The sequence below is a fragment of the Nerophis lumbriciformis genome, linkage group LG24 (assembly GCF_033978685.3).
Source record: "Nerophis lumbriciformis linkage group LG24, RoL_Nlum_v2.1, whole genome shotgun sequence".
NCBI classification, from domain to species: domain Eukaryota; kingdom Metazoa; phylum Chordata; class Actinopteri; order Syngnathiformes; family Syngnathidae; genus Nerophis; species Nerophis lumbriciformis.
The window spans coordinates 35,596,600-35,660,000 of record NC_084571.2 but is presented as its reverse complement, the minus strand read 5'-3'; the positions used below and the strand labels follow the sequence as shown (position 1 = coordinate 35,660,000).

The following is a 63,401-nucleotide window of genomic DNA, read 5'->3' as shown; positions in this document are numbered from 1 at the left end:
TTTTAGATTGTCGCTGAAGGCATCAAAATTATGAATGTACACATGTGGAGTTATGTACCTAACAAAAAAAAAAGGTGAAATAACTGAAAACGTGTTTTATAGTCTAGTTTCTTCAACATAGCCGCCCTTTGCTCTAATGACGGCTTTGCACACTCTTGGCATTCTCTCGATGAGCTTCACTGGAACCTGGAAGTCGAACTGTGCTTGCATAGCATGCAGAACGACCCCAGGCCTATGAACACAACTCCACTACACCCAAAGACAATGGGCATATACACAAACACACGTCTTCACCACTGCTTGATTCTCCTTCGGGGTGATGGACGGCTGAGTAGCGCTTTGTGGCAGCAGGCCAGCCTCCAGGGCCCCAACCCCCCCCCCCCTCTGTTGCGAATTGTTGTGATTATATGTAACATCTTTATGTGTGTTATGGCAAATTCGTTTTTTCCCCTTGGACTCAGTCTGGACCCCCTCCCGAGGGTCCAGCCTTTGACTGATATTTTTCACTCTTCCCCCCCTTTCCCAATATCACCTTTTTCCCCACCTTTTTTAAGGGGCGCCGTAAGTAGCTGTTCCGTCGGCGGTCCCGTCTTGTCTCCCTGTAACGTATGTCTGCTCTTAGTGGGACTGTGCCCAAAATTTCAGTTCTTATGTGTCTTGTACATGTTAAAGAATGGACAATAATAAAGCATCCTGAATCCTGAAGAGGTAGTCTGTTACGGCTCAATCACCCGCCGCCGCTCATTCCTCAGTGCGCTCCTCTGAGCACGCCTCTGGACACGCCCACGGGCGTTCCTCTCCAGCCGTGCCAATCAACGCACCTGACAATGATGAGGACGCCGCACACTATTTAGACCAGCGCGTCCTGAGTTCCAGTGCCAGAACGTAGCTCCTTGTGTGGTAGAGTAAGCCCACACATCTCTAGCTCTCCTTCCATGTGCCTACTTGCTCTTTGTCCTGGGCTTGACATTAAAGTGCATCCGGCAGTGGAGGCTCCTCTAAGGGGTCTTGGGGCACTAGGAGGTTAACCCCTTTACTACTGTTACCCCAGGTGTCCCTTGGCAAAGGCCTAGTACCTGACTGCCCCCTAGCCAGGGATACGGTGAAGACCTCAACGTGATAGATGTAAGAACCACCACAACGGCTGCGATGGCGGAAGAAGGCACCACCACATCCATGTGGGCCCGGTTATGGGGAAATAACAACCCAAGACCTCAACGGCCGGAGGATGATTGCTAACCCTATGGAGCATCACAACGGCTGCGATGGCAGAAGAAGGCTGCAGCAGAAAAGGGTCTCCAGTCGTCTTGGACTCCATGCCACTGGACCCTGACCCGGATTTGCCAAGGATCGTGTGGTGACTGTCTGTGCACCAGTCTCCCCACGTTAAACAAAGTCACGCACAGTTATCCTCCATAAAGGGATACCCCCCTACCAGGAGGATCGTCATACTCGCTTCGAGTGACCACCGATGATGATGACTTGCTCTCCATGTTTCCCCTCCTCTGTGCTCATTGCGTCGTGTCCTGTTTCGTCGTTCCGCAGCCTCTCTCCGTTCCCTGAATTCGAGCTGCGCGTCTCGTTTCCCTAGACTCCCCCTGGACTTTTTGCTGCCTCCCCCGGACCTCAATCTCCTGCTCACCATACTTGCCAACCCTCCCGATTTTTCCGGGAGACTCCCGAATTTCAGCGCCCCTCCCGAAAATCTCCCGGGGCAACCATTCTCCCGAATTTCTCCCGATTTTCACCCGGACAATAATATTAAGGGCATGCCGTGATGGCACTGCCTTTAGCGTCCTCTACAACCTGTCGTCGCGTCCGCTTTTTCTCCATACCAAACAGCGTGCCGGCCCAGTCACATGTTGTATGTGGCTTCTACGATCACACGTAAGTGAATGCCATACATACTTGGTCAACAGCTATACAGGTCACACTGAGGGTGGCCGTATAAACAACTTTAACACTGTCACAAACATGCGCCACACTGTGAACCCACACCAAACAAGAATGACAAACTCATTTCGGGAGAACATCCGTACTGTAACACAACATAAACACAACAGAACAAATACCCAGAATCTCTTGCAGCCCTAACTCTTCCGGGCTACAATATACACCCCCGCTACCACCAAACAACGCCCCTCCAACCCCACACACACACCTCAACCCCTGCCACCCCTCCCATCTCCCGAATTGGGAGGTCTCAGGGTTGGCAAGTATGCCCCGGACTACGACGACTAGCTTCTCGACCCCGATTCCGCCCCCTGGATCATCTGCCTGCCCCACGGACTTCCGTGTTCCTTCGCTCTTGACTATTGGTAACACACACCTCAGCTAAGCTACACACACAGTCTTAGTCTTGGATTTTGTCACACTCCATTTCTTTAGATTAGTTTATTAGTTAGTATTGTTTAGCATTATTATATATATATATATATATAATACATTATTGAACATTACCACCCCCTGGTGTCTGTTGCCGTCACTTCCCCTCAGCAAACATCACAAAAGGGTGGTTATTTTTGAAGAAACTAGAATATATATATATATATATATATATATATATATATATATATATATATATATATATATATATACATACATACATACATATATATATATATATATATATATATATATATATATATATATATATATATATATATATATATATATATATATATATATATATATAATACATTATTGAACATTACTGCCCCCTGGTGTCTGTTGCCGTCACTTCCCCTCAGCAAACACAACAAAAGGGCGGTTATTTTGAAGAAACTAGAATACAAAACATGTTTTCAGTTATTTCACCTTTTTTTTTTGTTAAGTACATAACTCCACATGTTTCATTCATAGTTGTGATGCCGTCAGTGACAATCTACAATGTAAATAGTCATGAAAATTAAAAAACCGCATTGTGTGTCCAAACTTTTGGCCTGTACTGTACTTGTTTATGACAGAAGAACGTACAAAATATCTACCTTACACTGTGTAACTTGAGCTGTCAGGGAAAGAAATGAGGGTAGATAGAGACTAGTTTATTATAACACTTTCACATTTGGAACTTTATATTGTCGATGGTTTTTTTTTTTACTTTTTTTTTTACTTCTTAGCTTTTTTTTTAGAATTTAATTATAAAAGAAAAAAGGAAAGTGTCTCGTACAACCCTGTCTCCGTATAAGACTCCTTAGAAGTGACCCTGTGGTGTAGTGGTGATCACATTATTATTTTGGTCTGGAATAATCCAGTCATGCTGCCAAGATGAAGACATAAAGGACGGCTGCTTCAGAAATGTGTAAATAAATATTCGACTACGCCTTATTTGTATCCAGTGTACTATCCTGGTTCGAGACTCAGGTAACGCAAACTTAAACGTACAAACCTGAGAGCAAGATTGTACTCACCGTCATTTTAAAGTATCGCCTCCGCTATATTACTATACTCACTCTTCATCCGAAAACAAACATAAAAGCATCTGTGGGGGAATTCACTCCTAGCAAGGAAAGAGAAGATCCTCTAAATGACAGGAGCGAGCGCTCTGTTTTTTTCAAGACTTACTGCAAAAACGCTGGTCCAAGATACTTTAAATGACAGAAGAGCTCTTCTGTTTTTAAGAACCTACTGCAAAGACACTACTCAAAGATCCTTTATACAACAGGAGCGCTCTGCTGTTTTTAGGAGTCTGCCAATGCCGCTAGTCCAAGATCCTTACCGATAGGAGCGAGTCTGCTGTTATTAAAAACCTGACAATATGTCTTGTCAAAGATCCTTTAAACGACAGGAGCGCTCTGCTGTTTTTAAAAGCCTGACGGTAACTCTTGTCAAAGATCCTGTAAACGACAGGAGCGCTCTGCTGTTTTTAGGAACCTGCCAATGCCGCTAGTCCAAGATACTTAACGACAGGAGCGATTCTGCTGTTTTTAAAAACCTGACAATATGTCTAGTCAAAGATCCTTTAAACGACAGGAGCGCGCTGCTGTTTTTTTTTTAAAACCTGACAATACGTCGAGTCAAAGATTCTTTAAATGACAGGAGCGTTCTGCTGTTTTAAGAACCTGCTGCCTAAAATGCTAGTCAAAGATTCTTTATACGACAGGAGTACTCTACCGCCAGTAACGCGAGTCCAAGATCCTTTACATAACGACCGTTTTTTCTGTCAAAGATCCTTTTTATGACCCGAGCGCTTTTATATTTTTAATAACCTGCCAATAATGCTAATCAAAGATCCTGTATATTACAGGAGCGCTCTGCTGTGTTCAAAAACCTGCCAAAAACACTAGTCAAAGATTATTCAAATGATAGGAGCACTTTACTGTTTTTAAAGACCTGCCAATAATGCTAGTCAAAGATCCTTTAAACGACAGGAGCGCTGTGCTGTTTTTAAAAACATGCCAATAATGCTCATCAAAGATATTCTGTATGAGAGGAGCGCTCTTCTGTTTTTACGAACATGCTGCCAACAATGCTAGTCGAAGATCCTTTAAACGACAGAAGTGTTCTGCTGTTTTCAAAAACCTGCCAATAACACTAGTCAAAGATCCTTTAAACAGCAGGAGCGCTCCGCTGTTTTTAAAAACCTGCCAATAATGCTCATCAAAAATATTCTATATGAGAGGAGCGCTCTTCTGTTTTTGAGAACCTGCTGTCAATAACGCTAGTCGAAGATCCTTTAAACGACAGAAGTGTTCTGCTGTTTTCAAAAACCTGCCAATAAAGCGAATCAAAGATTTTTTAGACGACAGGAGCGCTCTGCTGTTTTCAAAAACCTGCCAAAAATTCTAGTCAAAGATCCTTTAAACGACAGGAGCGCTCTGCTGTTTTCAAAAACCTGCCAATAACGCTAGTCAAAGATCCTTTAGACGACAGGAGCCCTCTGTTGTTTTCAAAAACCTGCCAAAAATTCTAGTCAAAGATCCTTTAGACGACAGGCGTGCTCTGCTGTTTTCAAAAACCTGCCAAAAATTCTAGTCAAAGATCCTTTAAACGACAGGAGCGCTCTGCTGTTTTCAAAAATCTGCCAATAGTGCTAGTCGAAGATCCTTTAAACGACAGAAGTGCTCTGCTGTTTTCAAAAACCTGCCAATAAAGCGAATCAAAGATTTTTTAGACGACAGGAGCGCTCTGCTGTTTTCAAAAACCTGCTAATAATGCTAGTCAAAGATCCTTTAGACGACAGGCGCGCTCTGCTGTTTTCAAAAACCTGCCAAAAATTCTAGTCAAAGATCCTTTAGACGACAGGCGCGCTCTGCTGTTTTCAAAGACCTGCTAATAATGCTAGTCAAAGATCCTTTATACGACAGGAGCTCTGTGTTGTTTTCACAACCTGCCAATAACGTTAATCAAATATCTTTTATATGACAGGAGAACTCTTCTGTTTTTAAGAATTTTCTGCCTAACATTCCAGTCAAAGACCCTCTATACTGCAAAAACACGAGTCAAAGATCATCTATGTTGTTATTATGAATGTTTGGCGTGTCTTTTTGAAAGTGCAATGTTTTCTTCCACGTGACATAAATGCCACAAAAGAAAAGAGTCTCTGGTTCCAGCAAGGGATTGTGGTCCAGGAAGGGGATGACGGCAACTAATCTTTCCTTGACTTTGGTCGGGTCTTGGTTTTTTTTTCTTTTCCGTCAGGCACGTGGACGGACACCCTGCCGCTAGCTGCATCTGTGAGGTGTTGGAGGCGGAGACTTTGTAAAGGTCACGAGGTGAAGTAGGAGTTTTGCATGGAGTAGAGACGGTCGATGGGGTTCCCCACTCGCCCCGCCAGGAGGCCGCCCTCCCCGCTGGCCAGGAGACAGTCGCCGAGGTGACCCAGGCTTCCGTCGCTGTCCAGGTCGTGGAACACCGCCTCGGAGTCTGCCAGAGGAGTGATATTACAGCGATATCATCGCTCGCTGAGTCAGCACTTGCCAAATAAGTCTGATACTCTGATATATTTATATCGGATAATTCAGTGTAGTAGAAGCTCTATATACATGTGATCTTACTACTACCTCTAATAATGTTCAGACATTATTTACAGTATATGTTTATTTTAAGAATATATATCAGGATATCATATACATACTGTACAGTATATATATACCTGTATATGTAATTATATTAGTAAAATATTATTTTAAATATATACATTTATGTATTTAAAATGTATATTTTTTTAATCATTTCTTAATATGATAAATTTACAGTATATGTTTATTTTAAGAAAAAATAATAATATATATATATATTCTTAAATCTATACTCTTAAACTATCATATATAATTATAATATACTGTATTATTAAAATATTACTTATAACATATATTTTTGTTTATTTTGTGCATTTATTCATTTATTGATCAAATAAATGATTTACAGTATATGTTTAATTTTAAGAATACATATATATACATACACACAAATACATAATTATAATATACTGTATTATTAAAATATTACTTTAAATTAATGTTTATTGTGTGCATTTATTCATTTATTGATCAAATAAATTTACAGTATATGTTTAATAAAATTAAAAAAAATGTATATATATATATATATAACCATCATGTATATAATTATGATATGGTGTATTATTAAAATATGACTTTAAATGTATATTCATTGTGTGCATGTATTAATTTCTTGATAAAATAAGTTATTTAGAGTACATGTTTAATTTTAAGAATATATATCAATATATCATATAATTGTATGTATACAATTATTGTGTTTATTTATTAATTTCTTAATAATATGAATTATTTACAGTATGTTTATCTTTAAGAATATATATCAGTGATAATATCACCATATATATACATATATATATATATATATATATATATATATATATATATATATATATATATATATATATATATATATATATATATATATATGTATATATATGTGTGTGTGTGTGTGTACATATACACATTTATTGTGTGGATTTATTCATTTCTTAATAAAATTTATTATTTACAGTATGTTTAACTAAGAACATATCCCAGTGATAATATCACTACATCATATATATATATATATATATATATATATATATATATATATATATATATATATATATATATATATATATATATATATATATATATATATATATATATATATATATATAATTATAATTATAATATATATATATATATATATATATATATATATATATAATTATAATTAAAATATACATATATATATAATTATAATAAAAAAATAAAAAATAAATATATTTACTGTGTGTATTGATTTCTTCATAAAATACACACACATACATTTATTATTGTTACATATGTTTATCATACATATCTAATTATAATATATTAATAAAATATTACTTTAAATATATACATTTATTGTATGTATTTATCCATTTCTTCATCAAATAAATCACTGTCCATGTTTAATTTTAAGAATATATATCCGTAAATCACATACATGTAATTATAATATGTTACTAAAATGTTACTTTAAATACATACATTTCTTCATAAAACATTACCGTATGTGTTTAATTTTAAGAATATATATCATCATAGCATAGACCGTATAAAAAAATACAACATATCAGTGAAATATTACTTAAAATATATATCGCGTGTATTTATTTATTGATTTGTTAATCAAACCACTTGAAAGGTGTTATATAAATCCAAGTTATTATTAATATAATTATTATTATTGTATAAATTTCCTCAGTTTTTTTATTGGCAAATTAAAAATATTAAAAACATAATATGGCAATATATATATTAAAAATGAAAATCTTTTATTCAAAAAATTATATATATAATATAATAATTCTAGTATTAATAAATGTGCAGAAAAAAAAAGTTTTAATGTAAAATGCACTGTTTTCATACTGTTTACTATTATTATTATGATATGTATTTTGGTCCTCAACATCGGAAAGCCTGTTTTTAAAAAAAAAGTTTTCAAAAAGATATTAAGTAGATAGTTTTGATCATGCACTAGTTGCTCAGGTGTAGCACATATAGTGGGTTTGACCCTGTGGTCTTACCATAGGGATGGAGCCCCTCGTTGTTCAGCTGAGGTGGAGTAAGGCCGTGTCTGAAGGGCTCCCCTCCGTAGATGTTGGGGTCCAGGGTGAGGAGCTGCTGTCTGGGCAGAGAAGCGTACCCCAGCATGCCGTCCATGCCATGGCTGCTGGAGCCATCTGAGTCACAAACACCAAACGTTACACCTCAAGCACCTGCCACGGAACTCGCTCCTCACCTTCGCTGTCGTCGTTGCTTTGGCGACCCCCTCGGTTTCCCCCCCTCCTGGCCCCCCCCAGTTGTTCCTGTTCCTGCTGCTGCTGTTGCTGTTGCTGCTGCCTGCGGGCGATCTTCTTCATCTGACACGCACAAAACACATGGATGCATTGGACTGTACACGCCTCACATCTCATCTTCTGCAGGCACAATACTGCAGAGAATAACCTTGGGCATGCTTTAGAGTAGTCCGTGTGCAGCTTGTGTGGCAGTAGAGATTTACTGGCCACTGAAAATGAGTCAATACACAATATTGTAGGGTTGTCCCGATACCGATACCAAAATATATTTCAATACTTTTCGATACTTTTCTAAAAAAAAATAAAAGGGGACCACAAAAAATGACATTATTGGCTTTATTTTAACCAAAAATATTCCGGTACATTAAACATATGTTTATTATTGCAATTTTGTCCTTAAATAAAATATTGTCTCAACTCTTGCCTTGGCAATTATTTTGACTCGGGGGGCCAAATTGTGTCTGGGGCCGGTATATCTATCTAAAGAAATATATATATATATATATATATATATATATATATATATATATATATATATATATATATATATATATATATATATGCATACATATATATGTATATACACACATATATATATATATATATATATATATATATATATATATATATATATATATATATATATATATATATATATATATATATATACATATATATGTATACACACACATATATATACATATATATATGTATATATATATACATACAAATATATATATATACATATAAATATATATATACACACATATATATACATATATATATACATATATATGTATATATATGTGTATATATATATATATATATATGTATATATATATATATATATATATATATATATATATACATACATATATATATATATATATATATATATATATATATATATATATATATATATATACATATATATATATATATACACACATATATATATATATATATATATATATATATATATATATATATATATATATATATATATATATATATATATATATATATATATATATATATATATATATATATATATATATATATATATATATATATATATGTATATATATATATATATATATATATATATATATATACTAGTGTTGTCCGGATACTAGTGTTGTCTGGATACCAATATTTTGGTACCACTACAAAAATTATTTCGATACTTTTCGACACTTTTCTAAATAAAGGGGACCACAAAAAATGGCATTATTTGTCATGATCCGTGGTCCGGATCATGTTTTGTCATTTTCTGTTGGTTTTGGACTCCCTTAGTTCCTGTTTGTGCACCTCTGGGTTTGTTTTAGTTTCCATGAGGATTGATTGGGTTCACCTGCCTCTGGTTAGTGGTCGGCACGCTCACCTGTGGTCGACCACTAATCAGAGAGCTATTTATTCACCTCTCTCGCCACACTCGTCATGGCTTCTTTGCTTTTACTGTGCGCAACCTGCTATGTGAGTATTTGTCTTCTAGTCTATGCTAAGTGGTAGCCTTAGCTTCCAGTGCGATCTGCACGTTGTTCCTTCGGCTTGTTTTCTGTTTTTGGTGCTTCTTTGATTTTCGAGGAATAAATCATGTTCCTACCTGCAAGTCTTGTCCGGAGTGGTCCGTTTGCATCCCGGGGGAACAAACCTCGCAGCAAGCTGCGTCCCCCCGCAGGTAACATTATTGGCTTTATTTTAACAAAAAAAATCTTACGGTACATTAAACATATGTTTGTTATTGCAATTTTGTCCTTAAATACAACAATAAACAATAAAGGTTTATTTGAAATAGGGACAGATACAGAAACATAGATATCTGAAACAGTTATCCAATGTATGCATCATAGTGTTTGTAGCCAAAGCTAATTCACCACACTTGTCCCCAACAACAACAACAACAACAACAACAACAACACAGATCTAACATCATTAAAAATAGGAAAATGAAAAGAATAAGGCAAAGAGGAGTCGATAATGATAGTAATAATACAGACAAAGTGCAAACTAGATAAAAGCCAATAATAATAATAATTAAAGCTGCAAGCAGCGATGGAAGGTGACCGGTTTTTAGGTGACCGGTTTTTACAAAAATTTTGTTTTGAAGGGGGAATAGCAAACTTCCTGTTGATTTTTGCTGGGGGTTGTCAATTCATGAAATGTAGGTCTAAGTGAGACCTACATAGAGGTTTCTGTTTCATGTCTCTCCGACCTTCCCAGTGGGAGTTACAGGCAGTTTTGTCATTTTTTTCTTCCGAGGAGCAGTTTTTTCTGCGTTATATTCAAAAATTGCGCTAGAGCGCAATTTTGAGATTTGAGGTTAGGTTTTTTTTATTAGATCCCAATTTTTGCCAGTCCTGATGTGTGTGTTCAGTTTGGTGAGTTTTGAAGCGTGTTAAGGGGGTCAAATTACAGCTCAAAGAGGCAAAAGTTACTGTTTTTAGTACTTTTTTGTCTTGAAGGGGGAATTGCCAACTTCCTGTTGATTTTTGCCCGAGAACATACTATTATGAAATCTAGGTCTAAGTCACACCTACATAAAGGTTTTTGTTTCATGTCTCTCCGACCTTCCTAGTGGGAGTTACAGGCAGTCTAGTTTTTTTTTTCCGTAGGGGACGCTAGAGCGCAATTTTGAGTTTTGAGGTTTGGTTTTTTGATAAAAAGTTTTGCCGTATATTACTGATGTGTGTGTGTAAAATTTGGTGAGTTTTGAAGTATGTTAAGGGGGTCAAATTACAGCGCAAAGTTGCGGAAGAATAATAATAATAAAGAATAAAACCTTACAAATTCAATAGGTCCTTATGTCTCATTGGGAGTCCTTTTGCAATGGGCCATGCGGGCCCTAATAATAATTAAAGCTGCAAGCAGCGATGGACGGGACCGACTTTGAGAGCTCATAAAATCCAAACCGGAGCAGTAATTAAAACTCTTTCATCAACTTTTAATCAGAAGGGTTCAATCTCTCTCCTGTGCTAATTTGAAGCCGACACAACAAACGCGCTCGGAGGAGATAATGTTTGAAAAAAGGTGACTGTTTTTACACAACTTTTGTTTTGAAGGGGGAACTGCAAACTTCCTTTTGATTTTTGCTGGGGGTTGTCAGTGTATGGGGGGGGGGGACGGTACTTTTTAGAGGCGAATATGATTGATTAGTATCGCGGTACTATACTAGTACCGATATACCATACAACCCTACAATATTGTCTAAATATCTGGCATTACGAGTGAGTAGCAAGATGATCGTGATATTGAAGTGTTACCTTGGCCCTCTGGTTTTGAAACCACACCTGCACCACCCGTACCGTGAGCCCCGTCTCGGCCGCCAGCGTCTCTCTCACCTGCACGTTGAAGAGTGGAACATATTAGCGGAGGACAAAGTGGTATGGACTTTTGGTGTGTTTGTCAGTGTGCCACTCACTTTACGGCAGGGTTTGGCAGACACTTCGAACGAGGCCTTGAAAGCCCGCCGCTGCTGCGTGGTCAAGATGGTGCGCGGCCGCTTGGAGCGCTTGTGCTCCTTGCCTTCGTCGCCACCTTTGCCCCCGCCTGAGCCCACGCCGCCGCCGTCGTCATCCTCGCTTTTGACTGAGCAGGCAATAATAACGGTCAGAACAGCCGATATGACGACAACAGGTCTTTAGTGTCCTTGAGGGGGGGGGCAGTGTGGTAGACTAGACCAGGGATTTTTTAAGTGTCACCTCAGAAAAAGTACCACCATAATGACCATCAACAAAACATAGTAGCGTGGTAGGCTTAAATATTCATTAAAAACAAGGCAGAGATTTTATTTAACAAATGTATTCAATATTTTTGCACACAGTTTGAACAGTAACACTGTATTTGAATATTTAACCAAATGAGGCAATTCCTGAAAAAAATTGCGTGTGAACGCTCCTATGCTGAAGTTGAACTGAAATGCTGAAAGATTGTGGTATGAATGTAAGAATAGTTTGAATGTTGGAATGGTTTGAATGTTGAAAAGTTTACATTTCCAGGAAAACTGGAATTTGGTTTGGAACTTGGGAAAGTGTTAGTTTGAATGTCCAGGATGAGTGGAATGTGTTGATGTTGGAATGGTTTGAATAGGTTGAAACATGTGGGAATTGTGCAACCTGGAAAATTTATTTCAATTAGAACTTCCTGGAATTTTGGGAAAAGCGGGATTTTTTTGGAAAATGATGATTAAGAGCATAAATGTCCTTAATGAGCTGAATTGGTTGTTGTTGGAATTGTTGTAAATTGTAAATGTAAGGTTGTAAATAAGGTTAGAAATAAAAAAAACAGGAATTCCTGGAAATGTATTGAATGTAGAAAAAAGGTTGTTTAAATTTCCAGGATGAGTTGAATGTGGAATAGTTTGAATCTGTTAAAAAATGTGGGAATTGTGCAACTTGGAAAAATGTACCATTCACATACCAATGGGAACTTCCTGGAAATTTGGGAATTTTGGGAAAAGCGGGATTTAAAAAAAAAAAAAGATGATCAAGAGATAAATGTCCTGAATGAGCTGAATTGGTTGGCGTTGGAATTGTTTAAATCGGTCAAGTAATGTTGAAAAAGTAACAGTTTTTTAATTGAGAAATGGTATTACGGAATTTCGGGAAAACCGGGAATTTTTCAAGTTACTAAACCAATTCGGTTTTTTGTCCTGACTAAGAGGAATGTTTTCACAGCGGAACGGTTGGAATGGGTTGGAAAATGAAAAAAGAAGTCATCGCACTAAAAAAGGTTGTATATAAGGTTAGAAAAAAACAAACAGGAATTCCTGGAAATTTATTGAACGTGGAAAATTGTTTACATTTCCAGGATGAGTTGAATGTGTTGAAGGTGGAATAGTTTGAATCGGTTAAAATGTGGGAATTGTGCAACTTGGAAAAATGTACCATTCACATACCAATGGGAACTTCCTGGAAATTTGGGAATTTGGGGAAAAGCGGGATTTCTTTGAAAATTATGATTAAGAGCATAAATGTCCTGAATGAGCTGAATTGGTTGGTGTTGGAATTGTTTAAATCGGTCAAGTAATGTTGAAGTAGTAACAATTTTTTAATTGAGATAAGGTATTACGGAATTTCGGGAAAACCGGGAATTTTACAAGTTGCTAAACCAACTTGTTTTTTTGTCCTGACTAAGAGGGATGTTTTGACAGTGGAACGGTTTAAATGGGTTGGAAAATGAAAAAAGTTGTAAATAAGGTTAGGGGAAAAAAACAGGAATTCCTGGAAATGTATTGGACGTGGAAAAAAGGTTGTTTAAATTTCCAGGGTGAGTTGAATGTGTTGAAGGTGGAATAGTTTGAATCAATTGAAAAATTTGGGAATTGTGCAACTTGGAAAAATGTACCATTCACATACCAGTGGGAACTTACTGGAAATTTGGGAATTTTGGGAAAAAGCGGGATTTTCTATTAAATGATTACGAGCATGAATATCCTGAATGAGCTGAATTGGTTGTTGTTGGAATTGTTTAAATCAGTCAACTAATGTTGAAGTAGTAACAGTTTTTTAAATGACAAATGGTATTCCAGAATTTCGGGAAAACCGGGAATTTTACAAGTTGCTAAACCAAATTGTTTTTTTGTCATGACTAAGAGGGATGTTTTGACAGTGGAATGGTTCAAATGGGTTGAAAAATGTGAAAGGAGTCATCGCACTAAAAAAGGTTGCAAAAAAACTGGAATTCCTGGAAATTTGTTGAGGTGGAAAAAAAGGTTGTTTGAATTTCCAGGATGAATTGAATGTGTTGAAGTTGGAATGGTTTGAATCGGTTGAAAAATGTAGGAATTGTGGACTTTTGAAAAATGGATAATTAATTTTGAATAGGGAAAATGTCCCTAAAACTGGGAACTCCAGGAAATCCTGGAATTTTTTTTGGAATTGTTGAAGGAATGCACACAATTCCTGAACAGGCTGAGTATTTTGAAGTTGGAACGGTTTGAATCAGATAAAAAAATGTGGGAATTGTGGAACTTTGAAAAACGTCCCATTCATTTCAATGGGAATTTCATGGAAATTTTGGAATTCGGGTAAAGCGGGAATTTTCTGAAAATGATTAGGAGCGTGAATGTCCTGAATGTGCTGAATTGGTTGTTGTTGGAATTGTTTAAATCGGTCAAGTAATGTTGAAGTAGTAACCGGTTTTTAATAGAGAAAAGCGCTATATAAATATAATTCACTTCACTTCACTGAGATACTAACTCAATTACATTTTTGGGAGAAGTAGTTTGTAACTATAACTAATTACTTTTTGAAGGTAAGCTAACCAACACTGCATACGCATTAACTGTAAATGTTTCATATAGGTATGTTAAGTGCTAGTTTAACGATATCAACACAATATTTCAACTAGTTCTCAATAATTAAACAAAAGCAAAAATGACTATGTGGAGGGACATGTTGCCAGCGCTGCCTGCAGGAGCAAAGGTCACCGCCTCTGTCCATGGTGCTGAGGACAGAGCACCATCGGACGGGGGGCATGGCAGTGTTGACGGCGAGACACAGCTGGCGGGTGATTAGATTTCACAGGTGGTACGTGTTAATCTAACCATCTGTTGTCTTATAACAGTAAGCGGCCGGGAGCAGGAGAAGAGAGAGGATACGGACGTGACTGAAAAGTCACGTTCTGGGGGGAGAAAGCCTTTGAAAAAAAACTATATCCATTAAAACCTTTGTTAAAAACTGCTAGGAAGCGACTTCCACAGACTACTTACTACTCGTTTAAATCCTTCGCTTTTTGCCCTCAAAGTCCTTTTTGTGTCTCGGGAAATATCCCCCGAGTTTATAAACATTAACCCAAAAAAAAAATATTTTGAGAAAGTAGAAATATCAACACATCACTGAAAATGGTTTTTTTTGGGAGGGTCAATAGCCTTTGGGTGCATATGTCAGGGGTCAACTAAAAATGTGACCTCTGACCTGGTGTGGTTGATCAAAAAAGGGCGTTCTATGAGGCTAAAGGCCAAGGCGCTCCAGTTCTTTGCTTTGTGCACTGGCACAAAAAAAGGGTCTTTCTCCAAAACCGTTCCCACAAAGTTGGAAGCATTGAATTGTTCAAAAAGGATACCTTCGGCCTTTGGTCATTTCCAGGAGTTATCTCACCCTCTGAGAAGTTTTACTAATGTTTTCCAATGTTGTAAAAATGTGTACAATAAATATTACATTTCAACATTTCTGTCAACGAAGATTTGCGTCAGCCTGCGTCACACAGTAATTTTGATAGTAGGCTAATATAGCTAATATAGACACTTACATCATGTGTTGTCTTCATTATAACACTTATATAAGACTTTTAAAGTCATTTTGATAGTAGGTTAATATAGCTAATTAGACACGTACATCATGTGTTGCCATCATTATAACACTTATATAAGACTTTTAAAGTCATTTTGATAGTAGGCTAATGTAGGTAATATCGACACGTACATCATGTGTTGTCTTCATAATAACGCTTATATAAGACTTTTAAAGTATTTTTGATAGTAGGCCAATGTAGGTAATATAGACACTTACATCATGTGTTGTCTTCATTATATCACTTACTGGATATAGGACTTTTAAAGTAATTTTGATAGTAGGCTAATATAGACACTTACATCATGTGTTGTCTTCATTACATCACTTATATAAGACTTTTAAAGACATTTTGATAGTAGGCTAATATAGCTAATTAGACACGTACATCGTGTGTTGCCATCATTATAACATTTATATATGACTTTTAAAATCATTTTGATAGTAGGCTAATATAGCTAATTAGACATTTACATCATGTGTTGCCATCATTATAACACTTTTATAAGACTTTTAAAGTCGTTTTGATAGTAAGCTAATATAGCTAACATAGACACTTACATCATGTGTTGCCTTCATTATAACACATAAGACTTTTAAAGTTGTTTTGATAGTAGGCTAATATAGCTATTATAGACACTTAAATCATGTGTTGTCTTCATTATAACACTTATATAAGACTTTTAAAGTCATTTTGATAGTAGGCTAATATAGCTAATATATACACTTACATCATGTGTTTCCATCATCATAACACTTATATAAGACTTTTAAAGTTGTTTTGATAGTAGGCTAATATAGCTAATTTTGACACTTACATCATGTGTTGCCATCATTATAACACTTATTTATATAAGACTTTTAAAGTCATTTTGATAGTAGGCTAATATAGCTAATTAGATATTTACATCATGTGTTGCCATCATTATAACACTTATTTAAGACTTTTAAAGTCATTTGATAGTAGGCTAATATAGCTAATTAGACATTTACATCATGTGTTGCCATCATTATAACACTTATATAAGACTTTTAAAGTCATTTGATAGTAGGCTAATATACTGTAGCTAATTAGACATGTACATCATGTGTTGCCATCATTATAACACTTATATAAAAATTTAAAAGTCATTTTAATAGTAGGCTAATATAGCTAATATAGACACTTACATCATGTGTTGCCTTCATTATAACACTTATATAAGACTTTTAAAGTCATTTTGATAGTAGGCTAATATAGCTAATATAGACACTTACGTCATGTGTTGTCTTCATTATAACACTTATATAAGACTTTTAAAGTCATTTTGATAGTAGGCTAATATAGACACTTACAATATGGGTTGCCATCATTATAACACTTATATAAGACTCTACATGTTTTGCAGCTACAGACGATTACTTTTTTCTATTTGTGGTCCAATATGGCTCTTTCAACATTTTGGGTTGACGACCCCTGGTGGAGGGGCTTGACGATTGGCAGAAAAATATTGAAGTTTGTATTTCCTGTATCGTCGGAGCATGCAGCGACCCCTGGTGTCGGTCGTGTTCATTCAATTCCACACACAACGCGGAGGAAGAGAACACCGGTTGCACACGGACTACTCTAAAGCATATGGCTGAAATACTACTTGATCCCACCTGATTCAGTGGGCGCCGGGCTGATGGCGGCCAGCATCTCCCTCTCCTTCTCGTAGTCCATGCGGCACAGCAGCTGGCCTTCCTTCAGCACGAACTCGTCGCCTCGCTGCAGCCGGCGCTCGCACTCGCAGCAGCTGAAGCAGCCCAGGTGGTACACCTGGCCCAGCACGCGCATGATCAGCTCCGAGCGGCCGATCCCCTGCAGGCAGGCGCTGCACTTCCTCACAAACAGCCTGAAACACACACACACACACACACACACACACACACACACACACACACACACACACACACACACACACACACACACACACACACACACACACACACACACACACACACACACACACACACACACATTATTGTATGTGTTACTTTCTGTCAATGCCTTTGCACCTGTCAATGTTTACTTTTGTATGCACATCAAATCAACAAAAAATCCTGACTTTGGAGCAATGTTCACAGACTCTAGTACAGTGGTTCTTAACCTGGGTTCGATGGAACCCTAGGGGTTCGGTGAGTCAGCCTCAGGGGTTTGGTGGAGGTCAAGACACACCCGAAAAACATTTTGTTTTTCACTAAAGAAGGGTTCGGTGAATGCGAATATGAAAACGGTGGGGTTCGGTACTTCCAACAAGGTTAAGAACCACTGTACTAGAGTCTGTGAACATTGCTCCAAAGTCAGGATTTTTTGTTGATATAATGTGCATACAAAAGTAAACATTGATAAAACAAGACGGCAGCTAAAGAAGGACTTTCCTGTTCATCCCCGAAAAAAAAAAAACGCCAGCTGACTTTTGTCATAATTTTACCAAGTAAAATTCAGATTATTATTATAATATTGCCAACATTTTTCGAGTAAAATTACGACTCTTTTCATAAAATTCGCAAACTGTTAAGCTTTTCTAGTAAAAATGCGACTGTTATTCAGTAAAATTCCAACTTTTATCATTATATTGCACAAATGTTCAGTTTTTCTTGTAAAATTTTGACTTGCGTTGAGTAAAATTAAGACTTTTATCATAATGATAGAGGTCGGCATTTTTCGGAGGTCTCAAGAAGGCAAAAAATACTAGAATGAGTGTGTGTTTTTGCATTTCTACCCTTCTTGAGACATCAACAAGGAAAAATACCGTCCATGTGAGGACCGGTGAACAAGTTAGGACCAAAAATCATGGTCCCAATACGGAAAACCATTGCATCTAATAGAGAGTCAAATACTAGAGTCTGTGAACATTGCTCCAAAGTCAGGATTTTTTGTTGATATAATGTGCATACAAAAGTAAACATTGATAAAACAAGACGGCAGCTAAAGAAGGACTTTCCTGTTCATCCCCGAAAAAAAAAACGCCAGCTGACTTTTGTCATAATTTTACCAAGTAAAATTCAGATTATTATTATAATATTGCCAACATTTTTCGAGTAAAATTACGACTCTTTTCATAAAATTTGCAAAATGTTAAGCTTTTCTAGTAAAAATGCGACTGTTATTCAGTAAAACTCCAACTTTTATCATTATATTGCACAAATGTTCAGTTTTTCTTGTAAAATTTTGACTTGCGTTGAGTAAAATTAAGACTTTTATCATAATAATAGAGGTCGGCATTTTTCGGAGGTCTCAAGAATGCAAAAAATACTAGAATGAGTGTGTGTGTGTTCTTGTATTTCTACCCTTCTTGAGACATCAAAAGAAAAATACCGTCCATGTGAGGACCGGTGAACAAGTTAGGACCGAAAATCATGGTCTCAATACGGAAAACCATTGCATCTAATAGAGAGCCAAATACTAGAGTCTGTGAACATTGCTCCAAAGTCAGGATTTTTTGTTGATATAATGTGCATACAAAAGTAAACATTGATAAAACAAGACGGCAGCTAAAGAAGGACTTTCCTGTTCATCCCCGAAAAAATACGCCAGCTGACTTTCGTCATAATTTTACCAAGTAAAATTCAGATTATTATTATAATATTGCCAAAATTTTCCGAGTTAAATTACGACTCTTTTCATAAAATTCGCAAAATGTTAAGCTTTTCTAGTAAAAATGCGACTGTTATTCAGTAAAATTCCAACTTTTATCATTATATTGCACAAATGTTCAGTTTTTCTTGTAAAATTTTGACTTGCGTTGAGTAAAATTAAGACTTTTATCATAATAATAGAGGTCGGCATTTTTCGGAGGTCTCAAGAATGCAAAAAATACTAGAATGAGTGTGTGTGTGTTCTTGCATTTCTACCCTTCTTGAGACATCAAAAGAAAAATACCGTCCATGTGAGGACCGGTGAACAAGTTAGGACCGAAAATCATGGTCTCAATACGGAAAACCATTGCATCTAATAGAGAGCCAAATACTAGAGTCTGTGAACATTGCTCCAAAGTCAGGATTTTTTGTTGATATAATGTGCATACAAAAGTAAACATTGATAAAACAAGACGGCAGCTAAAGAAGGACTTTCCTGTTCATCCCCGAAAAAAAAACCGCCAGCTGACTTTTGTCATAATTTTACCAAGTAAAATTCAGATTATTATTATAATATTGCAAAAATGTTAAAGTTTTCTTATAAAATTGTGACTTTTGTCGAGTAAAATTACGACTCTTCATATAATTGGCAAAATGTTAAGTTTTTCTAGTAAAATGCGACTGTTATTCAGTAAAATTCCAACTTTTATCATTATATTGCACAAATGTTCAGTTTTTCTTGTAAAATTTTGACTTGCGTTGATTAAAATTACGACTTTTATCATAATAATACAGGTCGGCTAGTATTTGGCTCTCTATTAGATGCAATGGTTTTCCTGTATTGGGACCATGGTTTTCGGTCCTAACTTGTTCACTGGACGGTACTTTTCCTTGTTGATGTCTCAAGAAGGGTAGCAATACAAGAACACACACACACACACACACACACACACACACACACACACACACACACACACACACACACACACACACACACACATTCTTGTATGTGTTACCTTCTGTCAATGCCTTTGCACCTGTCAATGTTTACTTTTGTATGCACATTAAATCAACAAAAAATCCTGACTTTGGAGCAATGTTCACGGACTCTAGTATTTGGCTCTCTATTAGATGCAATGGTTTTCCTGTATTGGGACCATGATTTTCGGTCCTAACTTGTTCACTGGACGGTACTTTTCCTTGTTGATGTCTCAAGAAGGGTGGCAATACAAGAACACACACACACATTTGCATGTAAAAAACCAGAGTGGCATGAAGGTCAAGGAGCGAAGGTGAGGTAATTAAAGATGGTGCACATTTCAATGATTCCTCAGATTAGCATCGGCTCTTAATTAAAGGCCGTGCGAGCATCACCCAATCCACAGAGCAACAAGGTGAACATCTGCTATTGTACGAGCGTTCTTCGCGTGCTGCAGTGGCGTCCTCTCGCCAGTAGGTGACAGTAGTGAACCTGGGACTGAAGAAGCACTTTCCTCTCCAAGTCAAGATGAGATGATTTTTAATGAGGTCTGTCAATATCTATCTGCAAGATGACAAAGACCGACTTTTTCCTCCACCTCTTGATTTCCAGCCTCACCATCACTACACACACACAAAGCGCTTCGTTCCCCGCCATTAAATTCCTCTCAAATCCCTGCTCTTGCACACACACACACACACACACACACCCTTCACACTCCTTCCCTGCCCCCTTCTTGCCGCTTTCTGCCAGCATTCCCAGTTCTCCCTCACGGCCTCCCAGCCTGACTCCCCCAGTTGACTGAAACTAATAAAGACGGGATTAATTAGATTGTTGTTTAAACAGTGCGATGGCCAGACAGACGCTGTCAACTCATAACCAGGGATAGAGGATAGCATGGGGTTAATCTCTCCACGCTCACTTATGCACACACATATAGGCACTCACACACACATCTGCACACACACACACACACACACACACACACACACTCAAGTATCAATACCTACTCATAGAGCATTATTCCATACGTTTGTGCTCAATCTGGAGGGCGACCTTGCATTCGTTTACACCAAAAGGGGGACATTTAACTATGAAAATATGGAGAAGCTGCTGATGGTGTGCCCAAAAATAAGTGTACACAACTTTTTTTTTGTTAAATAGAAGTATGACTCACTTTGGTGAATGCATACTTTGATTTCATTTCATTCTTAAAATGTATTTATTGAATTGTTTTTAAATTAATTTTAAATTGTTTGTTTTGTTTTTTGAATACATTTTATATTTATTTATAAAGATAATTGTTCATTAGATTTTTTCTTTAAGTTTGAAAACATTTTAATATTGTATATTTATTTATTAATTTTTCTTCCGACCCCAAAAGGGACAAGCGGCAGCAAATGAATTAGTTCCTTTATTTATTTTAATTCATTTTGTAATATTTTATATGATATTTTATTTATATTAATTTGGTGAATGCGTTCTTTGATTACATTTAATTCTTAAAATGTATTTATTCATTTATTGAATTGGTTTTAAATTAACTTTTCATTTATTTAATTGCTAACCTTAATTGTTTTTTTTTGTTTTGTTTTTTAAATACATTTTCTATTTATTATTATGGAGATAATTGCTCATTACATTTTTTCTTTAAGTTTTAAAATATTTTAGTAGTTTATGTTTATTTATTTATTTTTCTTTAGACCCCGAAAGGGACAAGCGGTAGAAAATGGATGGATTTTTCTTCAGTTCCTTTTATTTTAATTCATTTTGTAATATTTGATATGATATTTCATTTATATTAATTTGGTGAATGCATTTTTTGATTTCATTTCATTCTTAAAATGTATTTATTCATTTATTGAATTGGTTTTAAATTAACTTTTCATTTATTTGATTGCTAACTTTTATTGTTTTTATTGTTTTGTTTTTTAAACACATTTTCTATTTATTATTTTGGAGAAAATTGCTCATTACATTTTTTCTTTAAGTTTTAAAATATTTTAGTATTGTATATTTGTTTATTTATTTTTCTTTAGACCCTGAAAGGGACAAGCGGTAGAAAATGGATGGATTTTTCTTTAGTTCCTTTATTTATTTAAATTCATTTTGTAATATTTTATATGATTTTTTATTTATATTAATTTGGTGAATGCATTCTTTGATTTCATTTCATTCTTAAAATGCATTTATTCATTAATTGAATTGTTTTGAAATTAACTTTTCATTTATTTGATTGCTAACCTTAATTGTTTTTTTGTTTTGTTTTTTTAAATACATTTTCCATATATTATTTTGGAGATAATTGTTCATCAAATTTTTTCTTTAAGTTTTAACACATTTTAGTATTGTATATTTATTTATTCATTTTTCTTTAGACCCCGAAAGGGACAAGCGGTAGAAAATAGATGGATTTTTCTTTAGTTCCTTTATTTATTTTAATTCATTTTGTAATATTTTATATGATATTTTATTTATATTAATTTGGTGAATGCATTCTTTGATTTAATTTCATTCTTAAAATGTATCTTTTCATTTATTGAATTGGTTTTAAATTAACTTTTCATTTATTTGATGCTAATCTTAATTGTTTTTTTTGTTTTGTTTTTTAAATACATTTAATATTTATTATTTCGGAGATCATTGTTCATTACATTTTTTCTTTAAGTTTTAAAACATTTTAGTATTGTATATTTATGTATTCATTTTTCTTCAGACCCCAAAAGGGACAAGCGGTAGAAAATGGATGGATTTTTCTTTAGTTCCTTTATTTATTTTAACTAATTTTGTAATATTTTATATGATTTTTTATTTATATTAATTTGGTGAATGCATTCTTTGATTTCATTTAATTCTTAAAATGTATTTATTCATTTATTGAATTGTTTTTAAATTAACTTTTCATTTATTTGATTTCTAACCTTAATTGTTTTTTTTGTTTTGTTTTTTTAAATACAGTTTCTATTTATTATTTTGGAGATCATTGTTCATTACATTTTTTCTTTAAGTTTTAAAACATTTTAGTATTGTATATTTATGTATTCATTTTTCTTCAGACCCCGAAAGGGACAAGCGGTAGCAAATGGATGGATTTTTCTTTAGTTCCTTTATTTATTTTAACTCATTTTGTAATATTTTATATGATATTTTATTTATATTAATTTGGTGAATGCATTCTTTGATTTCATTTCATTCTTAAAATGTATTTAGTCATTTATTGAATTGTTTTTAAATTAACTTTTCATTTATTTGATTGCTAACCTTAATTGTTTTTTTTAAAATACATTTTCCATATATTATTTTGGAGATAATTGTTCATCAAATGTTTTCTTTAAGTTTTAACACATTTTAGTATTGTATATTTATTTATTCATTTTTCTTTAGACCCCGAAAGGGACAAGCGGTAGAAAATGGATGGATTTTTCTTTAGTTCCTTTATTTATTTTAATTCATTTTGTAATATTTTATATGATTTTTTATTTATATTAATTTGGTGAATGCATTCTTTGTTTTCATTTCATTCTTAAAATGTATTTATTCATTTATTGAATTGGTTTTAAATTAACTTTTCATTTATTTGATTGCTAACCTTAATTGTTTTTTTGTTTGTTTTAAATACATTTTCTATTTATTATTTTGGAGATAATTGTTCATTACATTTTTTCTTTAAGTTTTAAAACATTTTAGTATTGTATATTTATTTATGAACTTTTCTTTAGACCACGAAAGGGACAAGCGGCAGCAAATGGATGGATTTTTCTTTAGTTCCTTTATTTATTTTAATTCATTTTGTAATATTTTATATGATTTTTTTTAATTTATATTAATTTGGTGAATGCATTTTTTGATTTGATTTCATTCTTAAAATGCATTTATTCATTTATTGAATTGTTTTTAAATTAACTTTTCATTTATTTGACTGCTAACTTTAATCGTTTTTTTTGTTTAGTTTTTTAAATATATTTTCTATTTATTATTTTGGAGATAATTGTTCATTATATTTTTTCTTTAAGTTTTAAAACATTTTAGTATTGTATGTTTATTTATTAATTTTTCTTTAAACCCCGAAAGGGACAAGCGGTAGAAAATGGATGGATTTTTCTTTAGTCGCTTTATTTATTTTAATTAATTTTGTAATCATTCATATGATTTGTTATTTATATTAAAGAGCTTCTATTGTATTAAAGTCATAAAGTCCAAAACTCCATAAGCAAGGGGTGTCCAAATGTAAAAAAAAAAATGGAAGGGTGTTGTTGGTAATTTTTTTAAACAGGCTAAAACTAACCATTGATGTGCCAAGAAATTGTATATAATTAAAGAAAAAAAACAGCCTGCATGATGACACCGTGTATTATTATTATTACTATTATTATTATAAGTGTAGCTGGGATAGGCTCCAGCACCCCTATCCATCCATCTATTTTCTCAAAATGTTCTGGACAGATTTTTAATTACATGTCTGAAAACAACAATTATTCTCATCTACAACAAACACATTTCACTTCCACCTTGCCGGTCCCGCGCTGCGCAAAGGATTCTGGGAGATGTAGTTTATTTTCAGACCTGGCCAATGCTAAAGGGCCAGAAAAAACCTACAGACCAAGTTTTTGTTTGATACCGTCACGCGTCGCGGCATTACTGTGAAGACTTTGAAACCGAAATACCGTAGTATCTACAAAACCGTTACACCCCTACTGATTACTACTTACAAACATAATAACATATCACTTACTGTACAATGTCTGCTGATGTCGACCAGAAAAGTAGTTCCTCTACGTTAGCTCTCGCAATAACAAGGTGGCTATAACTTGGTTAATATGCACGTCACGTTATGTAAATAAAGAGTTTTTTTGTTTTTTTTCATGTATTTGTTGAGGGCTTTAGATGAATCTGTCATGTCTGTGTAATCATGTTTTGTCTTAGTCATGTTTTGTTTAGTTATTGGACTCTTTAGTTTCTGGCTTTTCACTCCCTTGTCTTGTTTCCATGATTACCCATTAGTTTCACCTGTTCCACGTTTGGACTCATTGTGCACTCTTGTTTGTCACCATAGCAACCCATTAGTTTTCACCTGTCACGTCACCTGTTTTCGTTAATCATGTCTATAGTATTTAAGTTCATTGTTTTCAGTTTGTCGTTCTGACGACATCCCCACATTTATGCTCTGCACATTTCTGACTCTTTTTCCATGTCCATCGTTCACGCTGCTCCTTTTTGTCCATGCCAAGTAAGTTTTGTTTATTATTGCCACAGCTAGTGTTTTTTTATTGTTCATAGTTTTTGCCTTTGTGCAAGTGTTTGGTTTCATAGTTTGTTCTCCGCCATTGTGCGCGCCTTTTGTTTACTTCCTTGTTTTGTATTTATAGTGTTTAAATAAAAATGTACCTTCATTTCCGTCTCGCCCGAGCCAACTTTCCGTTGCCTTCGAGAAAAACTAAACCCCAGGACCAAGTCTTGACAGAATCTCCATTACCTGATTAGTTAGACGCCTCCTTTGAACAGTTTTTCACAATTTAGACTGCACAGAAAAAAAGACGTGCGTCATTGTCTCACACCGGGATTGTGAAAGATTGGAAAAGTTAAGTTTTCAAGAGCGAGTCTTCCACAATTTGCCAGCCCGGGTGTGCCATCTACGCACCTGTCGCTAATCTCGAAACCGGTCCTGGCACACCCCGCTTCGCTGCAGGTCTGCAGGCCACGCCCCCCCACACTGAGTAACAGCAATATGAACATTACACAAGGGTTAAGCCCCCCAATTCCAACCCTTGATGCTGAATGCCAAGCATTTTTATAGTCTTTGGTATGACTTGGTTTGAACTCTCGACCTACCGATGTCAGGGCGGACACTCTTAATGGTGAATATGTGTTCCCCGTACTACATACTTGCCAACCTTGAGACCTCCGATTTCGGGAGGTGGGGGGTGGGGGGGTGGGGGCGTGGTCGGGGGTGGGGCGGAGGGCAGTGGTTGGGGGCGTGGTTAAGATATATATATATAAGAAATACTTGACTTTCAGTGAATTCTAGCTATATATATATATATATATATATATACTGTATATATATATATATATATATATATATATATAAATAAAAGAAATACTTGAATTTCAGTGTTCATTTATTTACACATATACACACACATAACACTCATCTACTCATTGTTGAGTTAAGGGTTGAATTGTCCATCCTTGTTCTATTCTCTGTCACTATTTCAGAACACACACATTATACAAATATACATTATAAAATCAATAAGAAAACGGGAGCTCTAATTTGGGAGTCTGAATTAGGATCAGAAGTTCCTATATAAACATTGCGCACTCACGTCGCCTTTTTGTATTGATTACTGCAGCTGTGCACTGGATTCATTCACAAATACAAACTACAACTCACAAACACTTTAGAGTTTTAGAGTTAGAGACTTTAGGTGATAGCATTCAATTGGGAAGAAACGCCCTACTGCCCCCTACTGACCAATGTGAATACTGATAAATGTGTAATGACAGCTCCAAAAACGAATTCAAACCACAAAATAAAATAAATAATCCATCCATCCATCCATCTTCTTCCGCTTATCCGAGGTCGGGTTGCGGGGGCAGCAGCCTAAGCAGGGAAGCCCAGACTTCCCTCTCCCCAGCCACTTCGTCCAGCTCCTCCCGGGGGATCCCGAGGCGTTCCCAGGCCAGCCGGGAGACATAGTCTTCCCAACGTGTCCTGGGTCTTCCTCGTGGCCTCCTACCGGTCGGACATGCCCTAAACACCTCCTTAGGGAGGCGCTCGGGTGGCATCCTGACCAGATGCCCGAACCACCTCATCTGGCTCCTCTCGATGTGGAGGAGCAGCGGCTTTCCTTTGAGCTCCCCCCGGATGACAGAGCTTCTCACCCTATCTCTAAGGGAGAGCCCTGCCACCCGGCGGAGGAAACTCATTTCGGCCGCTTGTACCCGTGATCTTGTCCTTTCGGTCATAACCCAAAGCTCATGACCATAGGTGAGGATGTGAACGTAGATCGACCGGTAAATTGAGAGCTTTGCCTTCCGGCTCAGCTCCTTCTTCACCACAACGGATCGATACAGCGTCCGCATTACTGAAGACGCCGCACCGATCCGCCTGTCGATCTCACGATCCACTCTTCCCTCACTCGTGAACAAGACTCTGAGGTACTTGAACTCCTCCACTTGGGGCAAGATCTCCTCCCCAACCCGGAGATGGCACTCCACCCTTTTCCGGGCGAGAACCATGGACTCGGACTTGGAGGTGCTGATTCTTATCCCAGTCGCTTCACACTCAGCTGCGAACCGATCCAGTGAGAGCTGAAGATCCTGGCCAGATGAAGCCATCAGGACCAAATCATCTGCAAAAAGCAGAGACCTAATCCTGCAGCCACCAAACCGGATCCCCTCAACGCCTTGACTGCGCCTAGAAATTCTGTCCATAAAAGTTATGAACAGAATCGGTGACAAAGGGCAGCCTTGGCGGAGTCCAACCCTCACCGGAAACGTGTCCGACTTACTGCCGGCAATGCGAACCAAGCTCTGACACTGATCATACAGGGAGCGTACCGCCACAATCAGACAGTCCGAAACCCCATACTCTCTGAGCACTCCCCACAGGACTTCCCGAGGGACACGGTCGAATGCCTTCTCCAAGTCCACAAAGCAAAATAAATAAATCAACACAAAAATGTGACACATTATGGGTGGGTCACATATGCATGTACAGTAGATGGCAGTATTGTCCTGTTTAAAAGTGTCACAACATTGCTGTTTACGGCAGACGAACTGCTTTACGGTAGACGAAAACTTGACTGCTGTTGTTGTGTGTTACCGCGCTGGGAGGACGTTAATGAAACTGCCTAACAATAAACCCACATAAGAAACCAAGAACTCGCCCTCGATCATTAGCTGTTTATATTGTGGGAAAGCGGACGTGTGAACAGGCTGTCAACACGTCACTCAGGACCGCATGGAGCTGGAGGGGGCGTGGCCTCCAGCTCCGCCTGAATTTCGGGAGATTTTCGGGAGAAAATTAGTCCCGGGAGGTTTTCGGGAGAGGCGCTGAATTTCGGGAGTCTCCCGGAAAATCCGGGAGGGTTGGCAAGTATGCCGTACTAAAGTGTTACCCAACATTTCAACACAGGACATGAAGAATAGTTGCCGATTCATGGTGAAAGGATGAAATAAGACGTTGAATGTCGCTCGCTAAGCGTCTGGTATCACAATGCAACAAGGAGTGAAATATTTTGGTATGCAGGAGGCAGACAGAGGGAGTGAACCAAAAGGAGGAGCCCGGGATGGGAAACAGAAGTGTTGTCACTCCCTGACTGAGCGTCAGGAAGGTGTTGCTGCACATTAGAGCTCCAAATCTGTGATTCCATCCCCGACGCAGCTGCCGCGGCTAATCTCTTCCACTCCATCTGCCAAAAACTCCCGTGCCCAAATTCCCCAAATGACTGCATTGTTGAGTCAGTGGCGTCTACCTGCGAGGCGTACCATCCATTGTGGCACAGTTGCCATTACGCCCGATCACTCTCGGCTGGAGTCTTTCATCGGAGTCTTCCCGTCCAAACGCTTCCTTTCAACAAAACGCTCCAGATTGCTCCACGTGAGTCTGTCCACATTAAGTCCCACATTCCCTAAATAGGGGTGCACGCAGCGTGGTGGGAATTTACTCAGCGCGGCAAACGGAGGCAACTTGGGGCAACTGCTACAGCGGGGGTCTGTAAGTAGATCAGCTTAATCCCCCCCCTAATAGAAATATCATTCACACGGGCCCTGACCCGCGGCCACACTCGGGATTCTAACCCCGATCCAGAGAACCTGTTCACATCAGTATTTAGTAGACTTTGTAAGGCTTGTCAAGGTCAACATGTACAAACCCCGTTTCCATATGAGTTGGGAAATTGTGTTAGATGTAAATATAAACGGAATACAATGATTTGCAAAACCCATATTGTCATGTCTGTGTAATCATGTTTTGTTTAGTTTCTGGCTTTTCACTCCCTTGTCTTGTTTGCATGATTACCCATTAGTTTCACCTGTTCCACGTTTGGATTCATTGTGCACTCTTGTTTGTCACCATAGCAACCATTAGTTTTCACCTGTCACGTCACGCACCTGTTTCACGTTTTGAGTCACACACCTGCTTTCACTAATCATGTCCATAGTATTTAAGTTCATTCATTTTCTGTTGTTCGTCCTGACGACATCCCCGCATTTATGCTCCTGCACACTCTCCACACCCTGATGACCCTTGCTACTCTTTTTTTCATGCCGGTTCCATGCCAAGTAAGTTTTTGTTTATTAAGCCACAGTTAGTGTTTTGTTTAATTGTTCATAGTTTCTGCCAATGTGCAAGTTTTGTGTTTATAGTCTAGTTTTGTACCTCCGCCCCTGTGCGCGCTTTTCGTTTATTCCTTTTTTGATAGTTTAATTAAATCATGTACCCACCTTCAAGCCTTGACCAGTCCAGTTCATTTGCACCATGGGAGAACAAACCAAGCCACAGTCCTAGTCTTGACACATATTCAGTTGAATATGCTACAAAGACAACATATCTGATGTTCAAACTGATAAACATTTTTGTTTTTTTTTGCAAATAATCATTAACTTTAGAATTTGATGCCAGCAACACGTGACAAAGAAGTTGGGAAAGGTGGCAATAAATACTGATAAAGTTGAGGAATGCTCATCAAACACTTATTTGGAACATCCCACAGGTGTGCAGGCTAATTGGGAACAGGTGGGTGCCATGATTGGGTATAAAAACAGCTTCCCCAAAAAAATGCTTAGTCTTTCACAAGAAAGGATGGGGGCGAGGTACACCCCTTTGTCCACAACTGCGTGAGCAAATAGTCAAACAGTTTAAGAACAACGTTTCTCAAAGTGCAATTGCAAGGAGTTAAGGGATTTCAACATCTACGGTCCATAATATCATCAAAAGGTTCAGAGAATCTGGAGAAATCACTCCACGTAAATGACCGTGACGGCACTGTATCAAAAAATCAACATCAATCTGTAAAGGATATCACCACATGGGCTCAGGAACACTTCAGAAAACCACTGTCAGTAACTACAGCTGGTCGCTACATCTGTAAGTGCAAGTTAAAACTCTACTATGCAAAGCCAACGCCATTTTATCAACAACACCCAGAAACGCCGCCGGCTTCGCTGGGCCCGAGCTCATCTAAGATGGACTCATGCAAAGTGGAAAAGTGTTCTGTGGTCTGACGAGTCCACATTTCAAATTGTTTTTGGAAACTGTGGACGTCGTGTCCTCCGGAACAAAGAGGAAAAGAACCATCCGGATTGTTATACGCGCAAAGTGTAAAAGGCAGCATGTGTGATGGTATGGGGGTGTATTAGTGCCCAAGGCATGGGTAACTTACACATCTGTGAAGGCACCATTAATGCAGGTTTTGGAGCAACATATGTTGCCATCCATGCAACATCTTTTTCAGGATTAACTATCAGGAACAACTATTCATAGAACCTGTTCATATCAGTATTTAGTATGCTATTTTTAAGACCCTTCTTAAAACCCATTTTTATTCACTGGCTTTTAACCCAGCATGAGACTTTGAACTGTTTTTAGCTTTTAACTTTTTGAACTGTTTTTAACTTTTAAACTGTTTTTATCTAACAAACTGTTCTTAGGGTAATTTATATTTGCTTTTTAAATGTGTATTTTTATTTCTGTTTTAAATGTTATTTTTTAGTCTGTCCTTTGCCTCCATTTCTTTGTGGTGTACAGCCCTTTGTTTTTCAACTGTGCTTGTTTTTAAAGGGCTTTATAAATAAAGTTGGTATGGTATGGTATGATAATTAATACAGAGCACATTGTATTGACAGACATTGTATGGCTTGAGGTCAACATGCAAGCGTACATGTGATACATATATCCTCAAAGTTTTATCATTACAAACCCCAAAACCAGTGAAGTTGGCACGTTGTGTAAATTGGTAAATAAAAACAAAATACAATTACTTGCAAATCCTTCTCAACTTATATTCGATTGAATAGACTGCAAAGACAAGATACTTAACGTTCGAACTGAGAAACGTTGTTATTTTTTGCAGATGTTAGCTCATTTGGAATTTGATGCCTGCAACATGTTTCAAAAAAAGCTGGCACAAGTGGCAAAAAAGACTGAGAAAGTTGAGGAATGCTCGTCAAACACTTACCGTATTTTTCGGACTATAAGTCGCAGTTTTTTCGCGGGGGTGCGACTTATACTCAGGAGCGACTAATGTGTGAAATTATTAACACATTAGCGTAAAATATCAAATAATATTATTTATCTCATTCACGTAAGAGACTAGACGTATAAGATTTCATGGGATTTAGCGATTAGGAGTGACAGATTGTTTGGTAAACGTATAGCATGTTCTATATGTTATAGTTATTTGAATGACTCTTACCATAATATGTTACGTTAACATACCAGTTGGTTATTTATGCCTCATATAACGTACACTTATTCAGCCTGTTGTTCACTATTCTTTATTTATTTTAAATTACCTTTCAAATGTCTATTCTTGGTGTTGGCTTTTATCAAATACATTTCCCCCAGAAATGCGACTTATACTCCAGTGCGACTTATACTCCGAAAAATACGGTATTTGTGTCATGATCTGTGGTCTGGATTATGTTTTTGTTATTTTTTTGTCAGTTTGGACTCTTTTAGTTCCTGTTTGCGCTCCCTTGTTGGTTTAGTTACTATGGCGACTTATTAGTTTCACCTGCCTCTGATGTTCGGGACACGCACCTGCTCTAATCAAGAAGACCATTATTTAAGTCAGTTGTCCAGGCATCATTACTTAATTCATGCTGCTCGTTCCATGTCTGATTCCATAGTTAATGCTATTTGTTTCATGCCACAGTTTGTTTCATGCCACAGTTTGTTTCATGCCACAGTTTAGTGAGGTTTTCATGTCTATAGTTTCATGTTTCATGTCCTAAGTTTTTTGCCTTCGCTTCCGCGTGCGATAGGCGCGCACTTGCCTTCGGGTTGTTTTCTGTTTTTTGTACCCTTTTGAGTTTTGGGAAATAAATATGTTCCTACCTTCAGGCTTTGTCCGGAATAGTCCGAATGCTTCCCGGGAGAACAAACCTCGCAGTAGGCTGTGACCCCCCCGTCATGACAATATGGAACATCCCACAGGTGAACGGGCTAATTGGGAACAGGTGGGTGCCATGATTGGGTATAAAAGCAGCTTCCATGAAATGCTCAGTCATTCACAAACAAGGATGGGACGAGGGTCGCCACTTTGTCAACAAATGCGTGAGCGAATTGTTGAACAGTTTAAGAAAAACCTTTCTCAACCAGCTATTGCAAGGAATTTAAGGATTTCACCATCTACGGTCCGTAATATCATCAAAGGGTTCAGAGAATCTGGAGAAATCACTGCACGTAAGCCATGATATTACGAACCCTCGATCCCTCAGGCGGTACTGCATCAAAAAGCAACATCGGTGTGTAAAGGATATCACCACATGGGCTCAGGATCACTTCAGAAAACCACTGTCAGTAACTGCAGTTGGTCGCTACATCTGTAAGTACAAGTTAAAACTCTACTATGCAAAGGCCAAAGCCATTTATCAACAACACCCAGAATTGCCACCAGCTTCGCTGGGCCTGAGATCATCTAAGATGGACTGATGCAAAGTGGAAAAGTGTTCTGTGGTCTGACGAGTCCACATTTCAAATTGTTTTTGGAAACTGTGGACGTCGTGTCCTCCGCAACAAAGAGGAAAAGAACCATCCGGATTGTTCTAAGCGCAAAGTGTAAAAGCCAGCATGTGTGATGGTATGGGGGTGTATTAGTGCCCAAGGCATGGGTAACTTACACATATGTGAAGGCACCATTAAAACCATACAGGTTTTGGAGCAACATATGTTGCCACCCAAGCAACGTTATCATGGACGCCCCTGCTTATTTCAGCAAGACAATGCCAAGCCACGTGTTACAACAGCGTGGCTTCATAGTAAAAGAGTGTGGGTACTAGACTGGCCTGCCTGTAGTCCAGACCTGTCTCCCATTGAAAATGTGTGGCACAATATGATGTGTAAAATACCACAACGGAGACTGTTGAACAACTTAAGCTGTACATCAAGCAAGAATGGGAAAGAATTCCACCTGAGAAGCTTAAAAATTGTGTCTCCTCAGTTCCCAAATGTTTACTGAGTGTTGTAAAAAAAAGGCCATGTAACACAGTGGTAAAAATGCCCCTGTGACAACTTTTTTGCAATGTGTTGCTGCCATTAAATTCTAAGTTAATGATGATTTGCAAAAAAGAAATTAAGTTTCTCAGTTCAAACATGAAATATCTTGTCTTTGCAGTCTATTCAATTGAATATAAGTTGAAAAGGATTAGCAAATCATGGTATTCTGTTTTTATTTACCGTTTACACAACATGCCAACTTCACTGGATTTGGGTTTTGTACATGCCAACAAAGCATACCCGATAGATAGTACTTTTCAAAATGCACTAGCTCGATGCTAAGAAATAAAAAAAAAAAAATAAAAAAAAAATAAATGTATTATTATTTTTTTTTTTTATTAAATCAAAATAAAAAACACAAGATATACTTACAATTAGTGCACCAAGCCAAAAAACCTCCCTTCCCCATTCACACTCATTCGCACAAAAGGGTTGTTTCTTTCTGTTGTTAATATATCTGGTTCCTACATTATATATCAATATATATCAATACAATGATTGTATTTTTTTATGACAAAACATTTTTTTTCAAGTGTTGACCGGTACGCAGTTACAAAAAGGTTGGGGACCACTGCTTTAGGGGACCTGTTTTTGTGTCCCCATACCGTCAGAGGTCCCCTAAAGGTGCCCTAGTGGCTCTCTGGAGCTTTTTCAAAAATGTATGAAAAATGGAAAAAGATGAGGGGAAAAAAATCTATTTTTTGTTTTAATAAGGTTTCTGTAAGAGGTGAAACATGACACAAACCTCCCTAATTGTTATAAAGCACACTGTTTATATTAAACATGCTTCACTGATTCGAGTATTTGGCGAGCGCCGTTTTGTCCTACTAATTTTGGCGGTCCTTGAACTCACCGTAGTTTGTTTACATGTATAACTTTCTCCGACTTTCTAGGATGTGTTTTATGTCACTTCTTTTTCTGTCTCATTTTGTCCACCAAACTTTTAACGTTGTGAATGAAAGGTGAGTTTTGTTGATGTTATTGACTTGTGTGGAGTGCTAATCAGACATATTTGGTCACTGCATGACTGCAAGCTAATCGATGCTAACATGCTATTTAGGCTAGCTATATGTACATATTGCATCATAATGCCTCATTTGTAGCTATATTTGATGTCAGTTAGTTTCCTTTAAGTCCTCTTAATTCAATTTATATTTCACGACACACTATCTGTATGTAATATGGCTTTTAATTTGTTTTTGTATTTTTGGTCCAACATGGCTCTTTTAACATTTTGGGTTGCCGACCCCTGGTGTAAACAGAGCGATGTCCCCATTAAGTAAGCATTGCCAGAACACACACACACACACACACACACACACACACACACCCACACACACACACACACACACACACACACACACACACACACACACACACACACACACACACACACACAGCAGGCCTAGACAGGAGGAGGACAGAGTGTCGGTACACAGAACATCAGAGGGTCAAATGTGCGAGAAAATGAGAGCAGACAGTGTTGACAAACAATGTTGCAACCTTGTGTGGGAACCGCAGGTGCAAAAACACAAAAGAAGAATCCCTGTGGGATGCAGAAACTGGCAGAGAAATTTTTCCGTGCAACGTTCATATTGTTGTTACTCAGCCAGCGTTTGTGGGTCTGATGGACCCGTTGCATTTTGTGGCTTTTAATGCCTCACAATCAAACACTTTTATGTTCAAATACTGAACAGATGTTTATTGGGATACGGTAAACATCTTTTCAGTATTTTAACATAAAAGTGTTTGATTGTGAGGCATTAAAGGGGAACATATTCACCAGACCTATGTAAGCGTCAATATATACCTTGATGTTGCAGAAAAAGACCATATATTTTTTTAACCGATTTCCGAACTCTAAATGGGTGAATTTTGGCGAATTAAACGCCTTTCTAATATTCGCTCTCGGAGCGATGACGTCACATCGGGAAGCAATCCGCCATTTTCTCAAACACCGAGTCAAATCAGCTCTGTTTTTTTCCGTTTTTTTCGACTGTTTTCCGTACCTTGGAGACATCATGCCTCGTCGGTGTGTTGTCGGAGGGTGTAACAACACGAACAGGGACGGATTCAAGTTGCACCAGTGGCCCAAAGATGCGAAAGTGGCAAGAAATTGGACGTTTGTTCCGCACACTTTACCGACGAAAGCTATGCTACGACAGAGATGGCAAGAATGTGTGGATATCCTGCGACACTCAAAGCAGATGCATTTCCAACGATAAAGTCAAAGAAATCTGCCGCCAGACCCCCATTGAATCTGCCGGAGTGTGTGAGCAATTCAGGGACAAAGGACCTCGGTAGCACGGCAAGCAATGGCGGCAGTTTGTTCCCGCAGACGAGCGAGCTAAACCCCCTATCGACCCTAGCTTTCCTGGCCTGCTGACATCAACTCCAAAACTGGACAGATCAGCTTTCAGGAAAAGAGCGCGGATGAGGGTATGTCTACAGAATATATTAATTGATGAAAATTGGGCTGCCTGCACTCTCAAAGTGCATGTTGTTGCCAAATGTATTTCATATGCTGTAAACCTAGTTCATAGTTGTTAGTTTCCTTTAATGCCAAACAAACACATACCAATCGTTGGTTAGAAGGCGATCGCCGAATTCGTCCTCGCTTTCTCCCGTGTCGCTGGCTGTCGTGTCGTTTTCGTCGGTTTCGCTTGCATACGGTTCAAACCGATATGGCTCAATAGCTTCAGTTTCTTCTTCAATTTCGTTTTCGCTACCTGCCTCCACACTACAACCATCCGTTTCAATAAATGCGTAATCTGTTGAATCACTTAAGCCGCTGAAATCCGAGTCTGAATCCGAGCTAATGTCGCTATAGCTTGCTGTTCTATCCGCCATGTTTGTTTGTATTGGCATCACTGTGTGACGTCACAGGAAAATGGACGGGTGTATATAACGATGGTTAAAATCAGGCACTCTGAAGCTTTTTTTAGGGATATTGTGTGATGGGTAAAATTTTGAAAAAAACTTCGAAAAATATAATAAGCCACTGGGAACTGATTTTTAATGGTTTTAACAATTCTGAAATTGTGATAATGTTCCCCTTTAAAAGCCACAACATGCCCTTTCCCAACTACTTTGGCACGTGTTGCAGCCATGAAATTCTAAGTTAATTATTATTTGCAAAAAAAAAATAAAGTTTATCAGTTTGAACATCAAATATGTTGTCTTTGTAGAATATTCAACTGAATATGGGTTGAAAAGGATTTGCAAATCATTGTATTCCCTTTATATTTACATCTAACAATTTCCCAACTCATATGGAAACGGGGTTTGTTTTAACGCCTCACAATCAAACACTTTTATGTTAAAATACTGAACAGATGTTTATTGGGATAAGGTAAACATCTGTTCAGTATTTTAACATAATACTTTTTGGCAATATAGTGTATATGTATATTGGTATATAAAGGTATATACAGTATGGGTATATAGGTATATATACGTTAGGGCAGGAAAAAACACAAGAGGTTATATCATCCCTACAAGCCTGTTTCGCAGGTTTTCCCTGCTCGTCAGATTTGATTGAAAAAATCCCCTGACGACCAGGGAAACCTGCGAAACTTACTTTATTTGAGATTTTATTGATACAATCCCCTGGCGAGCAGGGAAACCTGCAAAACAGGTTAAAATACTGAACAGATGTTTATTGGGATAAGGTACACATCTGTTCAGTATTTTAACACAAAAGTGTTTGATTGTGAGGCATTAAAAGCCACAAAATGCAACGGGTCCATCAGACCCACAAACGCCGGCTGAGTAACAACAATATGAACACCACACAAGGGTTTAAATGAGCGTTAAAAGGAATTACAAAGAAATATCAAGCATCAAAAGACACGAAGAAGGCTTTAAAATGGTCCTCGCTTAAAACCTCGCATGTCGTGCTTGAGGACTGCGAGCGAAAAGACTGGTGGACGACTTTGAGAAGCTTCTCAGAACGCGGCGCGCTTGTAATGGTGGCGTTTGCAGAAGGGTTAGAGGCCAGCGCTAATTACAAGCTGGCCGATTACGAGATGAAAAAGTGTCTGTGCCGCCTCGTCAGCCCTTCTAGCTGTGTTGCGACACAATCTTTTGTCATCTCCCTAAGCTGTGTTGTGAGCTATTGTTACACACACACACACACACACACGCACACACAATCATTTCCTAAATATGCCTCATGCACGCTTCCATAATTATCACAATAAATATTTAACTGAGTACAGTAGCATGCATCATTTGGAATGTTGCCATATATATTCAGGGTTGACCATCTCGTATTAGAAAAACAACAAATTATACGCAACACTTCTACTTTTAAGTCATCTTTTTATGCGTGTGTGTGTGTGTACGTGTGTGTGTGTGTGTGTGTGTGTGTGTGCACGTTGGGCGGATATTGCTCTGTGAAGCAAAATGGCTCCGAGCCAAGGTTCAGTAATCACATCATCTCCGTTTATTAAATCTCCCTGCACTGCTTCTGTGTTATTAAAATCTCCCAGCATTCCCCACGATACTTGCCACCCCTGCCACCTCTCACTCACTCACACACTCACACACACACACACACACACACACACACACACACACACACACACACACACGCATGTAGCTGTACACACAGTCACATAAACACAAATGCTCAGTTTGTGGAAAGCCAGATAAGGTGGCGGGGCACAAACATCCATAAAACAAGGCCAGATGCTTGCTGTTTAAACTCATATTTTCATAATCATCATAAACTGTCGATATTTGCTTGAAGGAAAGCTTCCCAAATTAGTTAGAACAATAAAGAAGATTGTTATGATGTTATCTCTTAAAGGGGAACATTATCACAATTTCAGAAGGGTTAAAACCATTAAAAATCAGTTCCCAGTGGCTTATTATATTTTTCGAAGTTTTTTTCAAAATTTTACCCATCACGCAATATCCCTAAAAAAAGTATCAAAGTGCCTGATTTTAACCATCGTTATAAACACCCGTCCATTTTCCTGTGACGTCACATAGTGATGCCAACACAAACAAACATGGCGGAAAGAACAGCAAGCTATAGCGACATTAGCTCGGATTCAGACTCGGATTTCAGCGGCTTAAGCGATTCAACAGATTACGAATGTATTGAAACGGATGGTTGTAGTGTGGCGGCAGGTAGCGAAAACGAAATTGAAGAAGAAACTGAAGCTATTGAGCCATATCGGTTTGAACCGTATGCAAGCGAAACCGACGAAAACGACACGGAAGAAAGCGAGGACGAATTCGGCGATCGCCTTCTAACCAACGATTGGTATGTGTTTGTTTGGCATTAAAGGAAACTAACAACTATGAACTAGGTTTACAGCATATGAAATACATTTGGCAACAACATGCACTCTGAGAGTGCAGACAGCCCAATTTTCATCAATTAATATATTCTGTAGACATACCCTCATCCGCTCTCTTTTCCTGAAAGCTGATCTGTCCAGTTTTGGAGTTGATATCAGCAGGCCAGGGAAGCTAGGGTCGATAGCTCGCTCGTCTGCGGGAACAAACCGCCGCCATTGCTTGCCGTGCTAGCGAGGTCCTTTGTCCCTGAATTGCTCACACATTCCGGCAGATTCAATGGGGGTCTGGTGGCAGATTTCTTTGAATTTATTGTTGGAAATGCATCTGCTTTGAGTGTCGCAGGATATCCACACATTCTTGCCATCTCTGTCGTAGCATAGCTTTCGTCGGTAAAGCGTGCGGAACAAACGTCCAATTTCTTGCCACTTTCGCATCTTTGGGCCACTGGTGCAACTTGAATCCGTCCCTGTTCGTGTTGTTACACCCTCCGACAACACACCAACGAGGCATGATGTCTCCAAGGTACGGAAAACAGTCGAAAAAACGGAAAATAACAGAGCTGATTTGACTCGGTGTTTGAGAAAATGGCGGATTGCTTCGCGTTGTGAGCGAATATTAGAAAGGCGTTTAATTCGCCAAAATTAACCCATTTAGAGTTCGGAAATCGGTTAAAAAAATATATGGTCTTTTTTCTGCAACATCAAGGTATATATTGACGCTTACATAGGTCTGGTGATAATGTTCCCCTTTAAAGTGGTCACATTATAATTGCTTTTGTCTAAATATGAAACACCTCCTTGTGGTCTACATAACATGTAGTGGTGGTTCTTTGGTCAAAATGTTGCATAGATGATGTTTTACAGACCGTTTTAAAGAGACATTTATAAAATAATCTTGCCTTTCTTCATACTTCTGGGAAACAAGCCATTTGGAATTTGCTCCAATGGTTAGGTTTTTGCCACTGGTGATGTCAACGGATTATACATATACAAAACCCAAAACCAGTGAAGTTGGCACGTTGTGTAAATGGTAAATAAAAACAGAATACAATGATTTGCAAATCCTTTTCAACTTATATTCAATTGAGTAGACTGCAAAGAGAAGATATTTAACGTTGAAACTGAGAAACTTAATTCATTTTTTCTAATAATCACTAACCTAGAATTTAATGGCAGCAACACTTTGCAAAAAAAAGTTGACCTCACCAATGCGCTTTTGGAAAAATGGTGGAAAATTCCTATAAACACACTCCGCAACCTTGTGGACAGCCTTCCCAGATCCACTACGGACTGGACTCTCACTATTATGTTAGATCCACTATGGACAGGACTCTCACAATATTATGTTAGATCCACTATGGACTGGACTCTCACTATTATGTTAGATCCACTATGGACTGGACTCTCACTATTATGTTAGATCCACTATGGACTGGACTCTCACTATTATGTTAGATCCACTTTGGACTGGACTCTCACTATTATGTTAGATCCACTTTGGACTGGACTTTCACTATTATGTTAGATCCACTATGGACTGGACTCTCACTATTATGTTCGATCCACTATGGACTGGACTCTCACTATTATGTTAGATCCACAATGGACTGGACTCTCACACTATTAGGTTAGATCCACTATGGACTGGACTATCACTATTATGTTAGATCCACTATGGACTGGACTCTCACTATTATGTTAGATCCACTATGGACTGGACTCTCACTATTATGTTAGATCCACTATGGACTGGACTCTCACACTATTATGTTAGATCCACTATGGACTGGACTCTCACTATTATGTTCGATCCACTATGGACTGGACTCTCACTATTATGTTAGATCCACTATGGACTGGACTCTCACACTATTAGGTTAGATCCACTATGGACTGGACTCTCACTATTATGCTAGATCCACTATGGACTGGACTCTCACACTATTATGTTAGATCCACTATGGACTGGACTATCACTGTTATGTTAGATCCACTATGGACTGGACTCTCACACTATTAGGTTAGATCCACTATGGACTGGACTCTCACTATTATGCTAGATCCACTATGGACTGGACTCTCACTATTATGCTAGATCCACTATGGACTGGACTCTCACACTATTATGTTAGATCCACTATGGACTGGACTCTCACTATTATGTTAGATCCACTATGGATTGGACTCTCACACTATTAGGTTAGATCCACTATGGACTGGACTCTCACTATTATGCTAGATCCACTATGGACTGGACTCTCACTATTATGTTAGATCCACTATGGACTGGACTTTCACTATTATGTTAGAACCACTATGGACTGGACTCTCACACTATTATGTTAGATCCACTATGGACTGGACTCTCACCCTGCAAAAGGTGGACCCACATCATATTGAACCCTATGGGTTAGGAATGGGATGGCACTTCAACTTCATATGTGAGTCAAGGCAGGTGGCCAAATACTTTTGGCAATATAGTGTATATGTATATAGGTATATACAGTAATAGGTATATATACGTTAGGTCAGGAAAACACACAAGAGGCTATATCATCCCTACAAGCCTGTTTCGCAGGTTTCCCCTGCTCGTCAGGAGATTTTATTGATTAAATCCCCTGACCAGCAGGATCCGGACCACGGATCATGACATAATCCAACATTTTTGTATGCCCCTGTCACTAATTTCAACATTTTACAACAGACAAAAACAAACTTCCTTCAAAGCAGGCGGCTGTGGCCTGCGGGCCGGTTCTAATACTAATCAAATATCATCCCCGGGGGCCATAGATCGTTCATGGCCTTGACTTTGACACCTGTGCGTAGTGTGTCACACATTATTACAGTTTTTTTCCAATTGCTTCCACACTAAATTTGACATTTTCACACAGTTAACAAAACCACTGTGCAGATTTGCCTAATATTAGGCGTAGACTCTGCGTCACAGTTTTTTCGCGAAATATGACACACAATGCTTTACGCACACCTTCCCATCTTGCACACACATGACAATAGCAATACACGTATTTTCACACTTTACACACACACTAGGATTTTGTGATACACACATCTTTACACCTTACACAAAGATAAGGATTGGGAAGTTACTTCCCGGTCAATCCAAAAGGGTTGGCTTGCCAACGACCACACAATTGGACACATTGGATAAAGACACAGGTGTGAGGTGTAAAGACACACAAAATACAGCTTTCAAGTGGGTGCTACAGCTGTACACTTTTTTCCATTTGTCATTTTTATCTCCAGATTTTTTTTCAAACCTTTTTATACGTCTCAGATTTTAATTTGTACTGCATGTCATTGTTGACTACTGTGATATAAATAAATGTATGCCGTTTGCAGCATCATTGTTGAAAAGCTCAATCAATCAATCAATCAATGTTTACTTATATAGCCCTAAATCACGAGTGTCTCAAAGGGCTGCACAAGCCACAACGACATCCTCGGCTCAGATCCCACATAAGGGCAAGGAAAAACTCAACCCAATGGGATGACAATGAGAAACCTTGGAGGGGACCGCAGATGTGGGTAACCCCCCGCCCCCTCTAGGGGAGACCGGATGCAATGGACGTCGAGTGGATCTAGCATAATATTGTGAGAGTCTAGTCCATAGTGGATCTAACATAATAGTGAGAGTCTAGTCCATAGTGGATCTAGCATAATCGTGAGAGTCCAGTCCATAGTGGATCTAACATAATAGTGAGAGTCTAGTCCATAGTGGATCTAACATAATCGTGAGAGTCCAGTCCATAGTGGATCTAACATAATAGTGAGAGTCCAGTCCATAGTGGATCTAACATAATAGTGAGAGTCCAGTCCGTAGTGGATCTAACATAATAGTGAGAGTCCAGTCCATAGTGGATCTAACATAATAGTGTGAGAGTCCAGTCCATAGTGGATTTAACATAATAGTGAGAGTCCAGTCCATAGTGGATCTAACATAATAGTGAGAGAGTCCAGTCCATAATGGATTTAACATAATAGTGAGAGTCCAGTCCATAGTGGATCTAACATAATAGTGAGAGTCCAGTCCATAGTGGATCTAACATAATAGTGAGAGAGTCCAGTCCATAATGGATTTAACATAATAGTGAAAGTCCAGTCCATAGTGGATCTAACATAATAGTGAGAGTCCAGTCCATAGTGGATCTAACATAATAGTGAGAGTCCAGTCCATAGTGGATCTAACATAATATTGTGGGAGTCCAGTCCATAGTGGATGTAACATAATAGTGAGAGTCCAGTCCATAGTGGATCTAACATAATAGTGGGAGTCCAGTCCATAGTGGATCCAACATATTAGTGCGAGTCCCGTCCATAGTGGATCTAACATAATAGTGAGAGTCCAGTCCATAGTGGATCCAACATAATATTGTGAGAGTCCAGTCCATAGTGGATCTAACATAATAGTGAGAGTCCAGTCCATAGTGGATCTAACATAATAGTGAGAGTCCAGTCCATAGTGGATCCAACATAATATTGTGAAAGTCCAGTCCATAGTGGATCTAACATAATAGTGAGAGTCCAGTCCATAGTGGATCTAACATAATAGTGAGAGTCCAGTCCATAGTGGATCTAACATAATAGTGAGAGTCCAGTCCATAGTGGATCTAACATAATAGTGTGAGAGTTCAGTCCATAGTGGATTTAACATAATAGTGAGAGTCCAGTCCATATTGGATCTACTTAATAGTGTGAGAGTCCAGTCCATAGTGGATCTAACATAATAGTGAGAGTCCAGTCCATAGTGGATCTAATATAATAGTGAGAGTCCAGTCCATAGTGGATCTAACATAATAGTGAGAGTCCAGTCCATAGTGGATCTAACATAATAGTGAGAGTCCAGTCCATAGTGGATCTAATATAATAGTGTGAGAGTCCAGTCCATAGTGGATCTAACATAATAGTGGAGAGTCCAGTCCATGTGGATCTAACATAATAGTGAGAGTCCAGTCCATAGTGGATCTAACATAATAGTGAGAGTCCAGTCCATAGTGGATCTAACATAATAGTGAGAGTCCAGTCCATAGTGGATCTAACATAATAGTGAGAGTCCAGTCCATAGTGGATCTAGCATAATAGTGAGAGTCCAGTCCATAGTGGATCTAACCTAATAGTGTGAGAGTCCAGTCCATAGTGGATCTAACATAATAGTGAGAGTCCAGTCCATAGTGGATCTAACATAATAGTGTGAGAGTCCAGTCCATAGTGGATCTAGCATAATAGTGAGAGTCCAGTCCATAGTGGATCCAACCTAATAGTGTGAGAGTCCAGTCCATAGTGGATCTAACATAATAGTGAGAGTCCAGTCCATGGTGGATCGAACATAATAGTGAGAGTCCAGTCCATAGTGGATCTAACATAATAGTGAGAGTCCAGTCCGTAGTGGATCTAACATAATAGTGAGAGTCCAGTCCATAGTGGATCTAACATAATAGTGTGAGAGTCCAGTCCATAGTGGATCTAACATAATATTGTGAGAGTCCAGTCCATAGTGGATCTAACATAATAGTGAGAGTCCAGTCCATAGTGGATCCAACATAATAGTGAGAGTCCAGTCCATAGTGGATATAACATAATAGTGGAGAGTCCAGTCCATGTGGATCTAACATAATAGTGAGAGTCCAGTCCATAGTGGATCTAACATAATATTGTGAGAGTCCAGTCCATAGTGGATCTAACATAATAGTGAGAGTCCAGTCCATAGTGGATCTAACATAATAGTGAGAGTCCAGTCCGTAGTGGATCTAACATAATAGTGAGAGTCCAGTCCATAGTGGATCTAACATAATATTGTGAGAGTCCAGTCCATAGTGGATCTAACATAATAGTGAGAGTCCAGTCCATAGTGGATCTAACATAATAGTGAGAGTCCAGTCCATAGTGGATCTAACATAATAGTGAGAGTCCAGTCCATAGTGGATCTAACATAATAGTGTGAGAGTCCAGTCCATAGTGGTTCTAACGTAATAGTGAAAGTCCAGTCCATAGTGGATCTAACATAATAGTGAGAGTCCAGTCCATAGTGGATCTAACATAATATTGTGAGAGTCCAGTCCATAGTGGATCTAACATAATATTGTGAGAGTCCAGTCCATAGTGGATCTAACATAATAGTGAGAGTCCAGTCCATAGTGGATCTAACATAATAGTGAGAGTCCAGTCCATAGTGGATCTAGCATAATAGTGTGAGAGTCCAGTCCATAGTGGATCTAACATAATAGTGAGAGTCCAGTCCATAGTGGGGCCAGCAGGAGACCATCATGAGATTGCAGGATATTTTTACTTTCTCTTTAGGTTCCTTACGTATAGGCCCACTTCAAAGTAAACAATGACGATTGCTATGAATTTGCCGATATATTTTGTCAAGTTACAGTCATCATTTATCACACATGCTATAAACCTCCCTGCCTGCCACTTAGCATCAAGGCTTGGAATTGGGGGTTAAAAAAAATTATTCCCGGGCGCGGCCACCGCTGCTCCCCACTGCTTCCCTCACCTCCCAGAGGGTGAAGAAGGGGATGGGTCAAATGCAGAGGACACATTTCAGCACACCTAGTGTGTGTGTGTGTGACAATCAGTGGTACTTTAACTTTTACTTTAAAAGGTCGGGCAAAATGTGAAGTGAATGAAGTGAGGGTTCATTCACTTCATTCCAGGTTATGTTGTCACTGACGGACCGAGACACGGGGGTTTCTAGCGTTTTATTATTATTATTATTATTATTATTATTATTATACCGCCGCCTTTTTTGAGCTGTAATTTGACCCCCTTAACATGCTTCAAAACCTCACCAAATTGGACACACACATCAGGACTGGCGAAAATTGCGATCTAATCAAAAAACCAAACCCCAAAACTCCAAATTGCGCTCTAGCGCCCCCTAGGAAGAAAACACAGACAAAACTGCCTCTATGTAGGTCTCACTTAGACCTATATTTCATACACTGACAACCCCCAGCAAAAATCAACAGGAAGTTTGCAATTCCCCCTTCAAAACAAAAGTCACCTTTTTTCAAACATTATCTCCTCCGAGCGCGTTTGTTGTGTCGGCTTCAAATTAGCACAGGAGAGAGATTGAACCCTTCTGATTAAAAGTTGATGAATGTGTTTTAATTACTGCTCCGGTTTGGATTTTATGAGCCCTCAAAGTCGGCCCCGTCCATCGCTGCTTGCAGCTTTAATTTTTCTTGTTTTTGAACACTGACTTTTTGCAGTGTGAGTGGATGGCCCAGGTGTCGCCCTTATTAGCAGCAGCCGGACCGAGACACGGGGGTTGGAGATGCAGTGGGAGCCAGAGAGAGAGAAAAAGACATTTTGCTGTAAAGCAAACGGCTCTCGACATTGATAAAAAAATAAAACAGCATTGTACCCCTGATCCGGGCTCTCGTGGCAGTGTGTGGTGGTCCGAGGAACCCACCTCTACAGTGGCGTTTGGAAAAGTGTGTAAATCCTTTTGAAAATAGACACACAGTTAGTAAAATTGTGTGTAAGCAAATTAAAAGAAAAACTGTAAAGTTGTGTTCCAGTGCTTTAATGTCGTTTTTTGCACTATAAAAGGGCTACGGGGGCAATTTCTGCAATGTTGCATAAAGTTGTGTCAATTACACAAAAATGCGATGTTGTCTATAAAAAGCTGCCTGCATGGCACTCACATGGTTATTAGTCTCAAGGTATAGTTTGATTTTCACCTGATGATGCGACCAACAATTAGTGTGTACCTCACGTAGGCACATGTTTTGACCCGAGTGTGTCATTTTGCAAATAATCTAGGAATTAAGAACATTGAATGTGGCTGTGGAGGGGGGGCGTGGCCTGCGGGCCTGCCGCGAAACGGGGCGTGCAAGGACCGGCTTCGAAGACAGCGACAGGTGAGTGGATGGCCCAGGTGGAGCCTTGTTATCTAATCACCTGTCGCCCTCATTAGCAGCAGCCGGCCCGAGACACGGGGTTGAACATGCAGTGGGAGCCAGAGAGAGGGAGAGACACGGACAGAGAAAAATACATTTTGCTGGAAAGCAAACTGCTCTCAACATTGATAAAAAAATAAAACAGCGTTGTATATTCCACATATCCTGGACATTCAAACTATCATTTTCCAAGTTTCCAAAAATTCCAGGAATTCCCAGAAATCCCGTTTTTTGGACTCTTTTTTCTGTCGACTACTCCTTCCACATTTTTCAAACCCACTTCAACCGTTCCACTGTCAAAACATTCCTCTTAATCAGGACAAAAAAACCCGAAGTTGTTTTATGAACTGGAAAAATTCCCCGTTTTCCCGAAATTCCATAAAACCATTTCTCAGTTAAAAATGTTACTACTTCAACATTTCTTGACCGATTTGAAAAATTCCAACACCAACTCATTCAGAACATTCACATTTTTTTAGCTTTTCCCAAAATTTCCAGGAAGTTCCCATTGAAATGAATTGAAATGAATTCCCAGAAATCCATTTTTTTCAAACTCTTTTTTCATCTTTTTTTCTGTCGACTACTACTTCCACATTTTTTAACCCACTTCAACCGTTTAACCGTCCAAACATTCCTCTTAATCAGGACAGAAAAACAAAGTTGTTTTTTTGAACTGGGAAAATCCCCCGGTTTCCCGATATTCCAGGAATTCCATAAAGCCATTTCTCAATTAAAAATGTTACTACTTCAACATCTCTCGACCGATTTGAAACATTCCAACACCAACCATTTCAACTCATTCAGAACATTCACTTTTTTTTTTTAGCTTTTCCCAAAATTTCCAGGAAGTTCCCATTGAAATGAATGGTACATTTTTCCAACTTGCACAATCCCCACATTTTTCAACCTATTCAAACCAAGCGGTAGAAAATGGATGCAACCAAGAATTAGGGCGTACCTCACGTGGGCACATGTTTTGACCCGAGTGTGTCATTTTGCAAATAATCTAGGAATTAAGAACATTGAATGTGGCTGTGGAGGGGGGCGTGGCCCGCGGGCCTGCCGCGGAACGGGGTGTGCAAGGACCGGCCTCGAAGACAGCGACAGGTACACTGCAAAAACTGAAATCTAAGTAAGATGAAATATCTCAAATAAGGGTGATATTTGCTTATTTTCTGTCTGATAAGATAATTCTTCTCACTAAGCAGATTTTATGTTAGAGTGTTTTACTTGTTTTAAGGGTTTTGGTCCTAAATGATCTCAGTAAAATAATACAGCTTGTTGCTGAGATTTTATGACTTATATTGAGTAAAACATGCTTGAAACTAGAATATCAACTGTTGCAAAGCTGTGTCATCAACACTCACAAGTATAAAACTACTTTTTTAAAGTAATCATTTCTTATTTCAAGCATATAGAAAAAAAATCATGACTTTGACACAATTGTGTCTCATATTAAAACAGATGACAGCCAAATGGACTTTGCCGTTTTATTTTCAATGAAACAATAGAAAATACGTACTCATATAGTAGTACAGTTGTTATTAGTGAGAATATACTTATTTTAAGGTATTTTTGGGTTCATTGAGATTAGCTAATTTTTTTACTTGTTTTGGAAAGTCTTGACAAACCAAATGTTCTTGTTCTATTGGCAGATCATTTTGCTTAGTTCAAATAAAATACCCTTCATATTTGTATTTTTAGGGACCGAATGTCCCTTTGGGACAGAGGACCCTATTGAATTTCTAGCGTTTTATTATTATTTTTATTATTATTATTATACCGCCGCCTTTTTTGAGCTGTAATTTGACCCCCCTAACATGCTTCAAAACTCACCAAATTGGACACACACATCAGGACTGGCAAAAATTGCGATCTAATCAAAAAACCAAACCCCAAAACTCCAAATTGCGCTCTAGCGCCCCTAGGAAGAAAACACAGACAAAACTGCCTCTATGTAGGTCTCACTTAGACCTATATTTTATACACTGACAACCCCCAGCAAAAATCAACAGGAAGTTTGCAATTCCCCCTTCAAAACAAAAGTTGTGTAAAAACAGTCACCTTTTTTCAAACATTATCTCCTCTGAGCGCGTTTGTCGTGTCGGCTTCAAATTAGCACAGGAGAGAGATTGAACCCTTCTGATTAAAAGTTGATGAATGTGTTTTAATTACTGCTCCGGTTTGGATTTTATGAGCCCTCAAAGTCGGCCCCTCCATCGCTGCTTGCAGCTTTAATTTTTCTTGTTTTTAAACTCTGACTTTTTGCAGTGTGAGTGGATGGCCCAAATGTTGCCCTTATTAGCAGCAGCCGGACTGAGACACGGGGGTCGGAGATGCAGTGGGAGCCAGAGAGAGAGGGAGCGACACGGACAGAGAAAAAGACATTTTGCTGGAAAGCAAACGGCTCTCAACATTGATAAAAAAAAATAAAACAGCATTGTACCCCTGATCCGGGCTCTCGTGGCAGTGTGTGGTGGTCCGAGGAACCCACAAGAGGGCAAACTCTACAGTGGCGTTTGGAAAAGTGTGTAAATCCTTTTGGAAATAGACACACAGTTAGTAAAATTGTGTGTAAGCAAATGAAAAAAAAAAACTGTAAAGTTGTGTTCCAGTGCTTTAATGTCGTTTCTTGCACTATAAAAGGGCTACTGGGGCAATTTTTGCAATGTTGCATAAAGTCGTGTCAATTACACAAGAAAGCTGCATGCATGGCGCTCACATGGTTATTAGTCTCAGGGTATAGTTTGATTTTCACCTGATGATGCGACCAAGAATTAGTGCGTACCTCACGTGTGTGTGCGCGCGCGTGTGTGTGTGTGTGTGTGTGTGTGTGTGTGTGTGTGTGTGTTAGTTTAGATAAAACAGTTAATCCCCAGGCCACCAGAACGCAATATCCTGTCTGCCCGTTTCTCATTTCCTGTCTGTCTCAGGCGGAGCGGCGAGGTGGGGGCAGCGGGAGCCGTTGCCCCAGAAACAGGAGATGCAGCCGGTCGATTTGCTTGGAAAGTGTCCCCCCCCCCTCCTTCCCACCAACCCCTCCACGCTCACACTCTTCCTCTCTGCTTTTATTATCTGAGATTTAATAAAGGCAAAGGCGAGCAGCTTGTTCTGCCATGAAACATTTATTAGCTGTCTGTTATAAAATTGTGTGTGTGTGTGGTGGAAAAAAGAGGGGGGGAGTTGATGGGGCTTCATATTATGCAAAAACAGTAGCAATAACACCCCCACTTCAGCAAAAACCAAAAAAAAAAAACCCGCCACCTTGTCTTCTTTACCTTCCTAACTGCACTTCCACGCTTCCTCCATCAAGTGACGTTTGGCCTTTTAGGTTTACAGCCCGTAACGCTCCATAAAAACATTACGGCGCTCTTGTCTCTGCCTTATTTCGGGCGCGGCGTCACCCATCATCCCTCGCCTCGCCTGGCGCCCTCCCCGCTGTGCACACAGTACCGTGCAAGACTCCCAACGAAGTGCTGCAAATTATTGACCGGCAAATTTGCACACACCGTAAACCCGAATGCTAGAATTAAACAGAGACAGAATTAAATTGGGCTCAATTTGAGGAGAAACGTCTGGGCTGTACTCTTGTAAAGTCTCCGGGCACGCTCTGGCGAAAGATTGTACGCCGCCTCTTTTATTTGGACTTTCTCTGATTACATGGCAATATCTGTTTCTAAGGGAGGGGGGTTGTAAACAGCCATAGCGTTTGGTTACAAAAGCATAGAGATGGCCTAATTTTTTATTTTTTTTTAAAATTAATTTGTCAAACAAAATAAAATAAAGTGAAGTGAATTATATTTATATAGCGCTTTTCTCTAGTGACTCAAAGCGCTTTTACAAAGTGAAACCCAATATCTAAGTGACATTTAAACCAGTTTGGGTGGCACTGGGAGCAGGTGGGTAAAGTGTCTTACCCAAGGACACAACGGCAGTGACTAGGATGGCAGAAGCGGGGATCGAACCTGGAACCCTCAAGTTGCTGGCACAGACACTCTTAAAACCAAGCTATACCGCCCCAAAATAATGAATTAGAATAAGTAGTGTAAACTTAAAAAGTTGTTAAAAGTTGTACTTACTTAAAATGTTGAGTGTGAGTAACATTTTCCTCCTTTTTACGTTTATTAAACTTGTTATTTTTAATGAATGTTAACTTGTTTGCAGATTATGTAACTGCTACTTAAAATAATTAACTCACAGCATACTTGCCAACCCTCCCGAATTTTCCGGGAGACTCCCGAATTTCAGTGCCTCTCCCGAAAATCTCCCGGGACAACCATTCTCCCGAATTTCTCCCGATTTTCAGTCAGACCTGTCGTCACGTCCACTTTTCCTCCATATAAACAGCGTGCCGGCCCAGTCACGTTATAACATCTACGGCTTTTGGAGAGTTCGCAACTACACACACAACTAAAAAGGAGACTATCATATATGTCTCCGTTATCCATAGGTTTATCTATAACTCATAAAGTAGGCAGGCACGGAGCTATTTCTCGGCGGGTGTTTATTCCAGCCGGCACGTTAATACACTGACACATAACATCCGGAATCCCATCATGCATTGCTTCAAAATCACGGCAAGTAGTAATGTCAAAAAAAAAGATAGTGACAGAGAATAGAACGAGGATGGACAATTCAACCCCTAAACTCACTCCTTTCCCGCAAATTAAATGTCACAGATGCTGCCCATACCTATGCTCCTTTAAAGGCTGTGCTACTGGCTGCAAAGCATTGCACTTTCAAATAGTAGAGGAGTGTTATGTGTGTATATGTGTAAATAAATGAACACTGAAATTCAAATATTTCTTTTATATATACACTGTAAAAAAAAAAATCTGTAAAAACAAAAAGGTCATCTACTGGCAGCTACGGCTGCCAAACGAAAACCATAAAATTAAAGTAAAACATTGTAAACCAAATAACGATCAAAAACATTATATTTACTGAAATTTTCATGAAACGTTTTGCGGAAAAAAAATCGTAATTTTACAGATTTTTACTAAATTATTAAGATCAACCACTTTTAATAAAGTGACGATGCAAACAGTTCTGCAGAAAAATACCTTGATTGATAGACTTTTATATAACAAGCTACATATTCAATGAAAGATAATTTCTGTAATTTTACATGAATTTGAAAGTCATTTAAGAAAACAGAAAATGCTATCTATAATTAATTTGGTATTTTTCTGTAAAAAAAAAAAAAGAAATATACATAGTTTGTCATTACTGGCATATTACTTAAAATAACAGGCGGATGGTTTATTTACAGATAATGTCTTCAATTCTACAGTTTTATAAACTATTTAAAAAAAAATAGAAAAATTACAGTAGAAATTTAGAGTAAATTAACCATAAAAATAGGATTTTTTTTTTTTTTTACAGTGTATATACATATATATATATAGATAAATAAAAGAAATACTTGAATTTCAGTGAATTCTAGCTATAAATATACTCCCCTTAACCCCGCCTGACCCCCCAATCTCCCGAGTTCGGAGGTCTCAAGGTTGGCAAGTATGGTCACGGGGTGTGTTGAAGCCTATCTCAGCTGCATTCGGGCGGAAGGCGGTGTACACCCTGGACAAGTCGCCACTTCATCGCAGGAAACCAGACAGCTCAAAATAATGAATGAGAATAAGTAGTGTAAACTTAAAAAGTTGTCAAAAAGTTGTACTTACTTAAACATGTTGAGTGTGAGTAACATATTCCTCCTTTTTAAGTTTATTAAATGTGTTATTTTTAATTAATATTAACTTGTTTGTACCCCGCCTTCTGCCCGAATGCAGCTGACAGGGACAAGCGGTAGAAAATGGATGGATGGACTTAAAGGCCTACTGAAACCCACTACTACCGACCACGCAGTGTGATAGTTCTCTTCATGTCATATTATGCTCCTTCCACTACTGTTGTTTTTAGGTTAGAGTTTTTATCCAATCAGAATTCAGCTAGCTTTTGTTGCCATGCTGTACCAAATCTGCCTTCAGAAATGATAAATGGGTTATGGTATAGCACCTTTCTACCTTCAAAATGCTCAAAGCGCTTTGACACTATTTCCACATTCACCCATTCACACTAACATTCACACACTGATGGCGGGAGCCGCCCTAACCACCACCCATCATGAGCAAGGGTGAAGTGTCTTGCTCAAGGACACAACGGACGTGACGAGGTTGGTAGAAGGTGGGGATTTGAACCAGGAACCCTCAGGTTGCTGGTACAGCCACTCTCCCAACCGCGCCACGCCGCCCCCCCAAGAAGAAATACAAGTGATCAAAAAAAAATCAAAAAAATCCCAAATTCATTCCAGTCAACAGAATCAACAATGTCTGTGCACTGTAAGTGAATGGACACATACAGTTGATAGATAATTGCCATAGCCAATCAGATCACTTTTCAGAGTTAAAAAGAATTCCAGGAATTCCCAGAAATCCCATTTTTTCAAACCCTTTTTTCTGGCGACTACTCCTGTTTTACATTTTTCAACCCACTTTAACGTTTCCACCGTCAAAATATTCTTCTTAATCAGGACAAAAAAATTCCCGATTTTCCAGAAGTTCCAGGAATTCCATAATACCATTTCTCAATTAAAATGTTCCTACTTTAACATTTCTCGACTGATTTGAAAAATTCCAACACCGACCATTTCAACTCATTCAGAACATTCACTTTTTTTCTTTTTTTTTTAGCATTTTCAAAATCAATCACGCTTTTCTCAAAATTTCCAGGAAATTCCCATTGAAATGAATGGGACATTTTTCCAAGTTGCACAATTCCCACATTTTTCAACCTATTCAAACCATTCCAACATCAACACATTCCTCTTATCCCGGACATTCAAACTAACACTTTCCAAAGTTGCAACCAAACTCCGTTTTTTCCTGGAATTTCAAACTCCTCAACATTCAAACCATTCCGGTCTTCCGGGACATTGTTCCCATTCAGAATGAACTGGCCATTTTCCAAACTTTCACCATTTCCACATTTTTAAACCAATTCAAACCATTCCACCTTCAACATATTCCACATATCCTGGACATTCACACTATCATTTTCCAAGTTCAAAGAAATTCCAGGAATTCCCAGAAATCACGTTCTTTCAAACCCTTTTTTCTATCGATGACTCTTTTCACATTTTTCAACCCGCTTCAACCGTTCAACTGTCAAAACATTCCTCTTAATCAGGACAAAAAACTTTGTTTTTTTAACTGGAAAATTCCCGGTTTTCCAGAAATTCCAGGAATTCCATAATACAATTTCTCAATTAAAAATGTTCTTACTTCAACATTTCTCGACCGAATTGAAAAATTCCAACACCAACCATTTCAACTCATTCAGAACATTCACTTTATTTTTTTTTAGCATTTTCAAAATCAATCAGGCTTTTCTCAAAATTTCCAGGAAGTTCCCATTGAAATGAATGGGACATTTTTCCAAGTTGCACAATTCCCACATTTTTCAACCTATTCAAACCATTCCAACATCAACACATTCCTCTAATCCTGGACATTCAAACTAACACTTTCCAAAGTTCCAAACTAAATTCCGTTTTTCCTGGAAATTCAAACTCCTCAACATTCAAACCATTCCGGTCTTCCGGGACATTGTTCCCATTCAGAATGAATTGGCCATTTTTCAAATTTCCACCATTTCCACATTTTTCAACTGATTCAAGCCTTTCCACCTTCAACATATTCCACAAATCCTGGACATTCAAATTATAATTTTCCAAGTTCAAAGAAATTCCAGGAATTCCCAGAAATCACGTTCTTTCAAACCCTTTTTTCTGTCGACGACTCCTTTCACATTTTTCAACCCGCTTCAGCCGTTCAACTGTCAAAACATTCCTCTTAATCAGGACAAAAACTTTGTTTTTTTAACTGGAAAAATTCCCGGTTTTCCAGAAATTCCAGGAATTCCATAATACCATTTCTCAATTAAAATGTTCCTACTTCAACATTTCTCGACTGATTTGAAAAATTCCAACACCGACCATTTCAACTCATTCAGAACATTCACTTTTTTTCTTTTTTTTTAGCATTTTCAAAATCAATCACGCTTTTCCCAAAATTTCCAGGAAATTCCCATTGAAATGAATGGGACATTTTTCCAAGTTGCACAATTCCCACATTTTTCAACCTATTCAAAGCATTCCAACATCAACACATTCCTCTTATCCTGGACATTCAAACTAACACTTTCCAAAGTTCCAAACCAAATTCCGTTTTTTCCTGGAAATTCAAACTCCTCAACATTCAAACCATTCCGGTCTTCCGGGACATTGTTCCCGTTCAGAATGAACTGGCCATTTTTCAAACTTTCACCATTTCCACATTTTTCAACCAATTCAAACCATTCCACCTTCAACATATTCCACATATCCTGGATACTATCATTTTCCAAGTTCAAAGAAATTCCAGGAATTCCCAGAAATCACGTTCTTTCAAACCCTTTTTTCTGTCGACGACTCCTTTCACATTTTTCAACCCGCTTCAACCGTTCAACTGTCAAAACATTCCTCTTAATCAGGACAAAAAACTGTGTTTTTTTTAACTGGAAAAATTCACGGTTTTCCAGAAATTCCAGGAATTCCATAATACCATTTCTCAATTAAAAATGTTCCTACTTCAACATTTCTCGACTGATTTGAAAAATTCCAACACCGACCATTTCAACTCATTCAGAACATTCACTTTTTTTCTTTTTTTTTTAGCATTTTCAAAATCAATCACTCTTTTCCCAAAATTTCCAGGAAATTCCCATTGAAATGAATGGGACATTTTTCCAAGTTGCACAATTCCCACATTTTTCAACCTATTCAAAGCATTCCAACATCAACACATTCCTCTTATCCTGGACATTCAAACTAACACTTTCCAAAGTTCCAAACCAAATTCCGTTTTTTCCTGGAAATTCAAACTCCTCAACATTCAAACCATTCCAGTCTTCCGGGACATTGTTCCCGTTCAGAATGAACTGGCCATTTTTCAAACTTTCACCATTTCCACATTTTTCAATCAATTCAAACCATTCCACCTTCAACATATTCCACATATCCTGGATACTATCATTTTCCAAGTTCAAAGAAATTCCAGGAATTCCCAGAAATCACGTTCTTTCAAACCCTTTTTTCTGTCGACGACTCCTTTCACATTTTTCAACCCGCTTCAACCGTTCAACTGTCAAAACATTCCTCTTAATCAGGACAAAAAACTGTGTTTTTTTAACTGGAAAAATTCACGGTTTTCCAGAAATTCCAGGAATTCCATAATACCATTTCTCAATTAAAAATGTTCCTACTTCAACATTTCTCGACTGATTTGAAAAATTCCAACACAGACCATTTCAACTCATTCAGAACATTCACTTTTTTATTTATTTTTTAGCATTTTCAAAATCAATCACGCTTTTCTCAAAATTTCCAGGAAATTCCCATTGAAATGAATGGGACATTTTTCCAAGTTGCACAATTCCCACATTTTTCAACCTATTCAAACCATTCCAACATCAACACATTCCTCTTATCCTGGACATTCAAACTAACACTTTCCAAAGTTCCAAACCAAATTCCGTTTTTCCTGGAAATTCAAACTCCTCAACATTCAAACCAATCTTCCGGGACATTGTTCCCATTCAGAATGAACTGGCCATTTTTCAAACTTTCACCATTTCCACATTTTTCAACCAATTCAAGCCATTCCACCTTCAACATATTCCACATATCCTGGACATTCACACTATCATTTTCCAAGTTCAAAGAAATTCCAGGAATTCCCAGAAATCACGTTCTTTCAATCCCTTTTTTCTGTCGACGACTCCTTTCACATTTTTCAACCCGCTTCAACCGTTCAACTGTCAAAACATTCCTCTTAATCAGGACAAAAAACTTCCTTTTCTTAACTGGAAAAATTCCCGATTTTCCAGAAATTCCAGGAATTCCATAATACCATTTCTCAATTAAAAATGTTCCTACTTCAACATTTCTCGACTGATTTGAAAAATTCCAACACCGACCATTTCAACTCATTCAGAACATTCACTTTTTTTTTTTTTTTTTAGCATTTTCAAAATCAATCACGCTTTTCCCAAAATTTCCAGGAAATTCCCATTGAAATGAATGGGACATTTTTCCAAGTTGTACAATTCCCACATTTTTCAACCTATTCAAACCATTCCAACATCAACACATTCCTCTTATCCCGGACATTCAAACTAACACTTTCCAAAGTTCCAAACCAATTTCCGTTTTTCCTGGAAATTCAAACTCCTCAACATTCAAACCATTCCGGTCTTCCGGGACATTGTTCCCATTCAGAATGAACTGGCCATTTTTCAAACTTTCACCATTTCCACATTTTTCAACCAATTCAAACCATTCCACCTTTAACATATTTCACATATCCTGGACATTCACACTATCATTTTCCAAGTTCAAAGAAATTCCAGGAATTCCCAGAAATTACGTTCTTTCAAACCCTTTTTTCTGTCGACGACTCCTTTCACATTTTTCAACCCGCTTCAACCGTTCAACTGTCAAAACATTCCTCTTAATCAGGACAAAAAAACTTTGTTTTCTTAACTGGAAAAATTCCCGATTTTCCAGAAATTCCAGGAATTCCATAATACCATTTCTCAATTAAAAATTTTCCTACTTCAACATTTCTCGACTGATTTGAAAAATTCCAACACCGACCATTTCAACTCATTCAGAACATTCACTTTATTTTTTTATCTTTTTAGCATTTTCTAAATCAATCACGCTTTTCCCAAAAATTTCCAGGAGGTTCCCATTGAAATGAATTGAAGTTGCACAATTCCCACATTTTTCAACCTATTCAAACCATTCCAACATCAACACATTCCTCTTATCCTGGACATTCAAACTAACACTTTCCAAAGTTCCAAACCAAATTCCGTTTTTCCTGGAAATTCAAACTCCTCAACTTTCAAACCATTCCGGTCTTCCGGGACATTGTTCCCATTCAGAATGAACTGGCCATTTTTCAAACTTTCACCATTTCCACATTTTTCAACCAATTCAAACCATTCCACCTTCAACATATTCCTCATATCCTGGAAATTCACACTATCATTTTCCAAGGTCAAAGAAATTCCAGGAATTACCAGAAATCTCGTTCTTTCAATCCCTTTTTTCTGTCGACGACTCCTTTCACATTTTTCAACCCGCTTCAACCGTTCAACTGTCAAAACATTCCTCTTAATCAGGACAAAAAACTTTGTTTTCTTAACTGGAAAAATTCCCGATTTTCCTGAAATTCCAGGAATTCCATAATACCATTTCTCAATTCAAAATGTTCCTACTTCAACATTTCTCGACCGTTTTGAAAAATTCCAAAACCGACCATTTCAACTCATTCAGAACATTCACTTTATTTTATTTTTTTTAGCATTTTCAAAATCAATCACGCTTTTCCCAAAATTTCCAGGAAGCTCCCATTGAAATGAATGGGACATTTTTCCAAGTTGCACAATTCCCACATTTTTCAACCTACCGGTATTCAAACCATTCCAACATCAACACATTCCTCTTATCCTGGACATTCAAACTAACACTTTCCAAAGTTCCAAACCAAATTCCGTTTTTCCTGGAAATTCAAACTCCTCAACATTCAAACCATTCCGGTCTTCCGGGACATTGTTCCCATTCAGAATGAACTGGCTATTTTCCAAACTTTCACCATTTCCACATTTTTCAACCAATTCAAACCATTCCACCTTCAACATATTCCACATATCCTGGACATTCACACTATCATTTTCCAAGTTCAAAGAAATTCCAGGAATTCCCAGAAATCACGTTCTTTCAAACCCTTTTTTCTGTCGACGACTCCTTTCACATTTTTCAACCTACTTCAACCGTTCAACTGTCAAAACATTCCTCTTAATCAGGACAAAAAACTTTGTTTTCTTAACTGGAAAAATTCCCGGTTTTCCAGAAATTCCAGGAATTCCATAATACCATTTCTCAATTAAAAATGTTCCTACTTCAACATTTCTCGACCGATTTGAAAAATTCCAACACCGACCATTTCAACTCTTTCAGAACATTCACTTTTTTTTTTCTTTTTTTTTTTAGCATTTTCAAAATCAATCACGCTTTTCCCAAAATTTCCAGGAGGTTCCCATTGAAATGAATGGGACATTTTTCCAAGTTGCACAATTCCCACATTTTTCAACCTATTCAAACCATTCCAACATCAACACATTCCTCTTATCCTGGACATTCAAACTAACACTTTCCAAAGTTCCAAAGCAAATTCCGTTTTTCCTGGAAATTCAAACTCCTCAACATTCAAACCATTCCGGTCTTCCGGGACATTGTTCCCATTCAGAATGAACTGGCCATTTTTCAAACTTTCACCATTTCCACATTTTTTAACCAATTCAAACCATTCCACCTTCAACATATTCCACATATCCTGGACATTCACACTATCATTTTTGAAGTTCAAAGAAATTCCAGGAATTTCCAGAAATCACGTTCTTTCAAACCCTTTTTTCTGTCGACGACTCCTTTCACATTTTTCAACCCGCTTCAACCATTCAACTGTCAAAACATTCCTCTTAATCAGGACAAAAAACTTTGTTTTCTTAACTGGAAAAATTCCCAATTTTCCAGAAATTCCAGGAATTCCATAATACCATTGCTCAATTAAAAATGTTCCTACTTCAACATTTCTCGACCGATTTGAAAAATTCCAACACCGACCATTTCAACTCATTCAGAACATTCACTTTTTTTTTTTTTTTTTTAGCATTTTCAAAATCAATCACGCTTTTCTCAAAATTTCCAGGAAGTTCCCATTGAAATGAATGGGACATTTTTCCAAGTTGCACAATTCCCACATTTTTCAACCTATTCAAACCATTCCAACATCAACACATTCCTCTTATCCTGGACATTCAAACTAACACTTTCCAAAGTTCCAAACCAAACTCCGTTTTTCCTGGAAATTCAAACTCCTCAACATTCAAACCATTCCGGTCTTCCGGGACATTGTTCCCATTCAGAATGAACTGGCCATTTTTCAAACTTTCACCATTTCCACAGTTTTTAACCAATTCAAACCATTCCACCTTCAAAATATTCCACATATCCTGGACATTCACACTATCATTTTCCAAGTTCAAAGAAATTCCAGGAATTCCCAGAAATCACGTTCTTTCAAACCCTTTTTTCTGTCGACGACTCTTTTCACATTTTTCAACCCACTTCAACCGTTCAACTGTCAAAACATTCCTCTGAATCAGGACAAAAAAATTTTGTTTTTTTAACTGGAAAAACTCCCGGTTTTCCAGAAATTCCAGGAATTCCATAATACCATTTCTCAATTAAAAATGTTCCGACTTCAACATTTCTCGACTGATTTGAAAAATTCCAACACCGACCATTTCAACTCATTCAGAACATTCACTTTATTTTGTTTTTTAACATTTTCAAAATCAATCACGCTTTTCTCAAAATTTCCAGGAAGTTCCCATTGAAATGAATGGGACATTTTTCCAAGTTGCACAATTCCCACATTTTTCAACCTATTCAAACCATTCCAACATCAACACATTCCTCTTATCCTGGACATTCAAACTAACACTTTCCCAAGTTCCAAACCAAATTCCGTTTTTCCTGGAAATTCAAACTCCTCAGCATTCAAACCATTCCGGTCTTCCGGGACATTGTTCCCATTCAGAATGAACTGGCCATTTTTCAAACTTTCACCATTTCCACATTTTTCAACCAATTCAAACCATTCCACCTTCAACATATTCCACATATCCTGGACATTCACACTATCATTTTCCAAGTTCAAAGAAATTCCAGGAATTCCCAGAAATCACGTTCTTTCAAACCCTTTTTTTCTGTCGACGACTCCTTTCACATTTTTCAACCCGCTTCAACCGTTCAACTGTCAAAACATTCCTCTTAATCAGGACAAAAAACTTTGTTTTTTTAACTGGAAAAATTCCCGGTTTTCCAGAAATTCCAGGAATTCCATAATACCATTTATCAATTAAAAATGTTCCTACTTCAACATTTCTCGACCGATTTGAAAAATTCCAAAACCGACCATTTCAACTCACTCAGAACATTCACCTTTTTTTCCTTTTTTTTTTTTAGAATTTTCAAAATCAATCACGCTTTTCTCAAAATTTCCAGGAAATTCTCATTGAAATGAATGGGACATTTTTCCAAGTTGCACATTTTTCAACCTATTCAAACCATTCCAACATCAACACATTCCTCTTATCCTGGACATTCAAACTAACACTTCCCCAAGTTCCAAACCAAATTCCGTTTTTCCTGGAAATTCAAACCCCCTTTAACATTCAAACCATTCCGGTCTTCCAGGACATTGTTCCCATTCAGAATGAACTGGCCATTTTTCAAACTTTCACCATTTCCACATTTTTCAACCAATTCAAACCATTCCACCTTCAACATATTCCACATATCCTGGAAATTCACACTATCATTTTCCAAGTTCAAAGAAATTCCAGGAATTCCCAGAAATCACGTTCTTTCAAACCCTTTTTCTGTTGACGACTCCTTTCACATTTTTCAACCCACTTCAACCGTTCAACTGTCAAAACATTCCTCTGAATCAGGACAAAAAACTTAGTTTTTTTAACTGGAAAAATTCCCGGTTTTCCAGAAATTCCAGGAATTCCATAATACCATTTCTCAATTAAAAATGTTCCTACTTCAACATTTCTCGACCGATTTGAAAAATTCCAATACCGACCATTTCAACTCATTCAGAACATTCACTTTTTTTTTTTTTTTTAGCATTTTCAAAATCAATCACGCTTTTCTCAAAATTTCCAGGAAGTTCCCATTGAAATGAATGGGACATTTTTCCAAGTTGCACAATTCTCACAATTTTCAACCTATTCAAACCATCAACACATTCCTCTTATCCTGGACATTCAAACTAACACTTTCCCAAGTTCCAAACAAAATTCAGTTTTTCCTGGAAATTCAAACTCCTCAACATTCAAACCATTCCGGTCTTCCGGGACATTGTTCTCATTCAGAATGAACTGGCCATTTTTCAAACTTTCACCATTTCCACATTTTTCAACCAATTCAAACCATTCCACCTTCAACATATTCCACATATCCTGGACATTCACACTATCATTTTCCAAGTTCAAAGAAATTCCAGGAATTCTCAGAAATCACGTTCTTTCAAACCCTTTTTTCTGTTGACGACTCCTTTCACATTTTTCAACCCGCTTCAACCGTTCAACTGTCAAAACATTCCTCTTAATCAGGACAAAAAACTTTCTTTTCTTAACTGGAAAAATTCCCGATTTTCCAGACATTTCAGGAATTCCATAATACCATTTCTCAATTCAAAATGTTCCTACTTCAACATTTCTCGACTGATTTGAAAAATTCCAACACCGACCATTTCAACTCATTCAGAACATTCACTTTTTTTTAACTTTTTTTTTTTTAGCATTTTCAAAATCAATCACGCTTTTCTCAAAATTTCCAGGAAGTTCCCATTGAAATGAATGGGACATTTTTCCAAGTTGCACAATTCCCACATTTTTCAACCAATTCAAACCATTCCAACATCAACACATTCCTCTTATCCTGGACATTCAAACTAACACTTTCCAAAGTTCCAAACCAAATTCCGTTTTTCGTGGAAATTCAAAGTCCTCAACATTCAAACCATTCCGGTCTTCCGGGACATTGTTCCCATTCAGAATGAACTGGCCATTTTTCAAACTTTCACCATTTCCACATTTTTCAACCAATTCTAACCATTCCACCTTCAACATATTCCACATATCCTGGACATTCACACTATCATTTTCAAAGTTCAAAGAAATTCCAGGAATTCCCAGAAATCACGTTCTTTCAAACCCTTTTTTCTGTCGACGACTCTTTTCACATTTTTCAACCCACTTCAACCGTTCAACTGTCAAAACATTCCTCTGAATCAGGACAAAAAGCTTTGTTTTTTTAACTGGAAAAACTCACGGTTTTCCAGAAATTCCAGGAATTCCATAATACCATTTCTCAATTAAAAATGTTCCTACTTCAACATTTCTCGACCGATTTGAAAAATTCCAACACCGACCATTTCAACTCATTCAGAACATTCACTTTTTTTTCTTTTTTTTTTAGCATTTTCAAAATCAATCACGCTTTTCTCAAAAATTCCAGGAAATTCCCATTGAAATGAATGGGACATTTTTCCAAGTTGCACAATTCCCACATTTTTCAACCTATTCAAACCATTCAAACATCAACACATTCCTTTTATCCTGGACATTCAAACTAACACTTTCCCAAGTTCCAAACCAAATTTTGTTTTTCCTGGAAATTCAAATTCCTCAACATTCAAACCATTCCGGTCTTCCGGGACATTTTTCCCATTCAGAATGAACTGGCCATTTTTCAAACTTTCACCATTTCCACATTTTTCAACCAATTCAAACCATTCCACCTTCAACATATTCCACATATCCTGGACATTCACACTATCATTTTCCAAGTTCAAAGAAATTCCAGGAATTCCCAAAAATCACGTTCTTTCAAGCCCTTTTTTCTGTCGACGACTCCTTTCACATTTTTCAACCCGCTTCAACCGTTCAACTGTCAAAACATTCCTCTTAATCAGGACAAAAAACTTTGTTTTTTTAACTGGAAAAATTCCCGGTTTTCCAGAAATTCCAGGAATTCCATAATACCATTTCTCAATTAAAAATTTTCCTACTTCAACATTTCT

At 37.8% G+C, this 63,401-nt stretch overlaps 1 protein-coding gene across 1 annotated transcript; it reads right to left on the bottom strand.

Annotated features, from left to right (window-relative positions):
* Positions 1–5,415: 5,415 nt before the first annotated feature.
* On the bottom strand, positions 5,416–17,679 carry LOC133620553 (LIM homeobox transcription factor 1-alpha). The gene is made up of 7 exons (XM_072916014.1): positions 17,643–17,679; positions 17,233–17,465; positions 11,721–11,887; positions 11,563–11,640; positions 8,287–8,362; positions 8,027–8,185; positions 5,416–5,865 (listed from the first exon to the last, which is right to left on the bottom strand). Exons 1-7 carry the CDS (start codon positions 17,654–17,656, stop codon positions 5,708–5,710), a joined length of 885 nt encoding a protein of 294 aa, XP_072772115.1. The 5' UTR covers positions 17,657–17,679; the 3' UTR covers positions 5,416–5,707.
* Between the last annotated feature and the right edge of the window lie 45,722 nt (positions 17,680–63,401).

Bases quoted from the DNA above. Each gene is read 5' to 3' on its own strand.
- LOC133620553 (XM_072916014.1), bottom strand. The intron at 8,363-11,562 runs GTAACACTTCAA...TGTGCGTGTCAG, and splicing joins TTCAAAACCAGAGGGCCAAG to ATGAAGAAGATCGCCCGCAG. The intron at 8,186-8,286 runs GGGGGGGAAACC...GTGTTTGTGACT, and splicing joins ACAACTGGGGGGGGCCAGGA to CAGATGGCTCCAGCAGCCAT.